This window comes from Homo sapiens, chromosome Y (genome assembly GCF_000001405.40).
Source record: "Homo sapiens chromosome Y, GRCh38.p14 Primary Assembly".
Taxonomy (NCBI): Eukaryota; Metazoa; Chordata; class Mammalia; order Primates; family Hominidae; genus Homo; species Homo sapiens.
The window spans coordinates 12,634,267-12,696,328 of record NC_000024.10 but is presented as its reverse complement, the minus strand read 5'-3'; the positions used below and the strand labels follow the sequence as shown (position 1 = coordinate 12,696,328).

At 39.2% G+C, this 62,062-nt stretch overlaps 2 long non-coding RNA genes and 1 pseudogene across 7 annotated transcripts; 2 read left to right on the top strand and 1 right to left on the bottom strand.

Moving 5' to 3' along the window:
* Positions 4,096–33,977, bottom strand: TTTY15 (testis expressed transcript, Y-linked 15). 5 transcript variants are annotated; one of them, NR_001545.3, is made up of 4 exons: positions 33,623–33,977; positions 31,643–31,689; positions 9,723–9,816; positions 4,096–8,865 (listed from the first exon to the last, which is right to left on the bottom strand). It is a non-coding gene; the product is annotated as a testis expressed transcript, Y-linked 15 (long non-coding RNA). The 5 variants fall into 5 exon arrangements; NR_174087.1 differs by having other exon boundaries at positions 4,096–8,644; NR_174088.1 differs by having other exon boundaries at positions 4,096–6,003.
* Positions 32,837–35,014, top strand: LOC112268311 (uncharacterized). 2 transcript variants are annotated; one of them, XR_002958838.2, is made up of 2 exons: positions 32,837–33,025; positions 33,578–35,014. It is a non-coding gene; the product is annotated as an uncharacterized LOC112268311 (long non-coding RNA). The 2 variants fall into 2 exon arrangements; XR_002958839.2 differs by having other exon boundaries at positions 32,846–32,968.
* The window catches only part of MED14P1 (mediator complex subunit 14 pseudogene 1), a 15,417-nt pseudogene continuing 15,282 nt past the window's right edge, over positions 61,928–62,062 (top strand).

The following is a 62,062-nucleotide window of genomic DNA, read 5'->3' as shown; positions in this document are numbered from 1 at the left end:
TTTCTCTCCCTTGAATAAGATTTTCATGTAATAGGAAAGAATAATTAAAGACTTTTGTTTGCACCTTGAGAATAAACTTCCAAAAAACAGGCAGTTAAGACAGGAGTAGATTGGAAAGCTAAGTCTTCTCTCTTAATGAAAAAAGGTTTTTGCCTTTTTAAAAATTTTTGAGTCATCATTTTGGCTAAATAACTTATTATAATCTGGAATTCTACTTCATAATATTAAGTGTTTTAAATATCTAACATATTTAACAAGCTTCCCCAAATCAAACTTCAGTTTCAAGGTTATCTCTTCTGACCCCTAACTTTTGGATGCTACAGAGGGCCCATGGGGAAGTTCTGTGGGATTGGCAAAATAAAAATTATATTTAATCTTCAGGTTATATGTTAGTAAATTATAATGTATGTTCCAAAATTGTGTGGGATTTCTAAAATTCTAATGTCTGAGTATATGTTTTCAATCATCATTAACATTATGATTTTAAGTTATTGTAAACCACTAATAACCTAATTTCTTTGTCAATTGTATTTGTAATTGGGTCATTTTGTCATTCACAGACAATTGCCTTGTCTTGATCCTCTTCAAAAGATGGCTTATCATCAGCTATAGAACTCTGTCAGGTGCTTTTAAATGCCAGTTTCTGATGACACTGGAAACTGTGACACTAGAATAGAGGAAAAATGTATAGGACTCATGAAGAGCTGAAATGTTCATGAATATCAAGCAGAGCAAGAGTTAACTGAATGGACTGAACAAAACTGAAGGAATATTTTTTTTTGTTTGTTTTGTTTTTTCTTTTTTGAGACAGTCTCGTTCTGTCGCCCAGGCTGGAGTGCAGTGGCATGGAATCTCGGCTCACTGCAAGCTCTGCCTCCTGGGTTCACACCATTCTCCTGCCTCAGCCTCACGAGTATCTGGGACTACAGGTGCCCGCCACCATGCCGGGCTAATTTTTTGTATTTTTAATAGAGATGGGGTTTCACCGTGTTAGCCAGGATGGTCTCAGTCTCCTGACCTCGTGATCCACCCCCGTCGGCCTCCCAAAGTGCTGGGATTACAGGCATGAGCCACCATGCCCATCCAGGTATTTTTTTAACTTTTTGCTTAAAACATTTTGGATCCTTGTTTTTTTGTTTTTCAGAGTCAAGAAAACTTTTGAGATATCTACACTTTTAACAATTGAGTAAGGTATCTTCCTGAAAACAAAATTTGTAGCACATTTGTCTGCCTGGTTTCTCTAGAATTTGGAAACTATTGATGAGTATCCTTAACTTATGGCAATACAGTTATCTGCATTCGTGAAGTAAGAATCCATTTTCTTTTGCAACAGGATACAGCTGGAGAAACTGGTGGTTTTACCAATGCTTTGACTGCAAGGGTGTGCTTCCTTTTAAGGAATCAAGCTTGACTTGCAGTGCCAATAAAACCCCTTCTGGAAAAATGGCCTCATACCTTGTCTATGCAGTCCTAGTATGCGGCTCCTAACCTGTGTGAGTAAAGAATGTCACTTACCACCAGGCCCAGGAGCCCGATGTTATCCTGGGACTGCAAGAAGACAGGGAATTTACCTAACTCATAGATATTTGAGGGTACAAACCCATGGCTGAGCTCAGCTTTAAAAGGTCTTGTCTAAGATTCCTTGTGGAGCAGAGTTCCATCAAAGACAATTTAGAGCACCTATGTGAAAAATAATTATTCTTGCTACCCTTTGTACAAACAAGCAGGCCAAGGAAAAAAACTAAAGTTTTATTTTGCAAAGAACTCAGAGTCCTATCATGATTTGTTTTTAACAAATATGAGAACTGGAAAATGAAAAATTACATTTCAAAACTTACATAATTTTAATCTCATTAGTTGTTGTAAGTTTTAGCCTACATTTTAAACTAACCTTGCTTATTCCTGTGAACCAACCAGTGATCTTTGGCTGCATTTCAGAAGAAACAAAAGGGATGGATAATATAAAAATCTGGATAAATATTCTAATTCTGGGTAATTACCTGCAAATCCTGCCAGGTGATAAGAGTAAACAGGGTGCTGATAACCCAGAGGTTTCTTTGGGAAAATAAAACCAAGGGAACTAACCAAAGCCAAGCCCCATTCACCCAAATCTTAACAGGCATACCAGTAGCCACCAGTTATCTGGGCATGTCAGCAGCCTCCAGATTTTTCAGCTGTTCTTTCCCTCGTTTCATTTTCATACGTGACTTCTAATAACCAGGTTTGTCGCTTCTCATCTTCAGGGCATAAAACTCCAAACGGTCATGCAACAGGACACCTGGACGATGGCCCCTTTTACTGAGGACCCTTAGGCAGGCCTCTGAGGAAGATCTGACTGCCGTTTTCCCAAAATAGCACCCGTAACAGCAGGAAGCAGTTAAGACTGGTCTTCATCCCTAACCTAAGGGCAGTCAGATGTACCTCTTCAGAGGAGGGAACTTACAGCAGTAAGAGGCAGCCAAATGCCTAGGCAGATAGGGATAGGTCCCTGGTAAAACCCCATAAAGCCAAAAATGGCCTGAAGGCTAAAAGACCAGATGCTGGTCCTGGATGAAATTCGAGACCAAGAATGGGAATTTCTCCAGCTGTTTGCCCACCCTTTCACAATCAATTCTTTCTTTTCCAGTACTACCTAGGGTCTGCTCCTCCCATTCTGAGCCCATAAAAAGCCTCAGACTCAGCCATATTAGGGACACTTTCCAGCCTTTGTGTAGGAGGACCATCCCCTTGTCCCCTCCCCACTGAAAGCTGTTTCATCACTCAATAAAACTCCCTGCTTTGCTCACTCTCTTGATTGTCAGCATATCCTCATTCTTCTTGGGCACGGGACAAGAACTTGAGAACCAGTGCACAAGCCAGATGGGACCTGGGCAAGCATATGGGGTGGGGTACCTCTTGTGGCAGGTAGCATGTCCCAAGTGAGGCCTCCAGCATCAATTTCCAGAGGTCCCCAACTGGCAAAGGGACCATGAAGAAAATCCTGCATCACTATTACTGGGCCAGAGACCATGCCAATAGTCATAAACTTAAGTTCCAGTAGAAGACAAAAACACAAAAGATTAAATAAAGTAGAAAGTGTTGGGTTCATGAAAAATTGCAAGCAGAGTTCAAAGAGTGTACATCATTACCAAATAAAGATGCAATATTTCATGAAGATGGCATATGAACTGGGCCTTGTAGGTCAGACATGAGAGAACACAGGCCAGGCAAGCCAAACATTAAGCATACACTAATAAGAAGGAATAAAAAAGGTCAGAGCATGCACATCAATTGCGGCTAGTTTTATCTGATGAAAGAATATTAAGTAATTATGAACATGTAGAGGAGAGCTAGGTCAAAATAACTTCATTCAAGTGGAATCAACACAGTAAATAGTTGTGAACAATATTTGAGAGTAACTGGAAGAGAAAGCTTCCTTGAGGAAGCTACTACTTGTTTTGTGTAGCTAAAAGGAAGCCAAAGAAGCCTCCCATGATTCTTTTCACTAACGTAATTCCTGCACTAAGCGTGTACTTACAATTACTAAAATCATCCTCGATAAAAGCAATATACTTTTAGACAGCTGATACTTATGTGGCTCAGATAATAATACCCTTTATATCAGGCAAGGAACATACACACACACATACAATGACCCTCATTTTAAGATTATTACAGGTGTTGTTGGCTTGGTCCTGGTAAGCTGCAGCAAGAAGGACTATGGGTTAGTATATGTATATACACTAAAAAATTGTACATTATACCAATTATACTGAATAATTGTTAGAATATATGTATATTCTCAAACTATGGGGCTTAAGGCTAGTAACAGACGTGAAGTCTTATACAAAGAAATGACAATAATCTTGCCGACCAGGGTATCTCATCCTTGGCACTGTTACCATTTTGGGTCAGATAACTCTTTGCAAGTGGGAGAATTCTGTGCACTGTATGATGTTTAGCACTATCCCTGGCCTCTACCTACTAGATGCCAACCAGTGTATGCTAATCACCATCCCCTCACATCATAACCAAAGATGTCCCCCGATATTGCCGAATGCCCTATGAGAAGGCAAAATCAGCCCCAGTCAAGAAGCACTGCTTTAGACACTATAATAATTATAATAACATTCAAATCATCATTTATTATTATGCTTAGTTTATTCCTATAACTGTTAAATATGACATTAATATACCGATTCGTTGATGAACTGAGATTATCTGTAATTATTTTCACTAGAGTCTAGACAACTACTTTACAAACAGTATTCTACATCATTGCATAATGCATTCTTGAAAACATGACAGAAGTCAAGAACAAACGACAGACTTACACATTTTTAAAGACTTTCAACTCTTAAGAGCAGAACAAATGTAATAAAATCCCCCATAACACCCATGGTGCTGCTTGTAAAATGGCTCCCCATGATGCAGCCTCCTGACAGTCATGGTTTTGTCCAATAACCATGTTCTGATCAATTTGGAGCCTACCTAATGATTTGTTTTTAACTATGTCAATTCCATGATTAGATTATAAAGACTTCCATGTTACTTGCATTTGCTGCAGCTTGTCTTGCTTGCTTGCCCTAATGAAGCAAGCTGCTGTATTGTGACTTGCTCCATAAAAAGGGCTGCATGGCAAGAATGCACTATAGTAGATGGGTGAAGAAATAAGACCAAGAATCGAAAAGGAACTTAATTCTGCCAATAATCACCTGAGAGATCTCAGAACCATACTCAGTCAATCTTTCAGTTGATGACAAACACATGAAAAACCTGATTACAGCTTTGAAGAGATACTGAACCAAAGGACACAGCTAAATCATGCCTGTATTCAAAATAAATTGTGAGATAAAAATTGTTATCTTAAACCACTACAGTCAGGATAATATGTGACATGGCTTGGATCCATGTCTCCACCAACCCTCATGATGAATTGTAATTCCCAATATTAGATGGAGGTGGACCTGGTATGAGATGACTGGATCTTGAGGATGGCTCCTTCATGAATGGTTCAGCACCATACCCTTGGTGCTGTTCTTCTGACAGTGAGTTCTTGCAAGATCTGGTTTTTAATTTTAATTTAATTTTATTTTACTTTTAAGGCAGAGTCTTACTCTGTTCACCCAGGCTGGAGTGCAGTGGTGCAATCTTGGTTCACTGAAACATCTGCCTCCCGGGTTCAAGCAATTCTCCTGCCTCAGCCTCCTGAGCAGCTGGGATTATAAGCAGGTGCAACCACACCCAGCTAATTTTTGTACTTTTAGTAGACATGAGGTTTCACCATGTTGGCCAGGCTGGCCTTGAACTCCTGACCCTCAGGTGATCTGCCTGCCTTGGCCTCCCAAAAGTGCTGGGATTATAGGCATAAGCTGCTATGCCTGACTCAGATCTGGATTATTAAAAGTGTGTAGCACCTCCCGCTTCACTCTTTCTTGCTCCCTGCTCCTGCCATGTAAGATGTGCCTGCTTCCCCTCTGCCTTGTGTCATCATTCTAAGTTTCCTGAGGCCTTTCCAGAAGCCAAGCGGATTCCAGAATCATATTTCCTGTACAGCCTGCAGAATCATGAGCCAATAAATCTCTTTTATTTATAAATTAGCCAGTATCCAATATTTCTTTATAGCAATACAAGAATGGACATATGTTATCTAGCAATAAATGCCTAAAACAAGACATCCTATATAATGTTAAACATATTTTCTGCACTTAATTTTTCCATTTTAATCATTTCATTCACCGTTAAACAAAGCTATCCAAAATAATCAAAGAACACAACTAAACTCAGTAAGATTAAGAACTCACGGATTCCCTATGACTTATCAGTTCCTTTACCTACATGAAAATCCCCACTTATTACTAGTACCATTACTTCCAATTTTTGTTTTTCATTCATCCTATCAACTGACCTTCCAAAATACTTGTATACAAATACAGCAGAGATCTCAAAACTGAAGTGCTCTAAGGCCAATCATACCACCATAAAATACAAGGAAATCTCTCGTCAGCTTCTGTAAAGACTGAACTGGAAATAAGAAAAGAAGTTGTCAACACAACTATATTGTCAATACATTAACACATAAAAGAAAATGGACTCTGTACCAACTTCAAATGTATCACAACTGAAAACAAGCTAATATTTTCAAAACAAATTCATCTCACAAATCATTTTTTTTTTTTTGAGATGGAGTCTCATTCTGTCACCAGACTAAAGTGTAGTGGCATGATCTCTGCTCACTGCAACCTCTGCCTCCCCAGGTTCAAGCGATTCTCCTGCCTCAGCAGCCTCCCGAGTAGCTGAGACCACAGCCACATGCCACCACATCCAGCTAATTTTTATACTTTTAGTAGAGACAGTGTTTCACCATGTTTCCCAGAATGGTCTTTATCTCCTGACCTCATGATCCGCCCACCTCAGCCTCCCAAAGTGCTGGCATTACAGGCATTGAACCACCATGTTTGGCCTTAAATTTTATTAAAGGGAAAGGGATACTGGAATGGAAAGGGGCTGGCTGGTTGCAGTGGGCTATGACTGCCCTGGCTGAGGAGGAAGTCTACTCAGATGACTGGTTGGGTGGGGAGAAGGTGCCTTAGAGTTTTAGTTTTGGCTTGCATCACTTACTAAACTGAAAAATAATCCAACTGATGAAAACTTTGACACAACACACTAATCTGGTAATAATCAGCATCAAAATGTTCATGACAGCATATTCACAATGACAAAAAATATTGTAGACAACCTAAAGACAACAAAGGAGAAACTAAAGAAATCTTGATACATCAATATAATGAAGTATTACCAAAATTCCTACTTAGGGAAAACTTAAATTAGAAAAAAAAAGATGAAAGAGAGAAGCCTCTAGCTTAAACTATTTTTATCTAATTTTTAAAAATGAACACAAAAAAGTAAAAAATACATAAATATTATGATTGCCATTATAGCATGGTATCATGGGAGGTAGAATGTTTGTAGTTTTTCCCATTTTATTTCTCTTCTCTGGCCTCTAAACCTCTTGTATTGATCAACAATAACATGCATAACTTTCACACAAAAAATATATATGCCCAAACATACAAAGGGACATATGTCCTCCCACAAACATATACACAGAGAAAGGAATGTAACATAAAAATTCTCTACCACTACTTCTTGGGAGACTGAGATGCAAAGATCACTTGACTGTAGGACTTCAAGGCTAGTCTGGGCATGGCAAGATCCCACCTCAAAAGACAAACACTAAAAGCTCTCCATTAAATAATAAACAGCAAGTTAAATAAGTTAAACAAGTTAAACATTTAAAAAACTAAAGCTGGAAGCAATGTAATCCCAGCACTTCGGAAGGCCCAAGCTGGAGGATCACTTGAACCTAGGAGTTCAAGAGCAGCCTGGGCCACACAGGCAAAGCCCATCTCTACAAAAAAAATTTTTTTTAACTAGCCAGGTAAGGTGTCATGTCTGTTGTCCAAGCACCCAGGAGGCTGAGATGGGAGGATCACTTAAGCCAGGAATTCGAGGTTGCAGTGGGCTATGATTGCCCCCACAGCACTCTAGCCTAGGCGACAAAGCCAAGATCCTATCTCTAAAAATTAAGTAAAATTTGGTTTTCATTTACAAAGAATTCCAGCTCTGTGGACAAAACGTATTTTAAATATTCTATTTAAGCAGGCTATGTACCTCATATAATTTTTATGCTCTCTTGTGCCCAAGTTAAAAATAAGTTTATCTACTTAAGAAAAAAGACCAGTGAAAAGAAATGTAATCAATGTTACAAGGTTCAATGACCATAAACCATCATAAATAAAACAGGTATGTGAAAAGAAAATAAATCTCAGGACTCCAAAATGACTAAGCCAAAGGAAGTCAAGCAGGCAACTGACTCAGGCAAACCTGCCTCCCATTTTATTTCTAAATAAAATAGCTCCAAACATAAAAAAGCTACATCCCTCCCTCAGAATTTGCCCACAAGGAAATTCCTGTGGACAAAAAACACAGAGAACTCGAAATCATCCCTCTGATGCTCAGGTGAGAGAAATGCATATCTGATGGAACCCTAAAAATTTAGGACAGGTCTCAGTTAATTTAAAAAGTTTATTTTGTCAAAGTTGTGGACACAAACTTGTGACACAGTCTCAGGAAGTCCTAACGACATGTGCCCAAGGTGGTTGGGGCCCAGCTTAGTTTTATACATTTTAGGGAGACATGAGACATCAATCAATATATCTAAGAAGTATGTTGGTTCAGTCTAGAAAGGCAGGGATAAAGTGAAGCAAAGGCAGGAAGACTCAAACGGGGAAGGGGGCTTCCAGGTCATAGATAGGTGAGAGACAAACTGCTGCATTCTTTTGAGTTTCTGATTACAATCAGATATGCATCTAAGTGAGCAGAGGGGTGAATTTGAATAGAATGCAAGGTAAGTTGGCCCTGAACAGTTTCTAACTTGACTTATCCCTTGAGCTTAGTGATTTGGGGGCCCCAAGATTCATTTTCCTTTCATATCCCACTCCCCCCAGCCTTTTCTTTTATAAAATCTTTTGGAGAAACTATTTTGAAACAAATGAGTCTCTCTGGTCTCAGGTTTCATCTGATCTCTCATGGCTAGGATGGTTTATTCCTATATGGGTAGGTCCTGAAAGCTCATTTTTAGCAGGTTGTGAAGTCTCACATCCTGTAAAGAGAAAATAGGAGGAATTGAGAAAAAACAACACACAAAAGAATACTCCTGGAAAATCGATACAGGCCACATTACTCTGAAGTCTATACAACAGTAGGCAGGTATGAAAGTGGCTTATGTATATAAATAGGTTGCTGTTATTTTCTTCTGAGGTTTAAGTTGTCTGGCTTCAGTTCGCAGGACTTTAGGAAAGCGCAGCTTAGTTTTCAGTGACTCTGAATTCAAAAAAATGGGGAAAAAAAACGGAGGAAAAGCAGAAAAAAATTAGAAACAGTATTTTGAAGACTTGTAGCCAAGAAAAAACTAGAATTCAGCCCGAACTGCAGAGATAATAAAAACTGAAAAACAGTAGGCAAGTTTAGAATCTAACAGGTGTACTATAGTTTTCCGAAACACAATTTTTCTCTCTCCGTTTCCGTTTTCCCTAAAGACAAATTATGGTAGGGCTGGTTTGCTTTAAATTATATACTTGGCCAGATTATTTGTACACAAGTATATTAAATACTTGTATTATATACTTGGCTAGATTATTTATATACAGGCCAGATTATTTATATTCCACTGCAGCAGGAATAATTATTTTTTTACATGAGTTTTAAATTGGCTTTGATGGAACTTTGTTCCACAGAAGGAATCCCACATAAGATTTTTTTAAGCCATGGATTTGGGCCAACAAATATCTGAGTTGGATGGATTTTCTCTCCTCTTGGGGTTCCAAGATAAACTTGGGGCTTCTGTGTCTGTTAGAAAGTAACATTCTCGCCTGTAATCCCAGCACTTTGGGAAGTGGAGGCAGGCAGGTCACGAGGTCAGGAGATTGAGACCATCCTGGCTAACATGGTGAAACCCCATCTCTACTGAAAATACAAACCAAAATTAGCTGGTCTTGGTGGCGGGCGCCTATAGTCCCAGCTACTCAGGAGGCCGAGGTGGGAGAATGGCATGAAGCCGGGAGGCAGAGCTTGCAGTGAGCCGAGATCACACCACTGCACTCTAGCCTGGGAGACAGAGCGAGATTCTGTCCCCAAAACAAAAACAAAAAACAAAAAACAAAGTAACATTCTTTACTTACCACAGGTCAGAAACCCTGTACAGGGACTGTGTACACAAAATATGAGGCCAGTTTTTCCAAGGGCTTTCTTGGCTCCATACGTCAAGTTTGATTCCTTAAAGGGAAGCACATCATTCCAGTCAAAGCCTTGGTAAAATAACCAGTTTGTCCAATTGTGTCGTGTTACAAATGAAAACAGATTCTGATGGCACTTATGCAAATAACTGTATTTCCATAAGTTAAGAAGACTTACAGATAGTTTGCAATTTTGGGAGAAATCAGGTAAAGAGAAACAAATATGCTCCAAATTTTGTTCATGGGAGTGTCCTAAACTGTTAACAGCTGTCAATAGCTCTAAAGAAAAGTTTTAAGACTCTGAAAACCAAAAAAAAAGATTCACAACATTTTAAGCAAAAAGTCAAAAAGATTAGTTCAGTCCATGCAGTTAATTCCTGTTCTGCTTGATACTCATCAACAACATAAAATACTCATTTTAGCTCTCAATGAGTCCTGAAAGTTTTTCCTCTATTCTGATGTCACACTCTCCAAAGTTATCAGAAACCTGCATTCAAGAGCACCTGCTAGAGTTTTAAATCTGATTATAAAACCACCTTCTGAAGACAAAAGCAAGACAATTGTCGGTGGATGGCAAAACATTTTAGAGCAGCCATAGTCAAAAACACAACTGACAAGGAAATTTGTTACCTCTGTGGCATGCAATAATTTTATCATAACAATTATGATTATTGATAATATACACTGTTATATCAGAACTATAGGAGTTTCCTGTAATTTTGGAACACATAATAACATATTTATACAAATATAGGCCAAACAAAAACCAACACCATTTCATATCTGACAATGCTTCCTGTATAATTTTTGTACCAAATAAGCCAAATTATGTTATTTTTTGGACATTAGGAAACCTAGTATCTTAAAGAATTAATTAGGTCAGAAAAAGACAAAATTTATCATTTGATTTTGGAAAGTTTACCAAATATCAAAGGTTTTAAAGACAATATCACAAAACAGGATCACAGGTCATTATAAAATAAGTCATTCATTTAACGAAAGTGACAAGTCACGGATTTCAGAAAAAGACAAGAACCTTTATTCTTTGAAAGAAGACCTAATTCTCCAAACAATAAGCCTTAAGAAGAACAGCATGAAGCCAATTAAATTTGTTTGTCAAAGTTGTATAAACAATCTATACAATTTTCTTTTTTTTTTTTTCTGAGACTGAGTTTCACTCTTGTTGCCCAGGCTGGTGTGCAATGGCATGATCTTGACTCACTGCAACCTCTGCCTGCCAGGTTCAAGCACTTCTCCTGCCTCAGCCTTCCCGAGTAGCTGGGATTACAGGCATGCACCACCAAACCTGTCTAATATTTTTGTATTTTTCCGAGAGAAGAGGTTTATCCATGTTGGTCAGGCTGGTCTTGAACTCCTGACCTCAGGCAATCACAGCCTGCTTTGGCCTCCCAAAGTGATGGGATTACAGGCATAAGCCACCACGCCCAGCCACAACCTATAAAATTTTAACTTTAACCATAAGATATAGCTTCCATAAATCTTTTTATAACCTGAAAAACCTTTATTAAGGGGTTGGTTAATGCTTCAAGAAAATTTTGTTAATCTCACACAGGGGCCCATATACTCATCTTGCATCAGTGTGCATGTGACATTAATGATTAGTTCATAGAGGAATTGAACTTATTTTATCTTTCAAAATTGGCCCTTACAATCTTATGCCTACCTCTTCCACAACTGTCCCTGGGCCTTGAGGAGTTAAAGTTTTTATTTATTCCCCTTTGTCTCACAAATGCAGTTTATTTTGATTGGAATCTCCTACTGGGCTTGAAGATGAGACTTTAATCGCTCTCAGTGTTTAAGATTTAGCAGGACTTGGTGTTCTTTTTATATCCAGGAGTCAAAGCCCTGTAACTCAATGTCACAAGAACTTTAAAAACACATACAGGAAGATACGTGGATGCACATGTAATAACGCTAATTAAAAAAAAAAATTAGTCTCACTTTTTTTCCTTAAGCAAACCAAAACTTAATATTTCGATTTTCTAGTTCGTCCTGAACACTCCTCCTTCTTAAACAACCAGTCATTTTATTTTAGGACTAAAATTTACCACATAAGGTTCTTTCTCACATAAAAGTATTTCTCTTTAAGCTTTCATACCACATGCAAAAAAACCTCTTTATTTTTACAACTTTCTTTACATCTCTTTTTATTTCCTTGTTCCTTTTACCATATTTATACATAACCTTTAAATGAGCTTTGAATTAGGCAAAAATTTTTTACCTTTTTTTGTTTAAAAAGAATACACTTCTTTGTTTTAGCAAGAATGTTTTCCTATTATATATTATTTATTGGAAAGTACCCAAATAATGAAGTATTTACTATTTAATTTTATATTCAAAATTATGACCAGTTTGTCTACAAATATTTATTGCATTACATTTACGTAATGATTTTAATTGTTTACTTAGATTATTTATGACAACTGTGATAGTCATGAATTTAAAGCTATGAAAACTACCGTTGCAAAATTACAACTGAGACACTGAAAAAAGATTTGACCTAATTGACTCCACCTTGCTCTTTATCTCCAAGCTGTCCTTGTTCATTCCTGGGAATAAGCCAAACTAACTTTTGGAGGAACTTAGTTTATAGTTTATTTTTGAAACAAAGACAGTAACAGTCCTTTCCCAAACCTCCTTACTGCCTGTGGACTTGACTGCCTAAATCCACAGGATTAGATGTTAAGGTAATCTTACTAAATTCAAGATGCAGCTATTTTCATTAAACCCATATCAATGTCTTTCTTTCCCTCCCCCCTCGCCCCCCAAGATGGAGTCTCGCTCTGTCACTCGCCCAGGCTGGAGTGCAGTGGCACCGTCTCGGCTCAGTGCAACCTCTGCCTCCAGGGTTCAAGCCATTCCCCTGCCTCAGCCTCCCAAGTATCTGGGACCACAGGCATATGCCACCATGCCCGTCTAATTTTTTGTATTTTTAGTAGAGATGGGGTTTCACCGTGTTAGCCAGATGGTCTCGATCTCCTGACCTCGTGATCCGCCCGCCTCCGCCTCCCAAAGTGTTGGGATTACAGGCGTGAGCCACCACACCTGGCCCCTCAGTGTCTAATATATTAAAAATTATAGGTTGGGGCCAGTGGCTCATGCTGGTAATCCCAGCACTTTGGGAGGCCAAGGTGGATAGATCATGAGGTCAGGAGTTTGAGACCAGCCTGGCCAATATGGTGAAACGCTGTCTCTACTAAAAATAAAAAAACCACCTGGTCGTGATGGTGCGTGCCTGTAGTCCCAGCTACTCAGGAGGCTGAGGCAAAAGAATTGCTTGAACAGGGGAGGCAGAGGTTGCAGTAAGCTGAGATCCCACCACTGCACTCCAGCCTGGGTGACAGAGACTCTGCCTCAAAAAAAAAAAAAAAAAAAAAAAAGAAAGAAAGAAAGAAAAAAGTACACAAGCAAAAATCCTTCTGGGATTTTTTTTGGCTGCGTTTAGTTTTGTAACTCCTATGACAAATTTTGATACCTTATAATATTTGCCAGGGATAAGTATGATATTGCTTGATTAATAAATGCAAAACAAAAAATGTATGCTGGCAATTCTTAAGACATTCCTAATATTACTTTAACAATAATTTTAAAGGTAGCTTATTAAGGATTTTACTTAAGTTTCATAAATCTGAAAAAGCATTTGACCAGTCTTTTTTTGATACAGTATCTGATTTATGTGCTTTTATTTTTCTTTAAGCCAATTAGAGCTTTTATCTAATTTTCGTAGTGAAACATTGTGTACACAACACAAATACATAAATGTATTAGGCATGGCCATGGAAGACATTTTATAGATTCATAAAGACATCCCCCTTTTGTATGAGCGCAGCAGCCCACGCCTGTAATCCCAGCACTTTGGGAGGCCAAGGCAGGCAGCTCACGAGGTCAGAAGATTGAGACCGTACTGGCTAACACGGTGAAACCCCGTCTCTAGTAAAAATAGAAAAAATTAGACAGGCATGGTGGTGGGTACCTGTAGTCCCAGCTACTCGGGAGGGTGACGCAGGAGAATGACATGAACCTGGGAGCTGGAGCATGCAGTGAGCGGAGATCACTGCACACTCCAGCCTCGGCAACAAAGCGAGACTCTGTCTCAAAAAAAAAAAAAAGACATCCCCTCCTTTTTGTTATCTTTGACTTTCAGATTCTTAATAACCAGTTTTACAACCATAGGCAGTTGTCAGCTAAATAGCCTTAAATTTGCATATTAAAGGAAACAACTCAGGTGAAAATCAAATAGCAAAATTTACATCAAAAAGTATAGAGAGAAAAAGTCTGGTGGTGCTACAGGGAGACACAGTGCACTTAAAAAAATTTTTTAAAGACCTTTCTGAGTGTCTAAACTACATTGTTCTTAAAAACCCAAGAGTAGCCTCTGTTGCAATAACTATTTTTTGTCAAAAAAACAAAAACAAAAACAAAAAAAAACCCAGGTGGAAACAGAATCAGTTAACTGAAAATGAAAAAAAAGACATTTGCTCAAAAAAACACAAGGTCTTAGGAAAGAAAAACAAAAACAAAAACATGAAGGCCTTTTAAATAAAAACATGCACACATACATGCATACACACACACATCCTGGATGTCGGCCTTTTAATGAAGCTGACTTTTAACCACTGAACTTCTTTAAAAAAAAATTTTTTTAATCTTGTTACCATATGTCAGCTAGGACAAAATGCTGCTAAACTAGTAAGAATCACACAAATTATAAAATTTCTGAGTGCTCTAAGTGTAAGCAGAAATTAACACCAGCTGGTTGTTAATGGTAACATTAGTCATTTAAAAAGAATTTGAAAGACAGAGTTCCAAACCAGTTTCTTACTAGTGATGGGTCTCAGGCTGTAGACTGGTCTCTACCATCCTAGAAGCAAGAAAAAAAAACCTCATCTTCCTTGTTGGAAGCAAGCTCAAACTCCATAAAGGAGTTATTTGCCTTCGATCATCACGGAAGCAGGAAAAGACTTGCCTTCCTTGTGTTGGAAGTAAGTAAAACTCCAAAATAAAAGAGGAGTTGTACAGCAAAATAAATTACAGATCTTGACCAAATTTGGGGAGATCAGGGCTTCTCAGGAGGGGGTGCTCTCAGACCTCAGCAAATTGTCCTATTGGTTTGAGCCATAAAGTTAACTCATCCTGGTACCAAGCACTGACAGGAGACCTGTAAAAGGTCAGGGGCATCTCCATTCACAATCCCTCAATGGTTACCAAAATGTGGACCCTGAAAATTTGAGACAGGTCTCAGTTAATTTAGAAAGTTTATTTTGGTTGAGAACACATGCCTCTAACACAGCCCCAGGATGTCCTAATGACATGTGCCCATGGTGGTCAAAGCATGGCTTGATTTTACACATTTTAGGGAGACATGAGACATAAATCAACATACATTAAGGTTTGGCCTGAAAAGGAAGGACAAATTGAAGCAAAGGCAAGAAGACTTGAAGAGGGGAGGGGGCTTCCAGGCCACAAATAGGTTGGAGATGAACAGGTGCATTCTTTTGAGTTTCTGACCAGCCTTTCCAAAGAAGGCAATCAGATATGTATCTATCTCAGTTAGCAAAGAGGTGACTGTGAATAGAATGGGAGGCAGGCTGGCTCTAAACAGTTCCCGATTTGACTTTTCCCATTAGTTTAGTGATTTGGGGGCCCCAAGATTTATTTGCCTTTCACATGTTTCCTTAAGCCAAACCAAGGCATAAGTGACTACTCCTCTACCCTCCTCCCACAGGTAAATTGTGTATTCACTGAAAGGCTAATCAGAGACTCAAAAGAATGTAACTGTTTGTCTCTTATCTACCTATGACCTGAAAGCCCCTTCCCTGTTTCAAGTTGTCTTGCCTTTCTGGAACGAACCAATGTACATCTGAGACATACTGATTGATGTCTCAAGTCTCCGTAAAATGTGTAACACCAATCTTTTCCCAAAACACCTTTACACATGTTGTCAGGACTTCCTGAGATTGTGTCATGGATGTGTCTTGAACCTTGGCAAAGCAAACTTTCCAAATTGGCTGAGATGTGTCTCACATATTTTGGGTTCACATAATCAACAGTAAAAAATGGAAAGTTTGGGGACGATAAATTCAAATCCAAACATACATAAAGCTCAAGAAGTTTAATACAGCTGTATTCTTCCTCTTATACCAGTAAGGATATAAGCTGACCTTAATTATTACTGTAGTCCTAGTTTCTACACTACTTGCTGAACAGATCTGTGAAGAATCTTGTGCTAACATTAAGAACCTGCACAGATTATACTCTAAAGTATTTCTCTCTTCCTTTCTGAATAGGGAATTTAGCACATTCAACTAAGAAAAAAGCAAAATGAGAAACAAGAAGTAAACATTACTATTTCAACAGCTGTATAAATACTGTAAACTTCACACATGCACGTGCGTGCACACACACTCACACAGACATACACATCCACAAAAGTTAACAAAGTTTGAAAAACTTTTGTAGATATTAAATCTGTTTTAAAAACTGAATTAAACTTAAAGTGTTTAAATTAACATAATACAGTGTCACGTAAAACCAAACTTTTAATTTATGGAATGATATCAGTAAATGATAGGGAGACATATGCCCCAATTTTGCATCTTTTAGCAACATTATGTTAACCAAACATTTTAAAAGAATAAACTCAACAAGTAAAATGTCCTTCACATGTTAAGACGCAAATGAAATGAGAATCTTATTCAATCTAAAGTTTTAACATCTCTGTGGCTAATCAAGACATTTCTCAAAGAACAGACCATTTTTATAATTTCTAAAACAAAATTACAATCAAAAAATTTTAATCAAACCTCAGGCAACTCTGTTACATAAAGAAAATCAAGTTTCTTTGTTTAAGAAGAAAAAGCATGTAAAATCAGTACATTAAATTATAATACACTTTGTCAATAACAGGCATAACAGGAGTTGGAATACCCACTAGTTGAGCCTATGTGTATGGAAATAAGAGTTTCAGATGCTGAATACTAAATGCTTACCCAGTACTAGCATAATTAACATTCAAATGACAACTGTTGCTATATAAAAACTATTAATTAAAAAAATAATTTTCTTGTTCATTTAAAAGGTTTATTCATGCTCAGAAACAATAACCAAGTAATTCTTTGTTGTTCAGCAGTTCTTTTAAATAGAACTTTTTCTAGGTCTCAGACCAATCAAATGAGAATGGGGGAGGGAGAAGTATGAAGGACATGATAACACTCTTTCAAATGACTCTATTGTGTAGCTGGGGTTCAGAAAAAGCCCTGCATTAACCTGTACCCAAATATTAATGCCAGACATGCAAAAACAATTTTAAATAGTAGTTTTCAAGAACACAGTACTTAAGAGAACCAAAGAGAAGATAAAAATCTATTTCTCAATTACTGAAATAGAGAATATAAGAGCCAAAATGTAATTAAGGCTACCAAAAAATGGTTAACTATCATTACAGATGCATAATAATGTGAATATACTTAATACCACTGAACTGTACACTTACAGAGAGCTAAGATGGTATAGTCTATGTTATGTGTATTTAACTACAATTGGGAAAAAAAATTAAAGAAGAGTTGCTCCTATTTAGAATAAAAATTAATTTGCCCATTGCTGACAAACGGGCAGACTTACAGATCAACAGCACAGAACTAGAAGAACAGAAGTAAGGTGTTACATTTATACAAAATGATTTTCGACAAAGGTACTAATACCTTTCAATGAAGAAAGCAAAGTCATTTCAACAAATGATATTAAGACAATTATCTATATGCAAGAGAATGAATCTGAATGTGTACCTCACACGACATACAAATATTAACCCACAACATTGTATGTCAAATGTAAGTACTATAAATATAAAATCCTTAGAGAAAAAAATGAGTAAATCTTTGTGACCTTGTACACCAAAAATAAAATTCTAAGCCCTTCAACCATCTGAATGGATGTCTCCTCTTAGCAAGGACATTCCAGGGTTACCCTGAGTGACTGGTTCAAGCCATGGTGCAGGGCAAAGGAAAGACATGCCTCATTACAGGCTCCTCCCTTTCAGAATTATTAATAAAACCGTCTTTAAGTCTGATGAGAAACATTTGCAATCTATTCTCTCTGAAGCCTACTACCTGGAGGCTTCATCAGCAAGACAAAACTTTTGAAAGGAGTTAGCCAGCTTGCATTAGGCAGACACTAAAGAAAGGGTCCCACTGAATCTCCAGCCCATGTTTCGTGCAGATTAAGGGAATTTGCTCAAGGGCTTGCCTGAGCATGCCTACAGCAGACTAAGGGCCCATATGGGCACTGGGGGAAGGAGGTAGAGCCACCAGGAATGGCACCTTAAAACAAATAGGGAAACCAGGACTATCAGCTTATATGTCTGTATGTAAAATCCCTTGTATTAAACTGTAAAGGGTGAAATCAGGAACCTGCTTTCAGGACCCTTCTCTTTGCTGAAAGCTTTCCTTTTGCTTAATAAATTCTACTCCACTCACTCTGTGAGTGTCCACATGCCTAATTTTTCCTGGTCATGAGACAAGAAACCAAACCTAGCTTAGCTAAGGAGAGAAAACTCCTGCATCACTTTGGTCTCCACAACTCCTCAGCATCATAACCCAGACATTCCTTTCTACTGATTCTAGGTCCTTAGATAATAACTTAATTCTGTCAACCAACTGCCAATCAGAAAATGTTTAAATCTACCAACAACCTGTAAGCCCTGGCTTCAAGCCATCCAGGCTTTCTGGACCAAAGCAACCTACATCTTACAAACGTGTTTGATTGATATCTCATGTCTCCCTAAAATGTATAAAACTAATCTGCGCCGGCCGGGCATGGTGGCTTACATCTGTAATCCCAGCATTTTGGGAGGCCGAGACAGGCAGATCACTTGAGGTTGGGAGTTCGAGACCAGCTTGACCAACATGGAGAAACCCCATCTCTACTAAAAATACAAAATTAGCCAGGCATGGTGGCACATGCCTATAATCCCTGATACTCAGGAGGCCGAGGCAGGAGAATTGCTTGAACCTGGGAGGCAGAGGTTGCGGTGAGCTGAGATCACGCCATTGCACTCCAACCTGGGTTACAAGAGTGAAACCCTGTCTCAAAAACAAAAACAAAACAAAACAAAAACTAATCTGTGCCCTGATCATCTTGGGCACATGTTCTCAGAATCTCCTGAGGGCTGTGTCACAGGCCATTTGTCACTCACAGTTGGTTGAGAATAAGTCTCTTCAAATATTTTAAAGAGTTTGACTTTTTTCGTTGACAATAATTTGGTGCCCAACATGGGGCATCAGAGAACACTCTGGACCACAAAGGAGTTGCCCAAACTTAGAGCTAAAGGCACCAGCAGCGGCTCATTGAAAACATCTCCAATTTCTTTTTTCTTTTTTTTATTTGAGACAGAGTCTTGCATTGTCACCCAGGTGCAATCTCCGCTCATGGCAACCTCTGCCTCCCAGGTTCAAGCTACTCTCCTGCCTCAGCGTCCCACGTAGCTGGTATTACAGGCACCTGCCTCCTTGTCCGGGTAATTTTTTGTTATTTTAGTAGAGACGGCATTTCACTATGTTGGCCAGGCTGGTCTTGAACTCCCGACCTCCCTCCTGATCTGCCCACCTCAGCCTCCCAAAGTGCTGGGATTACAGGCGTGAGCCCCCGTGCCCAGCCTGAAAGCCTCTCCAATTTTAAGCTTCTCCTCTGGTGGAACTGGTATGTGCTCCTGAGCCCACCAGCCTCCCTTTGATTGACAGTCCTTGATGTATTCTGTTTTTGTGTTTATTTGTTTCTTCCTAGGAAACTGTTGTGTAGGATCCTCATTCTAGTTTGGAGGTGTAATCTAAAGGGTCTTTTCCATTTCCTTTTTCTAAAGACAGGGAGAACAATTTGGGCTCCTCAACTGGTTTCTAGTTCAGAAATACATTCTAAAGGGTCTTCTCCATTGCTTTTTCTCCCAAAATTAATCTCAGGTGGTTTGAATGAGCATTTGTATGAGAAACTGAAGTGTCATTTTCATAGATAAATGAGAGACTGAGTTTCCTCAGCTCTAAAGGAAAACAGCATTTTGTTCCTCCCAACTCAAAGGTGCCCTTGAGTGACTGCGGATCAAGTGGGAATGTCTGGGGTACTGACCTCCCGTGACATGCAGTGGCCTTACAGGGCACCCCCAACAAAAATTACTTTTTTAAAAATATAGGCTTTGGCTGGGCATGGTGGCTAATGCTTGTAATCCCAGTACTTTGGGAGGCTGAGGCGGGCGGACTACCTAAGGACAGGAGTTTGAGACTAGCCTGGCCAACATGGTGAAACCCCATCTCTACTAAAAATACAAAAAAATTGGGTGGATGTGGTGATGCATGCCTGTAATCCCAGCTACTCAGGAGGCTGAGGCGGGAGAATTACTTGAACCTGGGAGGCGGAGATTGCAGTGAGCCGAGATGGTGCCAACTGCACTACAGCCAGAGCAACAAGAGTGAAACTCTGTCTCAAATAAATAAATAAATAAATAAATAAATAAATAAAAATATAGGCTTTTTTGTTTGAACCCGGGAGGTGAAGGATGCAGTGAGCAGAGATCACACCACTGCATTCCAGCCTGGGCAACAGAGCGAGATTCTGTCTCAAAAAAAAAAAAAAAAAAAAAAAAAAATATATATATATATATATATATACACACACACACACATATATATATATACATATATATATATATATATATACACACATATATATATATATAGCTTTTGCAAGAAATGCATATAAAGGCTGATCAGCCAGTGTTCTCAGCACTCAGAGGTACTAGACTTCCAGAGAGGGAAACAGAGACACAGAATGAGACACTTAAGAGGGCGGAAATAATTCAGTGGTGACATGCTGTGGAGTCCTGCTCATAACCAGCACACTCCAATCCATTACACTAAACCCTAGGCCACAGCTCAGTTGGTCCTTTTAAGTGGAAACATATAATCTAAGAATGGGAAACAACCTAAATGTGGGAAACATCTAAGAATGACGAAAAAACCATGGAGCCTCTATTTGAACATTTTAACTGAGGGACAAATTACATTAAGAAAAAATTCTCTATTTCTCTATTTTCTTTTCCACCTGCTTTAAATCTGCTGTTACTTTTCTAAGTAAAAGTTACAGGATATTTGTTTGATTGAGTGTGTAGTTGTGTGTTTATGTGTACATACATGTAGTTTGTTCAGTGTTTTGGTCACAAAGTACCAAATCAGCTTAAAGTTAAATAGTAAGCCTAAATGCTTTTCAAGTTCATGTGACTGAAGTAAAAATCTTAATAAATACGTTAGCTTTAAAAGTACAAGTAAAATAGTATTAGAAATATCTTAAGAACTGTCAGCACATGTTTTGTTTACATTTATTGATTAAGAGGTTTCATACTTATTCTTGCCAAATCTTGTAAGGTGTTAAAATTTGTCAGAAGGGTCATAAAACTATAAACCCAGCCCAAAACAGAATGAACTTTGTATAATTTTTGACAAATAAGATATTTAAGATTTTTGGTTTAATGAAAACAAGTAAATCATGTGTTGTTCATATATTTAAACTTAAGTTTCTTACTTAGATATGCACCTGAAATTCATAGGCCATAAAAATATTAACAGGGAAATAACCTTAAATAATGACTATCCTTATTAAATAATCAGGTAAATATAATGGAATAAATGCTTGTAAACAAATTTGTCATATAATTAGAATGTATGGTTATATTAAATAATACATATTAAATTTCTGGGTAATTTCCAATTTAAAAATTGTAAGAAGATGTCTTTAAAAATTGTTTTCGGCCAGGCGCAGTGGCTCACGCCTGTAATCCCAGCACTTTGGAAGGCCAAGGCGGGTGGATCACGAGGTCAGGAGATCGAAACCATCCTGGTTAACACGGTGAAACCCCGTCTCTACTAAAAATACAAAAATTAGCCAGGCATGGTGGCAGGCGCCTGTAGTCCCAGCTACTCAGGAGGCTGAGGCAGGAGAATCGCCTGAACCCAGCAGGCAGAGGTTGCAGTGAACCAAGATCATGCCACTGCACTCCATCCTGGGCGACCCAGGGAGACTCAATCTCAAAAAAAAAAAATTGTTTTCTTATTTAATGGTAAATATTTTTGTCTAATGCAAATCTTATTTAGTGGGTATACAAAAAAGGAACCAGGAAATAAGACAGATGTAAAGAAAGTTACAGAAATAGTTTTGTGTTTTTTAAAGAGAGGTTAAAAGAAAAGTAATGAAATATAAAAAAGAATCTTGTGTGGTAAATTTTTTGTCCTAAAATAAGGTAACTGGTTGTTCAAGAAACAGAGATATTTAGAACAAACCAGAAAGTCCAAGCATGTAATGAATGATTGATATAATTTGTAAAAAGGTTAGTAAAAAAATTTTTTTAAGTTACATAATAAAGTTGGCTGTATTTAAAAAAACTGTAACATTCTCTCTAGAAATTGAACTTATTAGAAATACACTAATGAAAAACTAAAGAACTGGTAAGAACAAGGTTTTATTTAAAATGTTGACTTCTCTTAATACAAGAAGGTGTTAAGTTTTAAATTCTATAATCTGTTTCTTTTGAAATTCCTAGATTGATATCTCAGAATTTCAGATCTTTCTTTTGAAAAGGCCTGAGACAATCTCAGTGCGGTGGCTCACGCCTGTAATTCCAACACTTTGGGAGGCCGAAGCAGGCAGATTACTTCAGGTCAGGAGTTCAAGACCAGACTGGCCAACATGGTGAAACCCTGTCTCTACTGAAAACACAAAAATTAGCTGAGCAAAGTGGCACATGCCTGTAATCCCAGGTACTTGGGAGGCTGAGGCAGGAGAATCACTTGAACCCGGGAGGCAGAGGTTGCAGTAAATCAAGATCGCACCATTGCATTCCAGACTGGGCAACAAGAATGAAACTCTATCTCAAAAAAAAAAAAAAAAAAGTCCTGGGATGGTAACTCTCCTTCACCTTTTGTTGGCTCCCGTAACCTTTTAAATTTATATTCTAAAGTAAGAGACAGAAGTTTTGAAAACAGGCAAATAAATCTTTTGGACCTGCCTTTTGTCTGTATGTGCATTATGTCTGTTATGTCTATATGTTTATGTGTCATGTGGAAGTGATTTTTCACTACCAAACTAAATAAAAGAGCTCTAGTCAACTGGCTTAAAGAAAAGTGCTTAGTCAGGCATGGTGGCAAATGCCTGTAATCTCAGCACTCTGTGAGGCCAAGGCAGGCGATCACAAGGTCAGGAGTTTCAAACCAGCCTGATCAACATGGTGAAACCCCATTTCTACTAAAAATACAAAAATTAGGCCAGGCGTGGTGGCTCATGCCTGTAATCCCAGCACTTTGGGAGGCCGAGGCAGGCAGATCATGAGGTCAGGAGATCAAGACCATCCTGGCTAACACGCTGAAACCCCATCTCCAGTAAAAATACAAAAAAATTAGCCAGCAATGGTGGCGGGTGCCTGTACTCGGGAGGCTGAGGCAGGAGAATGGTGTGAACCTAGGAGGCGGAGCCTGCAGTGAGCTGAGATCGCACAACTGCTCTCCGGCCTGGGCCACAGAGTGAGACACTGTCTCAAAAAAAAAAAAAAAAAATTAGCTGGGTGTGGTGGTGCAGGCCTGTTATCCCAGCTACTCAGGAGGCTGAGGCAAGAGAACCACTTGAACCCAGAAGGCAGAGGCTGCAGTGAACAGAGATCATGCCACTGCACTCTAGCCTGGGCGGCAGAGTACAACTGTGTCTCAAAAAAAAAAAAAAAAAAAAAAGAAAAGAAGAATAAGAAGAATGCTTATCAGACTAAAAGAAGCTAGCTGAAATGCCTTTTAATTCACATCATCTTGGTTATCTTTGACAAATTTAATCTGAAAATCCTCTTCACTAGTTTAAAATTTTAAAAGCGATGTTATGTTAAATTACATAGGTTTTCTCACTAGGAATTTGGGTTTCTAAGAGTTAAAATAGTAGGAAAAAATGTACTATTTTACCAAAAACATCATAAATACAGGGGAAGGGCAAAATCAACTACCAAATCCAAAGGGTGGAATATAAAGAAATTATTCTAATTTGCAGTTTGATATTATCAGCTTCATGAAAAATTTTTAGTATAATAGATTGTAAAAATAATTTTAAAGACAGAATCCTTAATTGTAAATGGGTTGATGCTGGACACAAAGCTCATTATTAAACAATCACTGATGAGTATATGCAATCCAAAGGCACAGAAGACTTTTTCTAAAATAACAACCAGCTTACTGGACTTGATAAATGGCCACTGTAAGGTCCGTTGACCCTGAGAAAGGGACTGTCCAATTCTCTCCAATAAAATGCCAAGTGGAGCACCCAGATGAAGCAGTTGATGTGCTTCACATGGAAGCCTATGGGTTTGGCCTTATGATGACCAGATATTTTCCCACTGAATATGCCTATTACCTAGGTCATACTAAATGCTGGGGTTAAGAAGGCCCCTTTTACATGGGCACCTCATGTGGCATTCCTCTTGCAGAATCATACAACTATTTCAGAAGCCTTATTAAATTTGTTGCCTCTCCTGAGTCCTAAAGATGCTTACTAAAACATTAGGATAATTAACAACAAAATGGAAAAGGGAAAGAAAATCAAAGGACTTGCCCCAGAAGGGTTACATAAATCTTTAAATGGTTATTAATAAATAAAATGAAAATTGATAGGGTCAAAAACAAAGGAATTTACATACTATCAAAGGTTGCGTGGACCAAAGGGAACCCCTGCTAGTCCCCCAACATTAAAAAACACCAAAAGGTAGTTTTCTACTATTTGCACCATATTAGGGAAAGTTAAGAAAAATCAAAAGGTAAAGCATAATGAAAAAGGTGGCACTGCCTGGAGCAATGCTTAAGTCAATTAAGATAAAGATTGGGCCGGGCACGGCGGCTCACGCCTGTAATCCCAGCACTTTGGGAGGCCGAGGCGGGTGGATCACGAGGTCAGGAGATCGAGACCATCCTGGCTAACACGGTGAAACCTCGTCTCTACTAAAAATACAAAAAAATTAGCCGGGCGTGGTGGCGGGCGCCTGTTGTCCCAGCTACTTGGGAGGCTGAGGCCGGAGAATGGCGTGAACCCAGGAGGCAGAGCTTGCAGTGAGCCAAGATCCTGCCACTCTGGGCAGCAGAGTGAGACTGCGTCTCAAAAATAAAAAAAAGATAAAGATAAAGATTGACAAAACAGCCTGTGTCCCTTGGCTGGATCCCCTACTGGAAACCCAAATTCTTTTTTACCAGAAAAGGTAAAATGGTCTGGGAGTAGAAAAGAAAGATTCCTCAGACCAGAACATAAAAAATGTAAAGATTATGAAACCTGAGTGTTTAAACAGGCTTTCTATAAAGTAGCTGTGACTCCTTTACCTAAACGTGTTATGAAAATGGGTACCAATGTACCTGACGCAAGGATGTTTCCCCTAACTAGTGTCTTCAGCTTTACTGAAGGCAGGTATTCAACCTGAGCAAATTAAAGGAAAAACAACAACAACGGAAGGCACGTAAATCTGCCCTTTGAGAAATGTTAATTAAAGTGGACATGCTAAATAGGAACCAGTAAGACTGCCTGAGCCCACAGAATGTAAGGTAGAAGCTGCAGTGATAGAACAAATCCTCCACTTCACAGCCTTTGCAGAGCATTTACTGGGGCTTCTACCATAAGCCTGTGACTACTTCCCAATGAGAATACCTGAAGTAGAACATTTCCACTTGAGGAGCAGTAACTGCCTTGCTATGGGTTGTTAACTGAAGCTTCCCCCATGCTAATGGAAATAATGTTGCCCAAAAGTTTCATGATAAATTAATAATGCTTTACATAGAATATTGCTACCTGGAAAATACAAGGAGGAGATACTCATGAGCAGGGAGCCTCCTTCTTCCTTAGGACTTACTCTAATCATGTGAAGAGCTCCCAGATTGTACAATGCCTGACAGCTCTCATCTGACAAGAGCTGCTTAGCATGTGAGTAGCAGTTCCAAGGTACACAAATACAATCTTGTTTTGTAAGGCTGCTGCTCTGGTTAAAGAAGAGTCAAGGAAGTATGCTTTTTTAGATTATTTACGGTTTAAAACATTTGGGTAAAGTATGTTCTTATAAGGAAATTTCCCTTTCACTTCGAGTTCTCCAGAATTCAGAAACTGATTTTATGGTAATGCAGTTATTTGCCTAAGTTTATTAAGAGTCTTTTCTCTTAAAATGAGACAGCTTGAATCACTAGTTACTTCACCAAGACTTTGACTAGACTAACATATTTTTAGGTAAAGTTCCAGCAAAGCCAACTTAAAAGGAGCCTATATGGGCAATCAATGCTTGCTGCACATTATGCAAACAATCAGGCCAAGTACAATAAGCCTAACACTTATTTTGCACATGAATTGGTCTTACTGTAATTCCTCTATAATGGAAAAGGAGTGCTGGAGAGAGAAACTGTTTCAAAGGAAAAGTTTAGCATGTTACTAGATTTCAGCCCTGACTTCTGTTTTTAATTGCAGAATAGAGCATGAGTTATTTCTTGGGTACAATAATCCTCTAAAGATTACCAGATTATAATTTGTTTTCATATTGTTAGTTGGTGCCCTAATGGAATAGGTTCTTTTTTCGTTCTGACATGCAAATACTCTTTTGATTGTCAAAATACTAACGTTATGTATCTCTCCTTATTTTACTTCCAAAGAAACCAGATTCATGGTCTCCTGAAGACTAGAGATGCCAATTTCCCTCATTTGGCATCTACTGGGCCTAGACTGTTTTTCTCTGCAAATGTCCTGCTGCTAGGACTATCCAAGCACCCTCTTTCTAGGCCCAGCGACTGCCAAAGCGGTGGGCACATGAGATTCTAAGGACTGGTTTTAAGGGGCAGAATTAGGTCATACCCGCCAAAGTAACCAGAGGTAAACAAATGCCTCCACAGCTAGTAAACAAGGGACTTTGCCCTCTAAGCTATCATGTGGCGCCTTTTCACGCATTCTAACCATAAAGTATTTTCTGCTTTTCATAAAACTAAAAGAAAACAATTACTGAGAGGGTAAAGATACCTCATGACAAAGCCTCCCAGCTATAAGTTGTACATCTAGATAATACATTTTTAAAATTTTTTTTCAGAACAATGCTCATTTTTGAATAGGTAATTGCTGTAATTCTGTAACTAAAACTATATGATTAGTAGCAGAACGCATAGAAATTAAAGGTAAGTCAGTTTTGTAACCTCACCTTTGACTTTTTGCTGGTTGACTTTTTACTTACTAAAAAACAAAAAACAAACAAACAAAAAACAATGTGGCCGGCACAGTGGCTCACGCCTGTAATCCCAGCACTTTGTGAGGCCAGGGTGGGCAGACCACAAGGTCAGGGGTTTAACACCAGACTGGCCAACAGGGTGAAACTGTCTGTACTCAAAACACACAAAAAATTAGCTGGGTGTGGTAGCACACTCCTATAGTCCCAGCTACTCAGGAGGCTGAGGCAGGAGAATCGCTTGAACCCAGGAGGCAGAGGATGCACCAAGCTGAGACCACCCCACTGCATTCCAGTCTGGGCGATAGAGTGAGACTCTCTCTCAAATAAAAAAAAAAAATCTCAGGGTAATGAATGTGTGTCTATATCCATTCTTTTTTTGTCTAAATATTCAACTGGCTATAAGTCTTTTCACTGTCAGTTCCCTGGCAATAGAGGAATGGTGGTGAGTCCCCACGAAGGGGGACAAGATGAACCCAGACCAGACACCCAGGCCACACTGGGTTCATCTGTCCCAACTTTATGGGATGGAATAAAAATTTGGTGGCCACTGATGTTGCCTCTGGCAAATCTTGGCCTAAAGGGGGAGAATGTAAACCAAAAATAAAATTCTAAGCCCTCCAACCATCTGAATGGACCCTTCCTTTTGGCAAGGACATTCCAAGACTAACCTGAGGGGGGCTGGTTCAGGTTGTGATGCGGAGAAGAGTACGGACATACCTCATTATATGCTCCTCTCTTTTGGAATTACTAATACAATAGACTATTTTTCTGATGAGAAACATTTACAATCTTACAATCCATTTTTTCTGAAGCCCGCTACCTGGAGGCTTCACTTGCATAAGAGAACTTTGGTCTTCACAATCCCTCATCATTATAACCCAGACGTTCTCTTCTATTGACTCTAGGTATTTAGGTAATAACTTAACTGTCAACCTACCAATCAGAGAAACTTTAACTCTACCAGTAACCTGGGAGCCCCAGCTTTCAGCTGTCTCAACTTTCTGGGCCGAAGCAATGTACATCTTCCACATATGTATTTGATGGATATCTCATGCCTCTGTAAAATGTATAAAGCTAGGCTGTGCCCAGACCACCTTGGACACATGTTCTCAGGGTCTCCTGAGTGCTGGGTCATGGGCCACTGGTCCCTCATACTTGGCTCAGAATAAATCCCTTCAAGTATTTTACGGAGTGTGACTCTTCATCAATAACTTTCAGTTAGGAAAAGATTTCCTAGCTAGAACATAAAAAGCACAAGCAATAAAACAAAACAAAACAAAAAGCTTTTGTGCTTCAAAATATGTCATTAAGAAAGTGAAGATAAGCTGCAGACTAGGACAAAATATTTGCATATCATATGTCTGACAGAAGATATTATCTATGCCAGCGCAGTGGCTCACACCTACAATCTCAGCACTTCGGGAGTCCAAGGCGGGCAAATCATTTGAGCCCAGGAGTTTGAGACCACCTTCGGCACCAAGGTGAAACCCCATCTCCACAAAAAAGTACAAAAGTTACCAGTCTCACCAACATGGTGAAACCCCATCTCTATTAAAGATACAAAAAATTACCTGGGCATGGTGGCCTGTGCCTGTAATCCCAGCTACTCAGGAGGCTGGGGCAGAAGAATTGCTTGAACCCAGGAGGTGGAGGCTGCAGTGAGCCGAGATCGCACAACTGCACTCCAGCCTCGGCAACAGAGAGAGACTCTGTCTCAAAAAAAAAAACAAAGTACAAAAATTAGCTGGGCCTGGTGGCAAGCAGTCCAAGCTACTCGAAAGGCTCAGGTAGGAAGATCACTTGAGCCTGGGGTATGGAGTTTACAGTGAGCCGAGAGTGTGCCATTGCACTTCAGCCTTGATAGCAGAGTCTGTCTCACACACACACATTAAAAAAAGGAAGGAAAGGAAAAAAAGACATAGCCAAACAAAGAGCTTTTACAGGTCAATTTAAAACAAACAATAAATTTTAATGGGCAAGTCTGAATATTCTCTAAAGAAACACAATCAGAAAATGAGCACATGAGAAGATGTTCAACATTTGTTAGCCATTAGGAAAATGCAAAATAAGATACCACTAATAAGATACCACTGCACACCCAATGGAAAGAGTATACCAAAACAGCTGGTATGAATGTAAAATGGTGCAGACACCTTGGAAAACAATTTGGCAATTGCTTAAGTTAAATATAAACTTACAATACAATAAGTAATTTTGTTACTACATACCTCCCCAAGATACAATTGTTCTTTTCTTTTTTTTGAGACAGAGTCTTGCTCTGTTGCCCAGGCTGGAGTGCAGTGGTGAGATCTCTGCTCATTACAACTTCTGCCTCCTGGGTTCAAGGGATTCTGCCTCCTGGCTCCCAAGGATTCTGCCTCAGCCTCCAAGTAGCTGGGACTATGGGCACACACCACCATGCCCAGTTATTTTTTGTATTTTTAGTATAGACGGGGTTTCACCATATTGGCTAGGCTGGTCTCGAACTCCTGACCTCAGGTGATCCACCCGCCTTGGCCTCCCAAAGTGCTAGGATTACAGGCATGAGCCACTGTGCCCCACCCTGTAATTGTTCTTAAAGTCCTTAAAATGTAACAAAGAAACAAAAACCCTAATTGTTCACACATAAAGCCTTGTGTACATTAATGTTCCTAGCAACTTCACTTATAAAAACCCCAAACTGCAAACAAGTGTACCAAATGTACACTTGGTAAACAGGTAAACTGCACCCATATAATGATATACCATTAGTATAAAAAAGACACAGTATTTATCCATATTACAACATGAATGAATCTCAAAAACATTATCTACATGGAAGACGCAAATCTCAAAAACATTATCTATGTGGAAGATGTGAGATACAAAGACTACATATTTTGATTCAATTTTTGTGAAACATCCAAAAAAGGCAAATCTGTAGATATAGAAGATTACAGATTACCAAGAGCTGAGGATATGAGTGGGGAATGGCTTGAAAAGGAACAAGGATGTGCTGGAGTGATGAAAATGTTCTAAAACTGGAAGTGTTTCAGAACTCTGTAAATGTATTAGAAACCAGTAAGTTGTATATGTAAAAGAAACATTTAATATGTAAATTATACTTCAATAAAGCTATTACACTAACTTATGCAATAAGAAAAAATATTTCGTTTATTGCACAAAAATGACTACCAATCCTTTAATGCACATTTTTTAAAAAACATAGATTTGAAATAATTATCTTTAACTCAAGCAAAGGATGGTTTCCACATCAAAATGCTAAAACAAAACTGTCTACTGTAGTTTAAAAACGAATCTTATAAAACAACAAAAAGCTAACAAAGTGTTAATTTGTGCAACAAACCAAGAAGTGAATGTTGAAGTTGAGACAAATACCTACTTTCTAAAACTGTAAGCTGCCTCATAAATATCTGATGAAAAAATCTATTAGAAGATATCCATTAAAATACGTAATGCTAGATACTGGAAAACGCATTTCAACATCCGAGAAGAAAAAAAGACCCACAGTAAATCCTTCTTTTTTCTTTTTCTTTTTTTGAGATAGAGTCTCAGCTTTGTCTCCCAGGCTGGAGTGCAATGGCGCAGATCTCGGCTCACTGCAACCTCTGCTTCCTGAATTCAAGTGGTTCTCCTGCCTCAGTTTCCCAAGTAGCTGGGATCACAGGCGCCCACCACCATGCCCAGCTAATGTATGTATTTTTAGTAGAGACAGGGTTTTGCCATGTTGGCCAAGCTGGTCTCAAACTCCTAACCTCAGGTGATCTGCCTGACTCGGCTTCCCAAATTGCTAAGATGACAGGAATGAGCCACTGTGCCTGGCCTGGAAAAGAAATCCTTCTTTTCCATTTTCATTGACAAACCACGGTAACCATTCAAAAGCCCAAAAATAAGAAATGTCCATACTCAGAATCCCCTGAGCCTCCTACATTATCTCACATCTGTCTGTCTGTGACTGGGAGGCACGGGTGGTTTACGGTCTCAATAAGTTAAATAAAATCTGTTAAAAATCACTTCTTTATTACGTAGATTCTCAAATACAATGTTTTTGCCATTATGTAGTCATTATAAAAATTTTCTCCAAGTGTAGATGAAAAGTCATATATACATATTTTGTTTTTTTTTTTAAACGAAGTTTTGCTCTTGTTGCCCAGGTTGGAGTGCAGTGGCGCGATCTCGGCTCACAGCAACCTCCAACTCCCGGGTTCACGGGATTCTCCTGCCTCAGTCTCCCGAGAAGCTGGGATTACAAGCACCCGCCACCACGCCAAGCTAATTTTTTTTTTTTTTTGTATTTTTAGTAGAGACGGGGTTTCACCATGTTGGCCAGGCTGGTCTTGAACTCCTCACCTCAGGCAATCCAGCCGCCCGGGCCTCCCAAAGTGCTGGGATTATAGGAGTGAGCCACCACACCCGGACCCACAGTCATATATATTACTAAAGCCAACCGACAAAAAGAAATATTGTAACAGTAAGACAAGATTGACAAGAGTAAACATTCACGCAATCACCGTTAACAGAAAACGGCAACAAGAAATAATTAAAATCCCACAATCTTATTTTCAAGTCAGTGAAATAAAAAATACTCCCAACTCACCCTTGAATCACCAACGGCAAATACTTTAGGTTTTCTTTCTTCCCAAACTGTAAGAATAAAGTTTGAAGCGAGAAGTTAAAAGCATGTGAAGCGAGAAAGTTAAAAGCATATCAATGAGTTTTCTAATTGAAAAACAAATCCTTACACTTTTAAACAATTGCGCATTTGCAGAGACGAAAATGGCAGTGATTAAAGCAGCAAACTAAGAAAAATGTAGAAGTTTATGGTGTATATTTTTAAAGTTTAACGGTATAGTTTTAGACAACCGTGGTACCTTATGATCTGGTACTTAGTTTATCGGATAATTACTAATGAGAATGAACCCCAAGAAAAGAAGTCTTGAAAGTTTCGTAGTGAAAGAACCTGTATTTCCTTCTTAACAGTGATCTTGTTTTGTGGATTTAGAGGATGAACGAGTTGCCCAGTAAGAGAATGCCCCCCTTAAAAAAACAAAAACAAAAACCAGGCTGAGCACGGTGGCTCACGCCTGTAATCCCAGGCCTTTGGGAGACCGAAGCGGGCAGATCACCTGAGGTCGGCAGTTCGAGACCAGCCTGACCAACATGGAGAAACCACGTTTCTACTAAAAATACAAAATTAGCCCGACGTGGTGGCGCATTCCTGTAATCACTGGTACTCCGGAGGCTAAGGCATAAGAATCGCTTGAACCCGCGAGGTGGAGGTTGTGGTGAGCCGAGATCGCGCCACTGCACTCCTGCCAGGGCAACAAGAGCGAAACTCCGTCTCAAAAAGAAAACAAAAAACAAAAAACCAGCATTAATAGTTAAGGGTTACGTATACATCTTTCAAACTTAAAAACCTTCTGAACAAGTAAGATACACCGGGCAGCGTACAAATTAAGTAAACTTATGCGCAAATTTTATAAATAACATTCTTAATATAAACGTTTAAAATTCCTGTGTAAATTTCTAGTTTGCAAAAAATTTCATAAAAATTAGTAAAATATCTGCTCCATAAGTCTAAGTTAATATTTTGAGATACCGAAAAAGTACATTATGCGTAATGCGCTATCACAAAAACAGGTTCAACCACTAACAGAGACAAGTTGTTTCTGTAGAGAACAGAAAGGAGATCTGATACAAACTAAATCGGAACCGAATTGTTCATTAAAATACGTCATACTGCGTCTTGGCGTTTAGCAAAGTAGCGGAGAGGAAGAGGAGGTATAAGGCTGTAAGAGGGCAAAAACCTGGTGCAGACTCTCAGGTCAGATGGTGAGGGCTGATTGCGGGAGGTGGACAAGAAGTCTGGCCTAATGACTAAGGACAGCTAACGCCTAACTCCGTTCCTCATCACTCCACCTGGGTAAGAGCATTTGGTGCAACGAGCCAGTTTCGAGCCTGTGAAGGACCGTGGGGCAAGGTGTGTAACCAGGAGCGGTTAGTCCCTGGCTCTGAGTGAGGCCCCGGGCATAGACAGGAGGTTCTTCCTGTGAAACCAGAGATTTAATCCTCCCACTTCACCTTAGGCATTACGAGAAATAGGGAAGGCGGGGGAGGCTAGGCGGCCATTTTTCCTTACAGTGCAAAATACACACACAGCAGTTCCGCCCGCGTCTGCCCCTAGCCCTCCGAAATAAGAAGTCTCAAGCCCGGTAGGGCAAAAGAAGAAACGCACATACTCAGAATCCCCTGAGCCTCCGACATTATCTCACATCTGTCTGTCGGTGATTCGGAGGCGCGGGTGGTTTACGGTACAGGCGCCAGGTCCACGTAATCAGGGCACCCGACAGTGGGAAATAGAGACTAGACTCAGACCTACACCTGGGAATGGCGGACAACAAAATATCTGTAAAATATTTTGATATTAGGTACTTTCTAGGCACGCGGTCGTGACTGCGGCCTGCATGCCTGAGGAAGACATTGCTCACAAATACCGGGATTTGGCCTAAGAAGCGTCCATCTCTTTATACAGGTGACCGATGCCGCTACCTCTTTGTCATTCAGTAGCCCTCTTTACCTGTTTTGGCCTCGCTGCTAGGGCTGTCGCCGAGCTTACACGGACTCCAGGTGATGAGTTTTTCTTGAGTCACTGCAAAGGCAGTTTCACTAGGCTTCACTTTTCTTTCTCGCGGTTTTCGGCCAGGTCTCTCCTGAGACACTCCTATCTCCCGGTCCCGACACCAGCACCAAGCGCTCAGGTAAACGTCCCAAGTAAGACAAAGGCAATCTACATCAGGGCCTGCTAGCGGCGTGAAGGAGGGAGGGACTCAGAGCATCAAAGTCAGTCCACAACGGGCGGGGTTCAGTTAAATTGTGTCTCCAGCGATCTATTAGACCCGTCCTCTTCAATATGGCGCATTGAACCCGGCTGACAAAAAAAAAAAAAAAAAAAAAAAAAAAAGGAGAGAGAGAAAGAGACCGCCCAGCCAGCTGCGCAGGCTCCCACCATCCCCAGCGCCGCGACCTGCGACCCTCCAAGACCCCACCCCCGCCAAGCCCCGCCCCTAGGGCCTCCCCTGCTCTGATTTACGTCTTCCTCTCTTTGCTAACGGTTGCTGTTTCTACTTTTCTTCCCCTTTTCTACTCTTTCTATACCCAGAAGCAGCGGAACTGGCAACACCTTGGTGCCCTAGACGGAAACCTCAGTCCCGACTGAAGCGTATTCATCACCAACACTGGGATAGCTGCAGCTAGGGCCACACAATAAAAATAGCCCAGGACGGCACTGGCTATCCGCTGCCCCTTCAGCTATAGAATTCCTGTCCTTAATCGCTTTTAGTTCTGTAACTGCTTGTGGAAACAGCTGATTACTGGACAGGTGGGAGTACGAAAGGCGTTTAGTAAGACTGCAAATCTGATGTGAACTGGTAGGACGCAGAGTGTATGGCATAGTCAAGAAAGAAGTCAACGCCAGGCGAGGTGCTATGGCTAAGGGATTAATCTTTTGTGTCCCAACTATGTTGCTCTGACGGTTCCACTTGCACTACTGGTTTTTACTTCATCGTTAATCTCTGCTCTGGCCGATAACAGCCTGCATGAAAACATCACCAGTTTTCAAGTTTTTCTCAGGATGAACAGTACATAGAAAAGTGAGCCTGAATGCTGAGATCCTGAGACCGTGCTGCGGCGCCTGGGAATTCATAGAGCAGCTTTTAAGGGGCCACCACTTCTCGCATCGTGTGCCATGCAAGTAAACCTACCCTATCCTGAGACCCTTGCCTGGGGTGACTGGAAGAGCTGCTTCTGTAGAATCCTGGGCCAGACCATCTATCTGGACGAATAGGAGAAAAGCCTAGTTGTTGTCTCCTGCAAGATGTATTCAGTTGTAATTTCGCCTTTGTTCCTTAATCTGTTAGTATGGTATATTACATCGATTAATATTTCATATTAAATCAGTCATGAATTCCCATTATGAGCCCCACTTGCTCATGATTGAAGATATTTCTTATATGTTGCAGATTGACTCTTGGTATTATTTGTCCATTTTTGTACTCACCTAGCACACACATACAAAATTGCAGATTTGTTAGGATTAGATATCATGCAAAACTTACTATCTTATGAAGTTCTTAATACATGTATTGCTATCCTTGGTTTTCCATAAAAAAATTTTAGAAAAAATAAGTTAACTGCCCAAGATCATCAGCCAGCAAAGATAAGAAGTACAAGTGTTGGCCAGGCACGGTGTCTCGGTCCTGTAATCCCAGCACTTTGGGAAGTCGACATGGGCAGATCGCTTGAGGTCAGGAGTTTGATAACAGCCTGGCTAACATGGCGAAACTCCGTCTGTTCTAAAAATACAAAAAATTAGCCAGCTGTCAGAGCAGGCACCTGTAATCCCAGCTACTCAGGAGGCTGAAGCAGGAGAATTGCCTGAATCAGGGAGGCAGAGGTTGCAGGGATCCCAGACAGTGCCACTGCACTCCAGCCAACGTGAAAAGAGCAAGACTCCATCTCAAAAAAAAAAAAAAAAAAAAATAGAATGCAAGTGTTCTAAGCCCCTAACAAAGCCCACTTTGTGCTCTACATCTGCGCCCCATGTAATAATCATAATCAAAAGATACTCTAGAACTTAATTCCTGCCTTATACTTACTAACTTTACTTCTCCTTTGAAGAAGTCTTGATAGGTATAGATATGCAGACATAGGCTAATTTTTTTCTTTATTGCTGGTAAGGTTTTATTGTATAACATACATCCTATAAACATCACAGCCCAATTTTCACTAAATACTAATACACTGTGTAATAATACACTAATACACAGGTCTACCGATGTTACTACCACCATTTTAATATAGAACTCTGTTGGATCTGGGATTTTATTTTACCTTTCTCAAAAGCTATAAGATTCACCTGTTACTATTTAGTGGATCCAAAGACAGTATTTTGGGACTAAGATCCGCAGACTTTATAAAGGCAAAAACAAGCAGTATCAAGGCCTTTACTACTTGTAACAGAACAAGCAGCATGAGCATCATGTTTGCAGACTACCTGTGCTTCCTAAATCACGTACGAGTGATGCAAAGGGGCCCACATATTTATATGTCAGACAGCAGTGCAATGCAGTTCCTTGCATTGCAGATAAGGAACAGTTTGGAATTCTACTACGTTTATACTAAGGCAAAATAAGCAAGCTTGCTCTTTGTCTGTTGGAAAGTAGAGAATGATATTACCTTATCTGTCTAGGTTACTAAGAAATAACATAGATAGGCTGGGCGTGGTGGCTCACATCTGTAATCCCAGCACTTTGGGAAGCTGAGGCAGGTGGATCATGAGGTCAGGAGTTCGAGACCAGCCTAGCCAAGATGATGAAACCCTGTCAATACTAAAAATACAAAAATTAGCTGGGCAAGATGACGGGCACCTGTAATCTCAGCTACTCAGGAAGCTGAGGCAGGAGAATCCCTTGAACTCGGGAGGCAGAGGTTGCAGTGAGCCAAGATAGTGCCGTTGCAATCTAGCCTGGGCAACAGCAAGACTCTGTCTCAAAAAAAAAAAAAAAAAGAAAAAGAAAAATAACATAGATAAAGTGTTGTCAGGATATTGCATTGTGGCATACCCAGGAAGGCATATAAGAAATGCAAGATTGATGGAAGTCTGTCTCTTCCAACAAATACTGCTAACATGTCAGAACCGTATCTTCCTAGTCCTTGCCTCCCCACCACCCGCCTTCCGTTAACTCTTCTGACTTCTATCATTACCTGATTTTGATTTATATAAGTAGTTTCATGTGGGCTGGGTATGGTGGCTTACGCCTGTAATCCCAGCACGTTGGGAGGCCAAGGCGGGCAGATCACTAGGTTAAGGGATTGAGATCATCCTGGCCAACATGGTGAAAGCCCATCTCTACTAAAATACCAAAATTAGCCGGGTGTGGTGGCAGCCGCCTGTAGTCCCAGCTACTCAGGAGGCTGAGGCAGGAGAATCGCTTGAACTCATGAGGCGGAGTTTGCCATGCATCGAGATAGCGCCACTGCACTCCAGCCTGGCAACAGAGCGAGATTCCGTCTCAAAAAAAAAAAAAAAAGATTCATGTGGCAGTAAACTTGTTTCTGGTTTCCCTCCTCAATATTATATCCAAGAGCTTCATTTATGTACTATAACATATAAAATACCAGAACATATCTGTCTCATTACTATTGATGGACATTTGGGTCATTAATTATAGTCCATGTATTTTGGTAGACATATGTCCTTGTTTGTACTAAGCCTATTAGTGGAATTCCTAGAGTTTTTAAGTATACATATGCTTATCTTCAATGGATAGTGTCAAATAGTTTCCCAAAGTGGTTGTGTTTATTTGAATCATAAACTTTCAGGGTTTGTTTGTATGTCAGAAGCAACCAATATTGATAATTGATAAACATTGATAATTTCATATGGTTTAGTGTGTAAAGTTATATCTCCACCAGTGTTGCCAGAGGGGAATATTCAACCAAATTGAACTCACCAACAACTCTCTTCCTGTGCTCTAAGGAGCTACCCATCAAGCACCTTAATTCAGCATGGGTCTCGAATTTTGACACTTTCTATTCAATTAATGGCATAAGAAATGGGGAAGACATCTGAGTTAAAATAATAGATTAAATGGTAGAGTAAAACACTTCAAATTAAAGTTTATAAGTTCAGAGCTTTTTTCCCATTTCTTTTGTTTATACTTTTCTTCAATAACTACTGCATTTAACATTAATATTACTTCCTTACTTTCTGGTTCTGTATTTTTAGGAGAAAAAGTGCTATTACATTACATTTTAATCAAAATGACCCACTTCATTCTTGTTCTACCTGGAAAGCCTTGGGAAGTATATTTATCTCTTACTATTAAACCCATATTGTAAGATAGGTGAAAGGAAGGACTTTCAGAATGGTGGCATGAGGAGTCTCCATCCCCAGCAAAACAGCCATACTGGTAAAAGTTATATGAAAAAACAAAATTAATAATGGTTGGGCGTGATGGCTCACACCTGTAAATCCCAGCACTTTGGGAGGCCAAGGTGGGCAGATGACTTGAGGTCAGGAGTTCGAGATCAGACCAGTGAAACCCTGTCTCTATTAAAATACAAAAAGTAGCTGGGCATGGTGGTACACACCTGTAATTCCAGCTACTCAGGAGGCTGAGGCACCAGAATAGCTTGAACCCGGGAGGCAGAGGTTGTGTGAGCAGTGATTGCACTGCTGAACTCCAGCCTGGGCAAAAAGAGTTAGACTCTCAAAAAATAAAATAAAATAAATCTCTAGAAGTAGTTCTAAAGGTATACAGCAAGTGGAGAAACATTTATTAAAGTGAATTTACAAAAGCTGAAAAAAACACAAGTTTGTGGTATTTGAACCCCTTGAATTGAGAAATAGGCACTTCAACAATAATTGTTGGAGATTTCTAATGCTACTTTTAGTAATATATTAAGAGCAACTAGAATAAGATTAACAAGGATATATGCAATGAAAACTGTAAAACATCTAGGCCTCCCAGGGCTTTGAGAGGCTGAGGCAGGAGAATCACTTTAGGCCAAGAGTTTAAGACCATTCTGAGACCAGTGAGACTCCTTCTCTGCAAAACTCTTTTAAACAAATTACGTGGGCATCCTGGTGCACACCTGTAGTCCCAACTACTCAGGTTGCTGAAGGTGGAAGGATCTCTTGAACCTAGGGGATTGGGGCTGCAGTGAGATATGATTGCACACTGCTCTGCAGCCTGGACAAAAGAGCAAGACCCTGTCTCTAAAACAATAAAAATAAAGTAAAATAAAACATAGAGAATAACACGAATAACTAAATTAAGAATAGAAAAACAGAGAACATCAGCCGGGCGTGGTGGCTAACGCCTGTAATCCCAACACTTTGGGAGGCCAAGGCGAGCAGATCACGAGCTCAGAAGATTGAGACCATCCTGGCTAACATAGTGTAACCCCGTCTATACTAAAAAAATACAAAAAATTAGCCGGGCATGGTGGCGGGCTTCTGTAGTCCCAGCTGCTTGGGAGGCTGAGGCAGGAGAATGGCTTGAACCCAGGAGGTGGAGCTTGCAGTGAGCTGAGATTGCACCACTGCAATCTCCAGCCTGGGTGACAGAGTGAGACTCTGTCTAAAAATAAAATAATAATAATAATAAAAAAAAGAACATCCATGAATCTAAAAGTTTATTCTTTGAACAATTAACAAAATGAACAAACATTTAGGTAGAATGACCAAGAAAAGAAGTGACAAGAATCAAGTTTCTAAAATCAGAAATTAAACTTAATGAAACCAAACTTAATGAAAAATTTTAATTACACAGGAATATTATGGACAATTGCATGCTAACAAAATCAGTAGCTTAAATTCCTGAAAAGGCACAAACTTCCCAAACTAATTCAAAATGTAAAAGAAGATTGCAATAACCCTGTAATAAGAGAGTGAATTAATACCATAAAAACTTCTCTCAAAGAAAAGACCAGGTCTGAATGAGCTTCCTTCTCAATTCTACTAACTTTTTTCTTTTTATATATATATATTTTTTCTTTTTTTGAAATGGAGTCTGGCTTGCTCTGTTGCCCAGGCTGGAGTGCAGTGGTGCAATCTCAGCTCACTGCCACCTCCGCCTCCACCTACCAGGTTCAAGCAATTCCGTGTCTCAGCCTCCCAAATAGCTGGGATTACAGGGGCCTGCCACCACGCCTGGCTGATTTCTGTGTTTTTAGTAGAGACAGGGTTTCTCCATCTTGGTCAGGCTGGTCTTGAACTCCTGACATCATGATCCACCTGTCTTGGCCTCCCAAAGTGCTGAGATTACAGGTGAGAGCCACCGTGCCCAGCCAATTCTACTAACTTCAGAGAATTAATACCAATTCTTTATAAACTCTTCCAAAAGTAGAACTGGCAGGAGAAATTTGCAACTCATTCTGTGAAGTCATTTAAGATATCAAAACCAAAAACATGAAAAGAAGGCAGGGTTGGGGGAACAGAAGGAATAAGGAATGAAAAAAATAAGGCAAGAAGGGAGATTGGGACAGAGGAAGGAAAGAAAGGAAAAGAAGGAAAGAAAATAACAGACCAATATTTCTTTTTTCTTTCTTTCTTTTTTTTTTTTGAGACAAAGTCTCCCTCTGTCACCCAGGCTGGAGTGCAATAGCAGCACAATCTCAGCTCACTGCAACATTTACCTCCTGGGTTCAAACAATTCTCCTGCTTCAGCTTCCCAAGTCGAGTAGCTGGGACTACAGGCTGGCACCACCACACCCAGCTATTTTTTGTATTTTTAGTAGAAATAGGGTTTCACCATCTTGGCCAGTCTGGTCTCAAACTTCAAGGCCTTCTGCCGCCTTGTCCTCCCAAAGTGCTGAGATTACAGGTGAGAGTCACTGGGCCTGGAAAATATTTCTTATAAATATTTACAATAACATCTTCAACAAAATACCAGGAAAGCAAATCCAGCAACATATAAAAAGAATTATGGTAGAAGGAATTTTAATAGAGAGAATAATGAGAATAGAGAGAATAATGTCCCCCAGATATGTTTACATTATAATACTGGGCATATCAGAATATATTTCCTCACATGGCAAAAGGACTTTGCAGATATGATTGATGTTTAGCACCTTGAGTTGAGATTATCTTGGATTGTTTAAAGTGGTCTAATCTAATAATGAGATAATAGAAATGGACACTAGCCATAAATAAAAGCATCAGTCAGAGAGCTGCAGCAATGATAGAAGGGTCAGAGAAATGGGAAGCTAATAGCCTTGAAGATAGAGGAAGGTGGCTGCAAGCCAAGGAAGGTGATTGGCCTCTAAAATTGGGAAAGGCAAGGACTTTACCTTAAAAAGAAATATAGCCTTTAATTTAGCCCATTAAAAACTGGGTCATTGGGCCAGGCAAGGTGTCTCACACCTATAATCCCAGCACTTTGGGATGCCAAGGCAGGCGGATCACTTTAGGTCAGGAGTTCGAGACCAGCCTGGCTAACATGGTGAAGCCCTATCTACTAACAAAAATTAGCCAGGCATGGAGGTATGCACCTGTAATCCCAGATATTCAGGAAGCTGAGGCAGGAGAATACTTTGAACCTAGGAGGAGGTTACAGTGAGCTGAGATCGTACCACTGCACTCCAGCCAGAGTGACAGAGCAAGACCCTGTATCAAAACAAAAAAAAAAAAAAGAAAAGAAAAGAAAAGAAAAAATATTGTGTCACATTTCTGACCTAAGAAATGTAGGATGGTAAATTTATACTACTTTGAGCCATGATGCATAAGATAATTTGTTAAAAAGCAATAGGAGGCAGGGCGCAGTGGCTCACGCCTGTAATCCCAGAACTTTGGGAGGCCAAGGCGGGTGGATCACCAGGTCAGGAGATTGAGACAATCCTGGCTAATACGGTGAAACCCCGTCTCTACTGAAAATATAAAAAAATTAGCCGAACGTGGTGGCGGGTGCCTGTAGTCCCAGCTACTCGGGAGGCTGAGGCAGGAGAATGGTGTGAACCCCAGAAGCAGAGCTTGCAGTGAGCCGAGATCACGCCACTGCACACCAGCCTGGGCAACAGAGTAAGACTCCATCTCAAAAAAAAAAAAGAAAAAAAAGCAATAGAAAACCCATGCACCGTGACTAAACAAGAGTTATCCCAGGAATGAAAAGTTGGTTTACCATCTGAAAATCAACTAACATAATATTCATTTCAATAAAATAAAGGACAAATCAAACATCATAATAACATATATAATAAATAATTTGACAAAAATCCAACAATCTTTCTTGGCCAAAAAAAAAAAAAGATTAGGAAGTTAGAAACAGGAGGACATACAGGAAAAACCCAGAGTGATATCTCTACAATGATGAAAGACTGAATAATTTTTCTTTCAAATCAGCAGCAAGACAAGAATATCTGTGCTTGCTATTTCCTCAGCATCATAGTGAGATCCTAATGAGAGCAAATAGGGAAGAAGGAGCAAAAGGCATTCATATTGGAAAAGAAGAAATAAAACAACATGTACGGGTGAGATGATTTGGTATATCATGAATTTGTAAACTTTGAAGCAACCACCAAAACTCTGTCCTAATAAATGAGTTCTGTTAAGGTTGTAGACTAACATACAAAAATCAGTTGTATTTCTTTATACCTCCAAGGAACAATCTGAAAAATAAATGAAACAGTCTCATTCACAATAGCATCAATAAGAAAAAGAATTCTTAAGAAAAAATTTTAGGGCTGGGCACAATGGTTCACACCTGTAATCCCAACACTTTGGGAGGCCAAGGTGACTGGATCACCCTGGAGTTTGAGACCAGCCTGGCCAACATGGTGAAACCCCGTCTCTACTAAAAATACAAAAATTAGCCAGGCGTAGTGGCATGTGCCTGTAATCCCAGCTAATCAGGAGGCTGAGGTGGAAGAATCCCTTGAACCCAGGAGACAGAGGCTGCAGTGAGCCAAGATTGTGCCACTGCACTGCAGCCTGGGGGATGGTGCAAGACTCTGTCTCAAAAAAAAAAAAAAAAAAAAATTTAACAAGTGCAAAACTTACACTCTCAAAGTGACAGAATATTTTTATAAGAAATTATAGAAGGCCAAGAAAAATGAGATGACATCTCTCATTTATGAAGTGTAAGATTTAATACTATGATGATTGCAATACTCCCCAAATTGATCTACAGATTCAACACAATCCGGATTAAACTTTTCATTGGATATTTTGCAGCACTGAGAAATGGATCTTACAATTTACACACAGTACAAGAATAATCAGAGACATCTTGAAAAAGAATAAAGTTGAAGGACTTATACTACCTAGCTGTAAAACTTACTATAGGGCCAGGTGCAGTAGCTCACGCCTGTAATGCCAACACTTTGGGAGGCCGAGGTGGGTGTATCGCCTGAGGTCAGGAGTTTCAGACCAGCCTGGCCAACATCGTGAAACCCCATGTTGACTAAAAATACAAAAAATTAAGACTGGGTACAGTGGCTCACACCTGTAATCCCAGCACTTTGGAAGGCCAAGGTGGGTGGATCATGAAGTCAGGAGATCAAGACCATCCTGGCTTACACAGTGAAACTCCATCTCTAATAAAAAAAATAATTAAAAAAATAAAAATAAAAAAGCCAGGTGTGGTGGTGCATGCCTGTACTCCCAGCTACTCAGGAGGATGAAGCCAGAGAATCACTTGAACCCAGGAGCAGGATGTTGCAGTGAGCCAAGATCACACTACTGCACTCCAGCCTGGGTGACAGAGCGAGACTGTCTCAAAAAAAAAAAAAAAAAAAAAAATTAGCCAAGCATGGTTGTGCATGCCTGTAATCCTAGCTACTTCAGGCACCTATAAACTCGGCTACTTTGGGAGGCTGAGGCAGGAGACTTGCTTGAACCCGGGAGGCAGAGGATGCAGTGAGCCGAGACCATGCCATTGCACTCCAGCCTGGGCAACAAGAGCAAAACTCTGTCTCAAAACAACAACAACAGCAACAACCTTACTATAAAGCCATAGTAATTGAAACAGTGTGGCAGTGGCATAAGGATGGAATTCAATGGAAATAAATAAAAAATCCACTGTAAAAAGTCATTTTGAGTCTTTTTTAAAAGAGAGAACACTTGGCCAGGCATTGTGGCTCATGCCTGTAAACCCAGCACTTTGGATGGCCGAGATGGGCTGATCACCCAAGGTCAGCAGTTTGAGACCATCCTGGCCAACATGGTGAAACCCAGTCTCTACTAAAAATACAAAAATTAGCCAGGCATGGTGATGCATGCCTGTAATCCCAGCTACTCAGAAGGCTGAGATATGAGAATTGCTAGAACTGGGGAGGTGGAGGTTACAGAAAGCCAAGATTGCTCTACTGCACTCCAGCCTGGGCGACAGAGCGAGACTCTGTGTCAAAAAAAACAAAAACAAAAACAAAAAAAGAGAACACTTCCAATTCAATAATAAAAAGATAAATCACATAATTTAAAAACTAGATAATGAAAATGAAAAGAAATTTCTCTAACTAAAGGACAATAGCACACAAGAAAGTCTCAACGCCATCAGCCATCAGGAAAATGCTCATCAAAACCCAGTAAGACACCACTTCTATCTACTAGGTTGACTATAATTAAAAAGATGCTGCATTCTGGATTATAGCAATTGCTGCCAAGAGTGTGGAGAGGTTAAAACTCTCATAAACTGTTGATGGAAATATAAAATTGTGCAACTACTTTGACAAACTATCTATGATTCTGATTCTACAAAATTTTAACATAGACACAGCAGTTCCACTCCTAAGTATGTACCCTAGGGAAGTGAAAACATATATTCACACAAAATATTTACACAATTGTTCATCATTGTATTATTCATTATAGCCAGCAAGTGAAATCACCCAAATGTTCGTCAACTGATAAATGGATAAAATATGTTGTTTCTTTTTTTCTTGCTTTTTTGTTTTGAGATGGAGTCTTGCTCTGTCACCAGGCTGGAATGCAGTGGCATGATATTAGTTCACTGCAACCTCTGACTCCCTGGTTCAGGCATTCGCCTGCCTCAGCCTTCCACGTAGCTGAGATTACAGGCATGCCCAGCTAATTTTTCTATTTTTAGTAGTGACAGGGTTTCATGATGTTGGCCAGGATGGTCTCAATCTCCTGACCTCGTGATCCACACGTTGACCAGGATGTTCTCAATCTCCTGACCTCATGATCCATCTGTCTTGGCCTCCCAAACTGCGGGATTACAGGTGTGAGCCACTGTGCCAGGCCTAAAATGTGTTATTTCAATACCATAGAATATTATGCAGCAATATGAAGTACTCATACATTGTATAATATGAATAAACCTTTAAAACGTTAAGCTAAGTAAAAGAAGCCAGTCACAAACTAATTGATTGTATCCTCGCATTTTGTGAAATGTTAGAATAGTCAAACCTGTAGAAGCTGATAGTACATTGTAGGTTGCATATCACTAGGTGCCTGGGGGGTAATGGGAAGTGATTGCTAATGAGTATGGAATATCATTTTTGGTGATGCAATGTTCTAAAACTGATTATAATTATAGTTGTACAACTCCCATGAATACAATATACTAAAACCATTGAATTGAATTGTACATTTTAAATCAGTACATTTTATGCTTTATGAATTATTCTCCATAAAACTTTTTAAAAAGGATAAGAAGAACTTGTACATAATTGTTATTCAATAATTTTAGGGCTGCAAATTTCTACGACATTCTAGAGACTAAAAGCTAAATAGTTAACAGCAAAGGAGATTTTTGGGTAAATAGCCAAGTTAATATAGCTTTGGTAATTTGCCACCTCCTACAGCTCCCCAGAGAAGCAGACTCCTATATCTTGGAACTGGCCTGAAACATCTAGAATGTGCTCTTTTAAGAACTAGGTTGGAATTTACAGCTAGGTTATTGTATTCTCCTGTTGAGTCTATCTGAGATCCCATGGTAAGAATTAAGTTTGCTGTTTGGCTACCACCAACTCCTTTCACTGTTACCATCAAGAAAATTTAGGGTTCACCTTTCTCTAGTCTCAAAGATAAGTTACTACTTTACTCAAATATCTGCTTTCCAGCTTCTCAGATTCTGTTCCTCTTGACTTCTCTCCTGTTTGTCTTTTTCTTTTTGGGCTTATACTTGTTTTATTTATTCCTTTAGTGGAGTTTCTGAAAAGGAACTTATTGGTTTCTTTTAAAATGAAAAGCAAACTTTATTATTATCTTTATTTTTTATTTTTATTTTTGAGATGGAGTCTCACTCTGTCCCCCAGGCTGTAGTGCAGTGGCGTGATCTCGACTCACTGCAAGCTCTGCCTCCTGGGTTCAGGCCGTTCTCCTGCCTCTGCCTCCCAAGTAGCTGGGACTACAGGCGCCTGCCACCACACCCGGCTAATTTTGTTTTTGTATTTTTAGTAGAGACGGGGTTTCACTGTGTTAGCCAGGATGGTCTCAATCTCCTGACCTGGTGATCCACCCACCTCGGCCTCCCAAAGTGCTGGGATTACAGGCATGAGCCACCACACCTGGCCAGCAAACTTTATTTTTAAATGGCATTACAATAACCTTGGAAAATATTGCCACAAATATGAATAAAGTATAAAGATTTCTGCTATATGAATCATTCATAAAGATTCAGGAAAGAAACATTATTGTCGCAATATTCAAGGCAAAGAGAGTGACCAGATGAGCACCCAGAAGAAACAAATGATTAATAGGCACAGTAGATATTCAGCTTCACTAGACATCTTTACTAGAAACTTAAGAACTGTGTATTATAATCAAAATAACCTATGTTACCTATTCCAAACTTCTACAACTTTGAGCAAATAATGTGAATCTCATTCCTGTTAAGTTGTAAAATTTGGAAGGCTTACTTTCCCTGAGGACTTAAAAACAATTTTTTAAAAATTTAAAGGGTAAATTTCTGGTAATATATGTACTTTGAAAAAAAGCATAGTTTTTAATTCATTATCATTACTATGTGTTATGTATTATACATACTATACAGTATGACATTACATTTGTTTACACCCACATCACCACAAACATGTGAGTAATTCATTGTCCTATGACTTTAAAATTGTTCCAGCATCATTAGGTGATAGGAATTTTTCAGCTCCATTATAATCTGATGTAAATGATGTCTTATATACATGTTTGTCCTTGATGAAAACTTTATTTTATTTTTCCATAAGTTATTGGGAAACAAGTGGTGTTTGGTTATATGAGTAAGTTCTTTGGTGGTGATTTGTGAGATTTTGGTGCACCCATCTCCTTAGCAGTATACACTGCACCCTATTTGTTGTCGTTTATCTCTCGCACCCCTCCTGCTCATCTCCCCAAGTCCCCAAAGTGTGTTGCATCATTCTTATGCCTCTGCATCCTCATAGCTTAGCTCCCACATATCAGTGAGAACGTATGATGTTTGGTTTTCCATTCCTGAGTTACTTCATTTAGAATAATAGCCTCCAATCTCATCCAAGCCACTGCAAATGTCATTAGCTCATTCTTTTTTGTGGCTGAGTAGTATTCCATTGTATCTATCTGTCTGTCTGTCTATCTATCTATCTATCTATCTATCTATCTATCTATCTATCTATCTATCACAGTTTCTTTATCCACTCATTGATTGATGGGCGTTTGGGTTGGTTCCGTGATTTTGCAATTATGAGTTGTGCTGCTATAAACATGCCATGTGCAGGTATATTTTGTACAATCACTTCTTTTCCTCCGGGTAGATACCTAGTAGTGGTATTGCTGGATCAAATGGTAGTTCTACTTTTAGCTCTTTAAGGAATCCTCACACTGTTTTTCATAGTGGTTGTACTAGTTTACAGTCCCACAAACAATGTAGAAGTCCTCCCTGATCACTGCATCCACACTAACATCTACTGCTTTTTGATTTTTTGATTATGGCCATTCTTGCAGGAGTAAGGTAGTATAGCATTGTGGTTTTGATTTGCATTTCCCTGATCATTAGTGATGTTGAGCATTTTTTCATATGTTGGTTGACCATTTGTATAGCTTCTTTTGCAAATTATCTATTCATGTCCTTAGCCCACTTTTTGATGGGATTATTTGTTGTTTTTTTTTCTTGCGAATTTGTTTGAGTTCATGGTAGATTCTGGATATTAGTCCTTTGTTAGATTTATAGATTGTGAATATTTTCTCCCACTCTATGGGTTGTCTGTTTGCTCTGCTGAATGTTCCTTTTGCCATGCAAAGGCTCTTTCATTTAATTAAGTCCCAGCTATTTATCTTTGTTTTTATTGTATTTGCTTTTGGGTTCTTGGCAATAAAATCCTTGCCTAAGCTAATGTCTAGAAGGGTTTTTTCAACATTATCTTCTAGAATTTGTATAGTTTCAGGTCTTAGGTTTAATTCCTTAATCAGTTGATTTTTGTATTAAGTGAGAGATGAGGATCCAGTTTCATTCTCCTATATGCGAGACAAGCCAATTATCCCAGCACCATTTGTTGAATAGGGTATCTTTTCCCTACATTATGTTTTTGTTTCCTTTGGCAAAGATCGGTTGACTGTAAGTATTACGGTTTACTTCTGGGTTATTTATTCTGTTCCATTGGTCTATGTGCCTATTTTTATACCAGTACCATGCTGTTTTGGTGACTGTGTCCTTACAGTATAGTTTGAATTCAAGTAATGTGATGCCTCCAGGTTTGTTCTTTTTGCTTATTCTTACTTTGGCTATGTGGGCTCTTTTTTGGTTACATATGAATTTTATAATAGTTTTTTCTAATTCTGAGAAGAATGATGGTGGTATTTTGATGGAGATTGAATTGAATTTGTAGATTGCTTTTGGCAGTATGATCATTTTCACAACATTGATTCTACCCATCCATGAGCATAGGATGTGTTTGCATTTGTTTGTGTCATCTATGATTTCTTTCTGTAATGTTTTGTAGTTTTCCTTGTAGAGATATTTCTCCTCCTTGGTTAGGTATATGTGTAAGTATTTTATTTTATTTGCAGCAATTGTAAAAGAGGTTGAGGGCTTGATTTGCTTCTCTGCTTGGTTGCTCTTGGTGTATAGAAGAGCTACTGTTTGGTCTACATTAATCTTGTATCCAGAAACTTTGCTGAATTATTTTATCAGTTCTAGGAGCTTTCTAGAGGAATCTTTAGGGTTTTAGAGGTAAACAATAATATCATCAGCAAACAGTGACAGTTGACTTCCTCTTTATCGATTTGGATGCCCTTTATTTCTTTCTCTTGTCTGAGTGCTCTGTTTAGGACTTCCAGTATAATGTGGAAGAGGAGTGGTGAGAGGGGGAATCCTTTTCTTCTTCCTGTTCTCAGAGGAAATGCTTTCAACTTTTCCCCATTCATTATGATGTTGGCTCTGTGGCTGTCCTAGACAGCTTTCATTATATTGAGGTATGTCCCTTGTATGCCAATTTTGCTTAGAGTTTTTATCATAAAAGGATGCTGGATTTTGTCAGATGCTTTTTCTGCATCTATTGTGATGATCACGTGATGTTTGTTTTTAATTCTGTTTATGTGGTATATCACATTTATTGACTTAAGTATGTTAAACTATCCCTGTATCCCTGGTATGATATCCACTTGATCATGGTGGATTATCTTTTTGAGATGTTGTTGGATTCAGTTAGCTAGTGTTTCGTTAAGGACATTAGCATCTATGTTCACCAGGGATATTGGTCTGGAGTGATTTTTTTCATTATGTCCATTCCTGGTTACGGTATTAAGTGATGCTGGCTTGACAGAATGATTTAGGAAGGGTTTCCTCTTTCTCTCTTTTGGAACAGTGTCAAAATGATTGATACCAATTCTCCTTAGAATGTCTGCTAGAATTCTGCTGTGAACACAGTTTTCACAGGTTGTGTCACTATTGTCGTTCAGTTTAAAGATTTTTTTTAAATTTCCATCTTGATTTCATTTTTGACCCAGTGATCATTCAGGAGAAAGTTTTTTAATTTCCATGTATTTGCAAGGTTTTGAAGGTTACTTTTGGAGTTGATTTCCAGTTTTATTGCACCACAGTCTCAGAGAGTGCTTGACGTAATTTCAATTTTATTAAATTTATTGAGGCTCATTTTTGTGGCCTATCATATGGTCTAATTTGGAGAAAGTTTTGTGCAGTGTTCAATAGAATGTGTATTCTGTGGTTGTTGGATGGAATGTTCTGTAAATATCTGTTAAGCTCACTTGTTCCATGATATTGTTTAAATCCATTTTTTCTTTGTTGACTTTTTATCTTGATGACTTGTCTAGTACTGTCAGTGGAGTATTGAAGTTCCCCACTACTATTGTGTTGTTGTCCATCTCATTTCTTAGGTCTATTAGTAATTGTCCTATAAATTCAGGAGCTCCAGTGTTAGGTGCATATATTTTTAGAATTGTGATATTTTTCTGTTGAACAAGGCCTTTTACCATTATGTAATGTCCCTCTTTGTCTTTTTTAACTGCTGTTGCTTTAAAGCTTGTTTTTTCTGATATAAGCATAGGTACTTTGGGCCCGGCTCACACCTGTAATTCCAGCACTTTGGGAGGCCAAAGCAGATGGGTCGCCTGAGCTCAGAAGTTCAAGACCAGCCAGCCTGGGCAACATAGCGAAGCCCCATCTCTACTAAAATACAAAAAATTAGCCTGGCGTGGCAGCATGTGCCTGTAGTCCCAGCTACTCAGGAGGCTGAGGCAAGAGAATTGCTTGAACCTGGTGCACAGAGGTTGCAGTGAGCTGACATCATGCCACTGCACTCTAGCTTGGCTGACAGAGCAAGACTCCTTTACCTGAAGTTTATGTGAGTCCTTACGTGTTGTTAGGTGAGCCTCTTGAAGGCAGCAAAAAGTTGGTTGGTGAATTCTGATCCACTCTGCAGTTCTGTATCTTTTAAATGGAGCATTTAGGCCATTTACATTTAATGTAAGTGAGTGTGAGGTACCTAACCATTACATTCATCATGCTATTTGTTGCCTATGTATCTTGGTTTTTTCGTTTTTGTTTTTCAACTTGTATTTTTGTTTTATAGGTCCTGTGTGATTTATGCTTTAAAAAGGTTCTCTTTTGATGTATTTCCAGGATGTGCTTTAAGATTTAGAACTGCTTTTAACAGTTCTTATAGTGCTGGCTTGGTAGTGGTGAATTATTTCAGAATTTGTTTGTCTGAAAAAGACTGTATCTTTTCTTCATATATGAGCTTAGTTTCACTGGATACAAAATTTTGGCTGATAATTGTTTAGTTTGAGGAGGCTAAAAAAGGGCCCCAGTCTGTTCTAGTTTGTAGAGTTTCACCTGAGAAATCTGCTCTTAATCTGATAGGTTACCTGGTGCTATTGTCTCACAGCTGTTAAGATTCTTTCCTTTGTCTTAACTTTAGTTAACCTGAAGACAATGTGCCTAGGTAATGATCTTTTTCAATGAATTTCCCATGCGTTCTTTGTGCTTCTTGCATTTAGATGTCTAGTTGTCTAGGTAGGTTGGGGAAAAATTCCTTGATTATTCCCCTAAATATGTTTTCCAAACTTTTAGATTTCTCTTTTTCCCAGGAATGCCAGTTATTCTTAGGTTTGGTTGTTTAACATTATCCCAAACTTTCTGGAGGCTTTGTTCATATTTTCATATTCTTTTTTCTTTGTCTTTGTTGGACTGGATTAATTCAAAGACCTTGTCTTCAAGCTCTGAATTTCCCTATTCTACTTCTTCAATTGTATTGCTGAGACTTTCCAGATCATTTTGCATTTCTATAAGTATGTCCAGTGTTTCTTGCGGTTTCTTTTTTTTAATTTAAGCTATTTAATTCATTGAATATTTTTTCCTTCACTTCTTGTATTTTTTTTTTTATTTCCTTATATTGGGCCTCGTCTTTCTCTGGTGCCTCCCTGATTAGCTTAGTAACTAACCTCCTGAATTCTTTTTTAGGTAAATCAGGGATTTCTTCTTGGCATAGCTTCATTGCTAGTGAGTTAGTGTGATTTTTCGGGGGTGTTGAAGAGCCTTGTTTTGCCGTGTTACCAGAGTTGGTTTTCTGGTTCCTTCTCATTTGGGTAGCCTCCATCAGAGGGAAGGTCTAGGGCTAAAGGGTGTTGTTCAGATTATTTTGTCCCATGGGGTGGTCTCCTGATATTGTACTCTCCTCCTTTTCCGAGGGATGTGGCTTCCTGAGAACCAAGCTGTTGTGATTCTTATCTCTCTTCTGGATCTAGCCACCCAGCGTGTCTACCAGGCTGTCGTCTCGTACTGGAGATTGTCTGCACAGGTTTCTGTGATGTAAACCATCTATGGTTCTCTCAGCCATGGATACTGGCACCTGTTCTGCTGGAGGTTGCAGGAGGGTGAAATAGACTCTGTGAGGGTACTTAGCTTTGATCATTTAATACCCAATTTTCGTGATGGTTGGCCTCCTGCTGGAAGGTGTCACTTTCCAGAGAGCATCAGCTGTGATAGTATGGAGACGAACCAGCAGAAGGTGGGGCCTGAGAACTATCAAAAGTATATGCCCTCAGTTAACAGGGCCACTGGGGAAGGGCTATCAGATGAGGGCGGGGCTAGGCATGTCTGAGCTCAGATTCTTCTTGGGCAGGTCTTGCTGTGGCTGCTGGGGGTAGGGATTAAACTCCCAGTTCAATGGAGTTGTGTACCCAGGAGGATTGTGGCAGCCTCTGCTGAGTCATGCAGGTTGTCAGGGAAGAGGGGGAAAGCTGGTAGTCACAGGCTTCACCCAGCTTCCACACAATCCTAAGGGCCAGTCTCATTTCTACTGAGTTCACCCCTAACAGCACTGAGTCTGTTTCCAGGCAGTGGGCAAGCAGGGGTGAGAATTTGCCCCAGGCTACCCACCTCCTAGCTGTGAAGGAAAGTAGGGCTTTAGTTCTTCCCACACCTGTGGAGTCTGCATGTCAGATTCGCGCGCTAACCCAAGTTCTGGCCACAAGGTTTCTCAATCAGCTCAAATTGTTACAAAGTTCATCTGGAGATTTCCTTCTCCCTGTGGCATTTTCCCTATACCTCTGGCTGCCCTCCTGAAGGATCCCTGTGATGCCAGGCAGGAATGGCCTGCTTGGGGCCCCAGTGAGCTCACAGGGATTTTCCCTCTTCTTTCTCTACCCTTGTATTTTGCTCGGCTCTCTAAATTGACTCAGCTCCAGGTAAGGTTGGAATCTTCTCCCATAAACTAGACCTTCATTTCCCCAGTTGGGCTGTGTGTTTGGAGACAGACAAGATCCCTTTCCCACTTCCACATTTTGGACCGTAACAGGATTTGGGGTTTCTTCGGCATCCTACAGGAGCAATCTGCTTCCTTCAGAGGGTCTGTGGGTCCTCTCAGTTTTCCTGATTTATTTCTGCAGTTGTTCTGGAGCTTAAATTCATGATGTGAGCCTCCACATGCTGCTCTGTCCGTCCGACAATGAAAACATTATTATGCAGCACATAGCTATATTAGTTTTCTCGGTTTTGTCCTAAAGTGGAAGTCAGAGACAAAAATTATGGAAGCTGCCAATTAATCAAGTCCTGGTCATTTTCAGCTCACTGATACTGAAGTTATTTTTAGCCTCCTTTGTTGTCATTAAGGATATAGCTCTCTGGCTTTCTATGAATCTGACTCATGGTAGACTGGCTTCCTGGGTTGTTTATTAAAGATAAGGAGGTTGGCTTCCTGGGAAGGCAGAGGATCAAAAGTTCTATTTTTATGTATAGTATAACCAATGTCCATTTGTATATTCAGTCTGTTAGGAGAGAGGATCAGTTTTTTTCTGAGGATAATATTTTCCTATGATATAATACTGAGGGAATGGCATGACTATAAAGACTTCGGGATATATTCTATTTTTTGTTTGTTTTTGCTTTGAGATGTAGTCTTACCATGTTGCCCATGCTGATCTCGAACTCCTAGGCTTATGTGATTTTCTTGCCTCAGCCTCCCAAGTGTCTAGAATTACAGGCACCCCACCATAACTAGCCATTCAACCTACTGATTATAGCTTATGTCAACCTAAAAAGAATGAGATGAAGAACAAAACATGGTGTAAAGAATTTACATGAGCTAAAGTGAGCACAAGCTGTCTGAAAAACTCAGAACCAAATAACATTGGATATGAGCTTCATTTGGTCTCTATTAACAAGCCAGTTTTAAACCAAGAGATAGGGGATGGGGAGTAGGCTGATAAAAGTCACCTGTCAGGAATTCTCACTGGTTTACAGAAATAACATTAACTAATTACTGGCTACACATTGTTAAGCTATTCAGTGTGGGCTGTAGTATCTGGGGTGGCATTATTGGATAAATTTGTTGCTACTTGTGGCAATAGCAGGCAGTTTCAAGAGATGGATACATAGCTTGAAGTGAGGAGTTAGAGCCAGGCCCAGTGGCTCATGCTTGTAATCCCAACACTTTGGAAGGCTGAGGCAGGCAGATCACCAGGTCAAGAGATGGAGGCCATACTGGCCAACATGGTGAAACCCCATCTCTACTAAAAATACAAAAATTAGCTGGGCATGTTGGCATGCGCCTGTAGTCCCAGCTACTTGGGAGGCTGAGGCAGGAGAACCACTTGAACCTGGGAGGCGGAGGTTGCAGTGAGCCAAGATTGCACCACTGCACTCCAGCCTGGTGACAGAGCGAGACTCTCTCAAAAAAAAAAAAAAAAAAAAAAAAAAAGCGGGGAGTGAGACAGAATTGCTGTCTAATTTTAATGCCTCTTTGGGCCTGATCACTTAAAAAGACTTGCCTTCTTCAGATTAAAGTTTTTTCTTCCCTAATTTCCTTGTCTTTATGAACTCTTTTTTTTTTTTGCTTTAAACAGAGTCTCACTCTGTTGCCAGGCTGGAATGCAGTGGTGCCATCTTGGCTCACTGCCAAGAATTCTCCTGACTTAGCCTCCTGCGTAGCTGGGACTACAGGTGCCACCATACCCAGCTAATTTTTGTATTTTTAGTAGAGACAGGGTTTCACTATGTTGGCCAGGATGGTCACGATCTCTTAACCTCATGATCCACCTGCCTTGGCCTCCCAGAGTGCTAGGATTACATACATGAGCCACTGTGCCTGACCAAAGTCTTTTTTATTGAAAGCATTTTTTTTTTCTGAAATCTGACTATCGATGTGCCCTTCATAATGAGGATTATTCAAAGTCTAATTGGCCAGGTGCAGGGGCTCACACCTGTAATCCCAGTACTTTTGCAGGCTGAGGTGGGCAGATCACTTGAGGCCAGGAGTTCCAGATCAGCCTGGCCAACATGGCAAAAGCCCATCTTTCTAAAAATACAAAAATTAGCTTGGGGTAGAGGCTGGCACCTATAATTCCAGCTACTCAGGAGACTGAGGCAAAAGAATCACTTGAACCTGGGAGGTGAAGTTTGCCATGAGATGAGATTGCCCCCGTACACTCTAGCCTTGGCGATACAGCAAGACTGTGTCTCCTAAAATAAATAATAAATAAATAAATAAATAAATAAATAAATAGTCTAATCTATAGCTGCTGTTCCTTGCTGAATCATCTCTAGTCTTCTGAGTACCATGAATTTAGTTTTCTCAGAATAAGTAAAACAATGAGTACATAGTAGAAATATGAAACATATAAATATTCTAATAAAGAAAGTTTATATGCCAGAATTTAAATAGAAAGAAAAATGTATTTCATTAAGTGACCTAAAAATATCATGAAGAAAATGATAGAGACACTTGGGTTGTTTTAATCTTTTTGTGCCTATTCAGATGTTGCTATGAACACTGGTGTATAGGAATTCTGTCTGAATCTCTGCTTTTGATTTTTTTAGATATGCCTAAGAGTGTAATTTCTGGATCATATGGTAATGCTATGCTTCACTTTTTGAGGCAACACCAAACTCTTCCCACAGTTACCATTTTATATTCCTACCATTAACTGAGGGTTCCAATTTTCACATTTTCACCAATACTTGTTATTTTACTCTTTAAAAAATTATATATCTTCTCATGGATATGAAGCAATATCTTATTTTGGTTTTGGTTTGCATTTCTCAAGTGATGAGTGATGTTGCACATCTTTTCTCATGCTTTTAGCTATTGGTATATCTTCTTTGAAGAAATGTCTAATCAAGTCCTTTGCCTGCAGTTTGCTGGTTTCAGCAGGGTACGCATGCTAATGAACAGTTAAAGTAGGTACCGGTCTCTAGTCTGGATTCAGACAAGAGGAAAATTTATTTCTTGTAATTCTTTCAACAGCTGGCTACCCTAGACATAATGCAGAAGAGAAACATGCAGGTTAGGGAAAAGAAGGTGAACTTGATAGGGCTCTCAGAACTTGAGGAATGATGTGGCAGTCAGTTCCCTGGTCTGAGTGTCTTCTTTCTTTTCTTATTTTTCACCTGTATTTTTGATCTGGGTGGTGAAAGAGTCCAGAACTTAGAAATTAAAATGCACCTCTACCCTCTTCCCTAACCCCTGTCCTCCTGGTATGGAATCACTGAAGGACAACTGGGGGTTCTAGATTTATTTCCCACCTGGCACTAACAAGACAGCACCCCTTACTTTCTGCCTGCATAGTGTCAGGTAAAGAAGAAGGAAATGCCTGAACTTCAGTGCCCAACTGACATTAATGAAGTGGACCGTCCCCTCCATTCTGCCTGTGTGAGGAGGCAGCAGAGGCTAAGTGAAGAGATTGGAATTCCAGTTCCCTCTTAGCAGTTACAAGGCAGTCAACCTCCCAAGTACCTGGTATTACAGACGTGTGCCACCTCACCTCGCTAATTTTTGTATTTTTATTAGAGATGGGATTTCACCATATTGGCCAGGCTGGTATTGAACTCCTGACCTCAGGTGATCGGTCCCCCCTCAGCCTCCCAAAATGCTGGGATTACAGGAGTGAGCCACTGCTCCTGGGCCCTTCTTTTTAAAACAGACTGTAGGGGAAGATTACAGAAAGGAGGGAACTAGAAGTTTTAAAGGGATTTTTTAAACCTGTGAGTGGGCGTGGTATGGTAGTGGCTCATGCCTGTAATCCCAGGACGTTGGAAAGCTGAGGTGGGAGGATTGTTTGACACCAGATATTTGGGACAGCCTGGGCAATGTGGTGAGACCCCTTCTTTATAAAAAGTAAAAAAATAATAAAAACTTAGCTGGGCATGGTGACATGTGCCTGTAGTCGTAGCTACCTGGGGGGTTAAGGCAAGAGAATCACTTCAGCCTAGAAGGTTGAGGCTGAAGTGAATTGTATTTGCACCACTGCACTACAGCTTAGGTGACAAAGCAAGATCGTTTCTCAAAACAAGACAATTGAAACCTCCCGAACCTGGGTATTTCCCTGTGCAACCCACGCAAAACACTGACTAGAATCAGCAAGGAATACTGGACATTTTAGGATCAGAAAAGCACTGCAAATCTCTTAAAATGAAACTGTCATTTAAATGTCTATAGCTCATCAAAGTAGACTAAGACACTTGCATGCTAAACTTGTACAGTAACTGATAATAAAATACTACATTTAAATAGGAATCATCTTGTAATATAATATCAGAAATGTCCAGAACACAACAAAAAATTACTTATTATAGCAAAAACCAGGATTTTAAAAAATAAAATCAGAAATAAAAAGCAACTCAGAAGCCAATACCACAATGATACATATGTTGGAAATATCTGAGAAATATTTTGAATTGAGACAAAACTGATAAATAAAAGTTTCTGAACAAATTTTTTTTAGTCACAAAGAATAAGCAAGGACTAATTCGAACGTTGCTTTTAGAATTCAAAATTAAACTTACGTTTTACGTGTCAGAGAAAATAATTTTTTTTCAATGTTCTATTCCAACAACACTGTAACATTTACTTTTAGTGTTTTTTAGAGTAATCAGAGTTGTGCAGTCATCACCCCTAATTTGAAAACAGTTTTGTCACTCCAAAAGGAACCCAGTGTTCAATAACTTTCACTTCTATTCTCCTCTTCCTCAAGCCACTGGCAAAACTAATCTTTTAGTCTCAGAAGGTTTCTAAAGCAGCATTTACAAATGTGTAGTTATAAAGGAGCTTATAAATGTGCAGTTATAAAGGAGCAATTATGAACACTCTTGACAGAAATTAGGACAAAACAAAAGTCTTAGAAAATCAATGGGATATAAAGATCAAAAATGAAAACCTGAAGACTACAAAACAATACAAGTAAAATTACATTTTAAAAGGAGCTCAATTAAATGAAAAATGGGCTCATTAAATGGGCACAGTTGCAGAATGCCAGAGGAAGGAATCAGTTAATTTAAAGGTAGAATTAAATTTTAACTAGAGAAATTTTTAATGTAGAAACAATCCAATTTGAACAACAGAGGAAATAAACTCAAAAGAAAGTAACAATCCACAGCAAACTAACGCAGGAACAGAAAAGCAAACAAGCAAACACTGCATGTTTTCACTTATAAGTAGGAGCTGAACAATGAGATCACATGGACACAGGGAGGGGAACAATCCACACTGGTACCTGCCACGGGGGTGGGGTTTGGGGAGAGAGAGAATTAGAAAAAATATCTAATGCATGCTGGGCTTAATACCCAGGTGATGAGTGAGAAGGTGCAGCAAATTACCGTGGCACATGTTTACCTGTGTAACAAAACTGCACATCTTTCACATGTACCCTAGAATTAAAAATAAAATTAAAAATTAAAAACATTTTCTAAATTTCTTTCATCATAAAGAGAAAGTAATAGAACCTCAGAGATTTGTAACAAAAAGGAAAACAATATTTTGTAACAATAATAAACATCTTTTGTAACAATAACAAAGAATTTAACCTTCAAGTTATTAGAATTCCAGGTAAGATGGAAAACGATATAGCATGCAAGCATGAATGAAAGCAGCAGGAGTTATATTTATACCAGAGAAAATAAGCTTCAGTGCAAAGAAAAATACTGGGGACATTAAATGATGATAAAATGAGTAATCTTCTTCCAAAATGGGTAAGGACCACAAAATGCAGCAGAACTGAAGCAAAACTGACAAACCATAAAGGAGAAACAGACATATTTACAGTTATAATTGGGGAGTTCATCAAGAGTTGATTGAATCACTAGAAAGAAAACCAGCAAGAATATAAATACACTGAACAACACATGATTTTCAAGTATACCTGAAGATTTGTTAAGTATATCCTAGGTCCACCAAATGTTGACAAATTTATGAAAATTGAAATCATATAAAGTAAATTATCTGACAAACTAGAAGTCAGTAATAGGAAGATAACAGGAAAATCTCCAGAAATTGCTTCAAACTAAAAAGCTGCACCACAAAAGAAACAACAAGGTGAAGAGATAAACTACAGAATAGGGGAAAGTTATCCACAAACTATATATCTGATAAAGGGTTAATATTTAAAATGTGTAAGGAACGAAAATAACTTAGTAGCAAGAAAACAGATAATGTAATTTAAAAATGGATGAAGGACCTGTAAAGAAAGACATTTCTCAAAAGAAGACATGTAAATGCCCCAAAGGTATAAGAAAAAAACCTCAATATCACTAATCATCAGGGAAATGCAAGGTTAAAAATCACAATGAGATACACCTCACACCTGTTAGGATGGTTTTTATCAAAAAGACAAAGTAAATGTTGACAAGAATGTGGAGAAATGGGGAACTACTGTAGCACATTGTTGGTAGGAAAGTAAATTGGCACAGCCATTATGGAAAACAGTATAGCGGTCCCTCAGAAAGTTAAAAATAGAACTGCCAGTTCTACTTTTAGTATGATCTAGTAACTCCATGTGTGGATATATATCCAAAGGGAATACAATCTGTTAAACAGATATCTGTATTCCCATGTCCACTGAAGTATTATTCAAAATAGCCAAGGAGTGGAATAAACATAAATGTCTCTCAACAGATGAATGAATGGATAAATAATGAGTAGTACATTTACATAATGGAATACTATTCAGCCTTGAAAAACTAGGAAATCCTGTTATTACATTGAAAATGCACAACATGGATAAACCTGGAAGACAAATAAATCAGGTGCAGAAAGACAAGTATTACATGATCTCACATATATGTGGTAGCTAAAATAGTTGAATTAATGGAAGCAGAAAGTAGAATGGTTACCAGAGGTAGAGGGGGGCACTGAGGTTTGGGGAGATGTGGGGTAAATTATATAAAATTTCAGTTAGATGAGAGTGAAAATTTCAGGACCTTTTATCCAACATGCTGAATATGGTTAATAACAATGTATTCTTGAAAACTACAAAGAGTAAACTTTGTTTCTTGTCACACAAAAAAATTTATGTGAGGTACTGTGTATGTTAATTACCTCGCTTTAGCCATTCCACTATATATACACGTATCAAAACATCATAGTGTGTCTAATTTTTGTCAATTAAAAAATCATCAAAACAAAAGATAGAAAACTTTAAAAACATTTGGCAATTAAACAGTACAATTCTGATAAATTCATAGGTCAAAGAGGAAGCCTAAAGAAAAATAAAATACTTTGAATTAAAATGTTTGGGCCAGGCGTGGTGGCTCACGCCTCTAATCCCAGCACTTTAGGAGGCTGGGGTGGATGGATCATGAGGTCAAGAGATCAAGACCATCCTGGCCAACATGGTGAAACCCACTCTCTACTAAAAATACAAACATTAGCTGAGTGTGGTGGCATGCAACTGTAGTCTCAGCAACTTGGGAGGCTGAGGCAGGAGAATCACTTGAACCTGCGAGGTGGAGGTTGCAGTGACCTGAGATCGCACCACTGCACTCCAGCCTGGCAAGAGTGAGACTACGTCTCAAAAAAAAAAAAAAAAAAAAAAGTTTGAAAATTCAGAATATTTGAGATGTATCTAAAGTAGTGCTGAAAAGGAATGTTATTGCACTAGATTTTTGCATTTGAAGAAAAGTTTTAAATCAGTGATAGGTTCCTGTCTCAAGAAATTAAAAAAATATGCACAGAAATACAAACACAATGTGACCTCACTTGTATGAGGAATCTAAAAATGTTAAAAGAATAGAAGCAGGGAGTAGAATGGTGGTTACCAGGGTCTGGGCAGCGAGTTTAAGGGATTTGTTACTTACAAAATATTGTATACTTGAAAATCACTATGAGAGTATTTTTAAGTGTTTTCTCCATAAAAACTAAGTGAACTAATGCATATGTGAATTCATGTGAGTTAGCCGTTTAGCGATATATACATATTATGAAACATTATTATTATTATTATTATTATTATTATTATTATTTGAGACGGACTCTCGCTCTGTCGCCCAGGCTGGAGCGCAGTGGTGCGATCTGGCTCACTAAAAGCTCCGCCTCCCGGGTTCACGCCATTCTCCTGAGTCAGCCTGCTGAGTAGCTGGGACTACAGGCGCCCGCCACTACGCCCGGCTAATTTTTTTTTGTATTTTTTGTAGCGACGGGGTTTCACCGTGTTAGCCAGGATGATCTCGATTTCCTGACCCTATGATCCACCCGCCTTGGCCTCCCAAGAAACATTATGTTTTACAACATAAATACATACAAGTTTTACTTATCAGTTGAAAACATCAAACTTCAAAAAAACATGTTTTCTTGAAATTTAAATTTTCTGGCTCTATTCAATAGTTTTTGAAGTAGTTTTTAAAATAGATTGAATATTTCTCCCCGTCCAAATCTCTTATCTAATTGTCATGTCCAGTGCTGGAGTTGGAGCCTGGTGGGAGATGACTGGATCATGGCTGAATTTCTCATGAATGGTATTCTTGAGAAATGCTTTTCTCATGAATTTGTATTTCTAGCACTATCTTCTTGGTGCTGTACCCATGATCATGAATTCTTCCAAGATCTTGTTGTTTAAAAATATGTAGTATCTCCCCACCCACTGTCTTGCTCCTGCTTTTGCTGTATGAAACCCTCCACTCTGTCACCTTCCACCACCTCAGGCTGTTAAGTTCCTGAGGCCTCCCCTGAAGCAGATGCCTGGGTTATGTCTCCTGTACAGCCTGCAGAACTGTTAGCCAAATAAACCTACTTTCTTTTTAAATACCAGTCTCAGATATTTCTTTATAGCAATTCAAGAATGGTCTAATACGCATATTTAGGATGAAGAAAAAAGAAAATAATAAAAATAAAAGCAGAAATCAATTCAAAACATAATTTCATAATTTCTCTATAACAGAGTTGATGGAAAACAATACTTAATGAGAAAGCCTGATATGTAGAGCTAATCACTAAATAGAAAACAAACCATTTCCTTGAATATAAGTGTAGATAGTCTGAGGGATAGCTATACATGTATGTGTATATATGTATACATGGTTTTGTGCATGATAGGCTTTCCTTATTTTTTAAGGCTGAATATATTCCATTGTGTGAATATCTGTACATATATATGTATAACTATACATATATCAGTTTTAAAAGTGATGTCAAACTTTTTAGATGAACAAGTCATTTTGTTTTTATGTTAGCTAGATATGCTCTGGTCCATTTAAGCCTGCCTAGCTTTGTCATCCCATATGCCTTTGAGGTATTGATGACTGTTATGATTGTTATTCATGGCTGCCAAGCTACATTTGAGTAAGTGCTTTGCCCTATGTTC